Source organism: Phyllobates terribilis, unplaced genomic scaffold (assembly GCF_046119375.1).
Source record: "Phyllobates terribilis strain yellow unplaced genomic scaffold, ASM4611937v1 Scaffold_110__1_contigs__length_5578470, whole genome shotgun sequence".
Taxonomy (NCBI): Eukaryota; Metazoa; Chordata; class Amphibia; order Anura; family Dendrobatidae; genus Phyllobates; species Phyllobates terribilis.
The window spans coordinates 5,395,592-5,467,680 of NW_027362870.1; the positions used below are offsets into that span (position 1 = coordinate 5,395,592).

A 72,089-nucleotide genomic window follows, 5' to 3' on the forward strand; every position below is an offset into this window, starting at 1 on the left:
ACACTGCACAGTACCACTTCTCTTGTCCTGTATACTGGGTGTCATTCTCAGTATCTGTATTATTCTGTATATATACTCTGCACAGTACTACTTCTCCTGTCCTGTATACTGGGTGTCATTCTCAGTATCTGTATTATTCTGTATATATACTCTGCACAGTACTACTTCTCCTGTCCTGTATACTGGGTGTAATTCTCAGTATCTGTATTATTCTGTATATTATACTGGGTGTCATTCTCAGTATCTGTATTATTCTGTATATATACACTGCACAGTACCACTTCTCTTGTCCTGTATAGTGGATGTAATTCTCAGTATCTGTATTATTCTGTATATATACTCTGCACAGTACCACTTCTCTTGTCCTGTATACTGGGTGTAATTCTCAGTATCTGTATTATTCTGTATATTATACTGGGTGTCATTCTCAGTATCTGTATTATTCTGTATATATACACTGCACAGTACCACTTCTCTTGTCCTGTATACTGGGTGTAATTCTCAGTATCTGTATTATTCTGTATATATACACTGCATAGTACCACTTCTCTTGTCCTGTATACTGGGTGTAATTCTCAGTATCTGTATTATTCTATATATATACACTGCACAGTACCACTTCTCCTGTCCTGTATACTGGGTGTCATCCTCAGTATCTGTATTATTCTGTATATATACACTGCACAGTACCACTTCTCCTGTCCTGTATACTGGGTGTAATTCTCAGTATCTGTATTATTCTGTATATATACACTGCACAGTACCACTTCTCTTGTCCTGTATACTGGGTGTCATTCTCAGTATCTGTATTATTCTGTATATATACTCTGCACAGTACTACTTCTCCTGTCCTGTATACTGGGTGTCATTCTCAGTATCTGTATTATTCTGTATATATACTCTGCACAGTACTACTTCTCTTGTCCTGTATACTGGGTGTAATTCTCAGTATCTGTATTATTCTGTATATATACACTGCACAGTACCACTTCTCTTGTCCTGTATACTGGGTGTCATTCTCAGTATCTGTATTATTCTGTATATATACTCTGCACATTACTACTTCTCTTGTCCTGTATACTGGGTGTAATTCTCAGTATCTGTATTATTCTGTATATATACACTGCACAGTACCACTTCTCCTGTCCTGAATACTGGGTGTCATCCTCAGTATCTGTATTATTCTGTATATATACACTGCACAGTACCACTTCTCCTGTCCTGTATACTGGGTGTAATTCTCAGTATCTGTATTATTCTGTATATATACACTGCACAGTACCACTTCTCCTGTCCTATATACTGGGTGTAATTCTCAGTATCTGTATTATTCTGTATATATACTCTGCACAGTACTACTTCTCCTGTCCTGTATACTGGGTGTCATTCTCAGTATCTGTATTATTCTGTATATATACTCTGCACAGTACTACTTCTCTTGTCCTGTATACTGGGTGTAATTCTCAATATCTGTATTATTCTGTATATTATACTGGGTGTCATTCTCAGTATCTGTATTATTCTGTATATATACACTGCACAGTACCACTTCTCTTGTCCTGTATACTGGGTGTAATTCTCAGTATCTGTATTATTCTGTATATATACACTGCACAGTACCACTTCTCTTGTCCTGTATACTGGGTGTAATTCTCAGTAGCTGTATTATTCTGTATATATACACTGCACAGTACCACTTCTCTTGTCCTGTATACTGGGTGTAATTCTCAGTATCTGTATTATTCTGTATATATACACTGCACAGTACCACTTCTCTTGTCCTGTATACTGGGTGTAATTCTCAGTAGCTGTATTATTCTGTATATATACACTGCACAGTACCACTTCTCTTGTCCTGTATACTGGGTGTAATTCTCAGTAACTGTATTATTCTGTATATTATACTGGGTGTAATTCTCAGTAGCTGTATTATTCTGTATATATACACTGCACAGTACCACTTCTCCTGTCCTGTATACTGGGTGTAATTCTCAGTAACTGTATTATTCTGTATATTATACTGGGTGTAATTCTCAGTATCTGTATTATTCTGTATATATACACTGCACAGTACCACTTCTCCTGTCCTGTATACTGGGTGTAATTCTCAGTATCTGTATTATTCTGTATATTATACTGGGTGTAATTCTCAGTATCTGTATTATTCTGTATATATACACTGCACAGTACCACTTCTCTTGTCCTGTATACTGGGTGTAATTCTCAGTATCTGTATTATTCTGTATATATACACTGCACAGTACCACTTCTCTTGTCCTGTATACTGGGTGTAATTCTCAGTAGCTGTATTATTCTGTATATATACACTGCACAGTACCACTTCTCTTGTCCTGTATACTGGGTGTAATTCTCAGTATCTGTATTATTCTGTATATATACACTGCACAGTACCACTTCTCTTGTCCTGTATACTGGGTGTAATTCTCAGTAGCTGTATTATTCTGTATATATACACTGCACAGTACCACTTCTCTTGTCCTGTATACTGGGTGTAGTTCTCAGTATCTGTATTATTCTGTATATTATACTGGGTGTAATTCTCAGTATCTGTATTATTCTGTATATATACACTGCACAGTACCACTTCTCCTGTCCTGTATACTGGGTGTAATTCTCAGTATCTGTATTATTCTGTATATTATACTGGGTATCATTCTCACTATCTGTATTATTCTGTATATATACACTGCACAGTACCACTTCTCTTGTCCTGTATACTGGGTGTAATTCTCAGTAGCTGTATTATTCTGTATATATACACTGCACAGTACCACTTCTCTTGTCCTGTATACTGGGTGTAATTCTCAGTATCTGTATTATTCTGTATATATACACTGCACAGTACCACTTCTCTTGTCCTGTATACTGGGTGTAATTCTCAGTAGCTGTATTATTCTGTATATATACACTGCACAGTACCACTTCTCTTGTCCTGTATACTGGGTGTAGTTCTCAGTATCTGTATTATTCTGTATATTATACTGGGTGTAATTCTCAGTATCTGTATTATTCTGTATATATACACTGCACAGTACCACTTCTCCTGTCCTGTATAGTGGATGTAATTCTCACTATCTGTATTATTCTGTATATATACACTGCACAGAACCACTTCTCCTGTCCTGAATAGAGGATATATTTCTCAGTATCTGTATTATTCTGTATATATACACTGCACAGTACCACTTCTCTTGTCCTGTATACTGGGTGTAATTCTCAGTATCTGTATTATTCTGTATATATACACTGCACAGTGCCACTTCTCCTGTCCTGTATACTGGGTGTCATTCTCAGTATCTGTATTATTCTGTATATATACACTGCACAGTACCACTTCTCCTGTCCTGTATACTGGATGTAATTCTCACTATCTGTATTATTCTGTATATATACACTGCACAGTGCCACTTCTCTTGTCCTGTATACTGGGTGTAATTCTCAGTATCTGTATTATTCTGTATATATACACTGCACAGTACCACTTCTCCTGTCCTGTATATTGGGTGTAATTCTCACTATCTGTATTATTCTGTATATATACACTGCACAGTACCACTTCTCCTGTCCTGTATACTGGGTGTCATTCTCAGTATCTCTATTATTCTGTATATATACACTGCACAGTACTACTTCTCCTGTCCTGTATACTGGATGTAATTCTCACTATCTGTATTATTCTGTATATATACTCTGCACAGTACCACTTCTCCTGTTCTGCTGAAGAAGAGGTGGCATTGGCTTTGGGGAGGGTCAGTACTGATGGGTTTATTATTTTCTATGTCTACAATCCTATGGTTAAATAAAAATTAATCCTGAACAACTTGTTTAAAGGGGTTATCTGAAGTTTGGAAATTGTCCTCTATCATTGGGATATGGAATAATTTTCTGATTGCTGGGGGTCCAACAGCCGGGACCCCCACTGTTTCCGAGAACCAGGGATCTGAAGAGCTCTGGGTGAATGGAGCGGTAGTCGATCATTCGCATTGCAGCTCCATTCACACGTGGCTTAATAAACATCCCCTATAATGGAGTGGTGAGGGGCATGAACAAGAAAGCAAAATGTGCTGAAGTTTTCATTGTGCCTCAATGGGATGAGGGGGGCGGTGATTTGGTATGTGGGCTGGTGGGGTTTGTGTGACAGGCGTGCTTTTTCATTTTTCATCCCATTCCAGCCCTGATCTCTCTCTCTCTCTCTATATATATATATATATATATATATATATATATATATATATATATATATATATATATATATATATATATATATATAATTAAAATTCTTTTAAAAGCAGAAGTGTTAATATGTATTTTTTATCGCTTAGCAGAATGCAGAGTGAAGTTTGATAGATATAAGAAAATCTCAATAAATATAGAAGTTGTTTTTTTTTTTTATTAGGGATAGGGTAGAAGGATAAGGGATGAACAAAATCAGGGACAGAATCAGTAGACAAAATCATAGTCAGGAAGAAATCCGGATCAGATACCAGGTGATCAGTAAAAAAAGCCAAGTCAGGCGAGCAGTATGGATAGAGCGGAGCCTGGTGACAGAGGCATTACCGAAACAAGTCCGGGTAGAGATGTTACAGTTAGAAGGCCACAGGTAGATGGTGAAGGTCCTTCTTTACAGGTCCAGCAGTGATGGTGGATCAGCTGTACTCCGCTAGATGCGGAGCTTTTCCGTCTTTTAGATGACACTTGGGCAACAGCGACAGCATGCAAATGCACGAGCTGCCCTGGATAGTCCACGCCGGCAGGATGATAAGATCCGGCGGAAGATGGAACCTAAGAGAAGAGAAATACATACAATGTAAGTGATGGGACTCCATATTACATGATGCTACTGTGCGGTCAGTGTGGCCGGCCGGACAGCAGAGGAATCTTATTCACACAGATGTCCGGGGTCATTGTCAGCCATCATACATGTGACAATCCCATCACTGACAGATGACATCTGCTCCCCATGACTTATTCTCATCACTAACATCACACAACATGGAGATGATTCTCACACTTACCTCGTCTCTTTTTCCCCTTTTTCCCATTTTCTGAGTTTTGTTGGTCTATACTCAGATTCATTTCAGATTTTCTTTCCTCTTCAGTTGTAAATTCTGATGAGAAAGTAAAAAAACTCAGTAAAGAAATATTCTTATAGGATCTGCTTTGTGTACTGTATATAGAAGAATTGTTCTAGTCCTGTCCCCTATAGTCCTGATAATCTGGCATTGCATTATTATAGGACAGAATAAGTCCTATATACCGTTCATGACCTAATCTGAGGGGCATTAGATGTATCACTGATATGGAGCAGTAAGCGCCCTGTGTGCCGCCACGTGGTGCATCACTAATGAGCGATATTCTACTATAGGAGACGATGTCTCCTTATATTGAAGTGAGTTCCTGGATGCTAAAACGTATTTTACAGAATCCATGAAAACAATTCCTGGATAAAATTAAGGAAATAGAAATACAGTATGGGCCCATGGAAAAAATAATTGGGATCCATGAAACCTGGACAACATAGGAGACCTAATACAGAAAAACCAAATATTTGAGCCTTGAAGTCAACATTCACCTTTTGATGCTGTACATACATACCTGATGATGGGGACGAGGAGGGCAAGCTGTTTATAGCATTGTCGCTATCAGATTCAGAAAACGATTCTTTCTGCCTGTCAGGAAGAATCAGGGGGTCGGACCAGAAGACCCAGGAGGTAACTTCCAACTCTCCCATTCTATGATTTAAGAAAAACATGTAAATCACAAGTCAATGCAGAATAAAAGGGGTGGTCTCACTAGAAGAACACCGACTAGAGGGCCTAATAGGACATATGACTGTCATAGTGAGGAAGGTTTTATGCTCCAATCTACCTTCTATGGATCAGAGCGAAAAACAACTAGCAATAATGGCTGGCATGTCATACTACATCTCTCCTACAGTATGGGCAGCTCTAATACGCGTGAATGGCTGCAATTATGGGCTATTATCACCAACGGTTTCTGAAGCCAAAAGCACAATGACCGCTAATCATTGAGGCTGAATTTGATATTATGGTATTTATGTCCTATATTATATGTTGTGCATATATATCAGCCTGGAACTCCCATTAATGACCCCATAATCTACTCACATTTCTGAGATATTGGTTGCTGGCGTACACTCTGGAGGAGACTTCTGGTCCTCATCATTCATCGTTCTGGTAGTGATGGTACAGAGCTAAACATGGACAAAAACAAGATATGAAATACTTTTTTTTACTTTTAGAAGTCTTTTTTGTTTCACATATTTTGGATTTATTGATCACATACGGTACTTACTTTAGAAAGCCTTTCAGAAGATGATGTAAAATTTTGGAAGTCAAGGTTCTCATTGTTCTCACTTGTACCCTCCTCATCCTCTGAGACCGAATGGTCTATTTCAGAGTGATCTACAAAAGTAATGAAGTATTATTAGAGGTTGTTAGTATAAAACAGGCGTCATTTATCACAATATTAGTGGGTACTGATTATTACATTTTATGGAAGACAAGACAAACAGCCACTTAGTCTAGATTATGTCTTCTTCTACTTACCGATAAATAAGCTGTTGTCCACATCTGAGGCAAGCTGAGGAATGTACTCTGGCTTCTGACTTAGAAGGTTGTTAAAATCTAAGTCACTCAGGAATGGATGACTCTTGATCTCAAGTGATCCTCCTGGAAAAAGAACAAAACAAAAGTGATGTGGACATTGTCAGAGATTGCTTCACATCTGAACAGTTTAACTTAATCTGAATTAATGACATAACTGAGTCAACATGAAGGAAGAAGACTGAAAGTCATAGTGTGGAGAACTAGAAATGGACAATCTGATAGAGAAGTGTTGATCCTCAAGGACATGAGTGATAAGTGTGATAGGTGAATAGTATTATATCTCTTACCTGTCCCAAGTCTATCTGCAGGATTTGTTCTGAGCAGCTCAGTAATCAGGTTCTGTGCATTGGGAGTAGGAGCGGAATTACAATCCCAAATTATTTCACCTGTTATACAGAAAATAAAATCTCTTTACTGGACTGTAAGCTAAAGCAAAGTAAACACCTAAACCAATGTAACTGATCAAAGCAATGGTCGGATCATTCCACTTACCAATGACAATCCTGTCATAAAGCTCAGCTACAGAATCTCCATCAAATGGTACAGATCCCGTGAGAAATTTATGTAGGATTATCCCCATTGACCACCAGTCAACAGGTCTTCCATAGCCTTCTTTGAGGATGACCTCTGGGGCGATGTAATATGGGGTGCCACATAACTGGAAAACAACAGAAGATAAAGATGAAAATGATAAAATTGTTATTATAACACGTTCTCGCCATAAAAACACAATGACAAAAGATAAAATATCAATGGAAACGTTCTCTAGAAATGAAGAATGTAGAGAAGACACAATAGTGTGAAGAGATTTGTAAAGAAAAAAAAACATATGCCAAAGGCAAGGTGAACAGATGGGGTATATTAGTTAACCAAATACCAAAGCAAAACAAAGAAAACCCCTTAAAATAGAATCTTTAATAGCTACATTTAAAAGCACCCATATCAATATATGAAGACAAAATGCATAAAATGTACAATATATGGGTAGTGGGATAAACGTAGGATAATTGACATGCAGGCTTGCCCTAGAGATCCCAAATGGGCTGAAATCCCGCCTGCCAGTGGAGGTTGACACCCTAGCTAATCGGTTTGGCGCCCCCCTCCACATCGGCACTCCCTCCGTGACCCTATCCACCCCTAGACAGACATACACATATACAGATAATGATGAAAGGCAGACAGTCATGTCGCTGCTAACATGCTGAATGAAAAAAAGGCAATATTCAATGTATCAATTATATGGAAACAGGGAAGCTGATATAATGTAGTTCCACTAGTACAGATAGGATATCAAATGCACCAATCTATACACAATTCAGTATGATATATAAACCATCATTCAGAAGCCTATTATAGATACATAAAGTACATTAGTGCTGGCAATTACGGGCAACAAGAACAATATTATAAAAGCACGTGTGCTCAATTAACGGTAAACATAGGAACATAAATATGTCCAAAGTAGTAACAAGTCACCTATATAATGACATTGAGCATGAAGATAATAGTCTAGGACAGACGGTACATATAGACAACCTCAAAACCACCCTGGCTAATCTATAATCAGGACTGATCTACACAGGACACGTCCAAATGTTGGGACAGAGCATTATCCAGTGTGCGAATTACAAAAAAAAGTTGCCAAAAAAGCATTTTAGTCAGCAGTAACCAGAGGACTTATCTGTAAATTGTCCCAACACGTTTCTCCCCCTCCTAATTTGGGGTTCATCAGGGGATCATATTAGGAGATAGCCACAATGAGTCAGTGGACAGACGCGGGAGATAAATACACCCCGATCGGAGAATACTGCTGCCGCCACATTTTATGGATTTTGTCTTTATATATTGATATGGGTGCTTTTAAATGTATCTATTAAAAGTTATATTTAAGGTCTTTCTTTGCTTTGGTCCTTGGAGATTTGTAAAGAACAAGCTAAATTCCTGTAAGTGTTACCCACCTCACGGTCCAGGAACTCCCTGGTGATGTCCTCCGCTAATTCCTTGTAGGTGTTGGTTTTTGGTATCATGACACCAACTTTTGAAATCCCAAAATCGGTAACTTTTATGTGTCCAGCAGATGTAATCAGGAGGCTGTGGAAGAGAAGATGGTTTTAGCCTCACAGACCGTATGATAATAAATGATAACTTCCCCCCTTTATTATACTACGAGGGGCACTTACTTATCCGGCTTCAGGTCTCTGTGCACCACACCGTAGCTATGGAGGTATTCCACAGCAAGAACCGCTTCTCCAAAGTATAAGCGGGCCAAGGGGACAGATAGAGGACCCCTGGTGCTTAGGAGGGTCTCACAGTCACCACCTATAGAAGAAAGGAAATATGACCGGTGTGTGGTTTATACAGCAGATCACCATGATGTATAATGGGAAGTGAGCGGAGACATTGGGATAGGAGAGAATATAAACAGATATAATGTATAGTGCACATAATATTAGTCTGAATCGATGGAGAAATGTCCTCCATGTAACTAATAACATAAAGTGATGTCACATCTCGTCTACAGCTGGAGATACTGACATGCTCAGTGCGGACTTACAGGGAGATCACACAGACAGTGGCGGACAGAGAAATCTCAGGGCCCCATAGCAAAAGTTCTAACTGCACGCCCCTTCAAAAAAAACCCTTACTGAAGTCAATCGATGTTCTCAACAGCAATACACCTTTTATAGCCATTTTAGCATATGATGCTCCCAAAAATGCCCCCACCCACAGACTGAGTTAGATATCCCCACAGTGAAATCTTAATCCAGTTTCACCTTACAGATATAATGTAGCGCCTGTCTATAATGTCCCCACTCAGTATGAGGCCAGTCACAGCCCCCTACTCAGTATAATGGCGCCCACAGCCCCCCCTACTTAATATAATGGCCCCCATAGCCCCTCAGACAATATAATGGTCTCCACCACTGCCCACTCAGTATGATGGCCCCCAAAGCCAATCAAACAGAATTAGGATCCCCACACAGAATAAGGACCCCCACTGCACACCACTCAATATGAGGACCCCCAGGGGGTGTAGGGGCATGTACAGTCACCAACTCAATATAGCGGCATTCACAGTCCCCTATAGCCCCTCACACGGCACACCATTCAGTATTATGGTACCCACAACCCTCAATTCTCAGTATTATGGCTTCCACCAATCTCGCAATTCAGTATTATGCCCCCACCAGCCCAACAACTAAGTATAATTGCTCTCACCAGCCCCACCACTCAGTATTATGGCCCTCAGCAGCCCCACCACTCAGTGTTATTGCCCCCAACAGTCCCTCCACTTAGTAGTAAGGCACACAATAGCCCCACTACTCAGTATTATGGCCCCCACCAGCCTCAACACTCAGTATTATGGCCCTCACCAGCCCCACCACTCATTGTTACGGCCCCTACCAGCCCCACCACTTAGTAGTAAGGCACCCACCACTCAGTACTACCACCTCCACCAGCCCCACCTCTCAGTATTATGGCCCCCACCAGTATCAACACTCAGTATTATCGCTCTCACCAACCCCACTACTCAGAATTATGGCCCTTATTAGCCCCACCACTCAGTGTTATGGCCCCCACCAGCCCCACCACTTAGTAGTAAGGCACCCACCAGCCCCACCATTCAGTACTATAGCCCCCACCAGCCCTACCTCTCAGTATTATGGCCCCCACCACTACTTAGTGTTATGGCCCCCACCAGCCTCACCATTTAGAATTATCGCCCTCACCAGCCTCACCACTCAGTATTATGGCCCCAACCAGCCCTACTACTCAGCATATGGTCTCCACCTGCCCCATCACTCAGTGTTATGGCCCCCACCAGCCCCACCTGTGCAGTGTAAGTACTGAGACTCCACACTACAGATGCAATATTGTGGCGACATCGAAGAACCTGCAGTACACGGAGTCTCGAACCCATCTGCGGAGGCTGAATGGTGGATTTAGGAACCTTTGGCTCCCTGATCCACCATTGTTTTCATCGGTATTCATATTCTGACAATGTGAATACCACTGAAATTGTGATGACAGGTGGTGGAATGGGGCCCAGTGCCGAGCGGTGCCAGGCCCGATCTGACTCACTGGCACCATAGCACTGCTGCACACAGATCAATGAATTTCCAGGCATCTTGGTAATAGAAAACCTACAGTAAATGCACTGTGAGGATGTAACTGTCCTAATTATCCTAATTATAAGAGCAGTGATAAGATGTAAGCAGACATGGGCTGAATATACTACAATATACATGTCCTACCTCCTACATACTCCATGACCATACACAGGTGAGATTTTGTTGGAAAGGAGCAGAGCATGGAGACCACGAAGGGACAATCTGCGAATGTTAGGATGTCCCTCTCCAGAAAGGCCAATGCCACTCTTTTTGGAGTGTTCAGGTTTCGCTTGAACATTTTCTTCAAAGCAAAGATCTGGTGTGAGTCTTTATGGTGCGCTAAGTAGACGGCACTGGAGAGAAAGAGAATCAATGGTTAGAATGAATCTTTACTACAAGAACATCTATAGAAGTCATTATATAATGTTTTGTACTAATGTTTAATGCTAGAAGTCTGTCCGTCACTGGAAATCCATGTCTAGAATTTGATAAAAGATCACTACATAGATCACCTATGGGAGGTGTCCACAATGCCACGTCCGCCGGAGCCCTCACCCAGGTCACATTACAGGTGAGAGAATCTACTGAAATTATTCTTGGGCAGATTCACTACATTAGACCAGTAGATACGATTCAGTGCAAATAAAAGTTGGTCCAAATTAAAAGTGCTCCAATTGCCATAACATGACGTTAATTATGCTCCCGCATACCCCAAGACATAACAACATAATAAATGGAGGGGAGCGAAGGAGTTACAAAAAATGAAACCCATTATAGCCACTTGTCCTCTGTGCCAGTCTTTATTGCTGAGACCAGGGAGTAGACTCACATGGTCATGGTGGAGGTTGGGGGGTGCAGATGTCATTGATGAAATTTCGTGTCACCCCCTCACTTGACCATGTGTTGCCAATTACTCTTATCAGTTCGCTAATGGATTCCGAAAAGAACAGACCGGTGCGGAGGAGGGGGAAGCTCTGATGGGGGTGGCAGTGTAAGAACAGATGAGGGTCTAGGACAGGCAGGTGTAATATATTATTCTATTTTAATCCCTTTCCTTAATAGTTTGTTTTCCTACAGATCATATAATTTCCCTATGATAACACTGAAGGGAAGAGCACAGAGTCTGGAGCATTGTCATTGGGAACCTTGAGAAATGTGGATTATGCCAACAGAAAACTCACCCAAAACTTCCACTGCTGATCAGTTTGGATGTCCCATAGTCGCTCTTATGCGGCTGTCTTGACGGGGTCAATGATTTGATCACGCTCTATAAAAGAATAAGAAATTATATAAAGATATAGAAGCTGCTGGAAAAAAGCTCCAGATGCAAAAACGTCTCCCTTCTGTCATCTCCTCTTAGAATAGAGACATCCCATGGTTATATGGGGACAATACTGGAGGTGTCATTCACACCCCATAATCTGGTGATACACCGACATCTCTCTCCATGATACTTACACCGTCAGATTCTTGGATCTCCGGGATCTCACAGATTCTACTGTCAGCATCCGCCAACACAGTTGTTTCTAAAAGAGTGAAAAAATGATGAAGAAATAAAATGTATTAGACAATATTAATCCTACATATATATTACAACAATATAACTCAGACATGACAAGATGTCTGTAAATGGGAATAATACTTATTATATAGGGATTCTAAATATGAGAACGTACGGAGCATCCATGAATAAACGTAATGGAAATGATGGAGGACCCCCCAATCATCACATGAATGAGAACCCCCCCCCACCCTCGCTGTACATGTGAGTGATGGTAAGAGAGCTGAAGCGTAGGAGCCATATGCAGATTATCCTGGAAGTGCACTGGGGGCGTGTCACAGTATGGATTTCTTCTTCCACGCCCCCAGTGCACTTCCATGCTGATTTGTATACGGCTTCTACATTAGATTTCCCTTGACTGAGACATTGGATTTCTGCAAAAAATTATTACAGAGAAATGGCCAGTACAGTCATTCCACAATATGCAAAAATGTGCTGACAGGTTCCCATTACACAGAATATACAGAGTAAATGTAAGATTATTCCTTGTTCTCTATAATATCTGGATATTTCTTGTAGGAGGTCGGGTGATCGGCTTACCTGTAGTCAGATCGCTGTTCAGTCCCGGGATTAGATTTTGCTCGTCTTTGGTGTCGCCTTCTGCTGTTTCCTGATAGATATAATATATATAATTAACATGTGGAACCTTACACTAAATCATCACATAGATAAATCAGGAAGGACTAAACCTGCATTTACAGATGCAGCCAATTGTAACTGTACAAATCAGACGTGTGCTAGAGAAGATGACGGCTCCTTACCAGGCGTTCCAATGAGCGGGCCGGACGCTCCAGTACACACAGGACTTTTTCGGCCAGGTCTTTAATAAAAGCCAAATCTCCATATTGAGATCTTTCTTCAGCCTACAAAGAGGAAAAGAAACAAAAAGGAAAATTTTGAGATGAGAAAGGTCACAATGGAGGAGGCCGCCATTGTATGTGACATTTGCTCCTCTCTGCAGATACAATAACTCTGGGGACTCATCGTGTTTTATATTGGAGGAAAGAAACTTCTATCCCACCATTATCTATAATATAACCAGGGATGGGTCCTTCTTTCCGAAGCCTCTATAGACTGCGCAAGCGCACTGTACCTGCACAATGTGGCCGCAGACAGAAGAACACATCCAGACCGGGAGGAGGACGGGGATGGAGGAGGAGTGTGGTGCCAGAAATAGAGGTATGCATCATTTCATCATGGCTATGGGGGGTCTCCTGCTAAAAGTGGGGAGGCTATGGAGGCAGTGGCGTACCGCCAATGGCGGCAGGCCACGCCACTGCTATGGGGCCCGTGAGCCGGGGGGGGGGCCCATAGCAGTCGCCTGCACCGTGTATGCCCCGCATCGGGGCCCTTGCAACAGGCTCCGCTCCCAGGCCCGGCGTTAGCACCCGGGCAAGTGCCAGGTCCCTGAGCAGGCAGGGGGCCCCACTCCGCTCAGGGCCCCGGCACAATACTTACCTCTCCCCGTGCCTCCGCAGCTCCGGTGTCTTCCGCGTCCTGTGCTGTGACGTCTCAGGTTAGAGGGTGGGATGACGTCTTTCCACCACACCCTCTGCTGAGCAGTCACAGTGCAGAGCGGGAAGACAGCGACGCTGAGGAGTCCGGAGCAGAGCAGCGGCAGCAGGTGAGGTGAGTATGTCATTTTTTTTTTTTTTTTAATGTATGGAGGCCTGGGGCCCATACACTATATAAGGGCTCGTACACTGTATGGAGCACTATATGGGGGCCAGTATTCTGTATGGAGGACTATATGGGGGCCCATACACTGTGTGGAGGACTATATGAGGGGCAGTATACTGTATGGATGACTATATGGGGGCCAGTATTCTGTAGGGAGGACTATATGGGGGCCCATACACTGCGTGGAGGACTATATGAGGGCCAGTATACTGTATTGAGGACTATATGGGACTATATGGGGGCCAGTACACTGTATGGAGGACTATATGGGGGCCAGTATTCTCTATGGGGGCCAGTATTCTGTATGGAGGACTATATGGGGGCCAATATACTGTATGGAGGACTATATGGGGGCCAATACACTGTATGGAGGGCTATATTGGGACCCATACACTGTGTGGAGGACTATATGAGGCCAGTATTCTCTATAGAGGACTATAAGGAGGCCGGTATACTGTATGGAGGACTATATGGGGGCCAGTACACTATATGGAGGACTATATGCAGGCCAGTATACTGTATGGAGAGGACTATATGGGGGCCAGTATTCTGTATGAAGAATGTCTTATACTGTGTGGAGGACCATAGGGAGTGCATTATACTGTGTGGAGGACCATAGGGAGTGCATTATACTGTGTGGAGGACCATAGGGAGTGCATTATACTGCGTGGAGGACCATAGGGAGTGCATTATACTGTGTGGAGGACCATAGGGAGTGCATTATACTGTGTGGAGGACCATGGCGAGTGCATTATACTGTGTGGAGGACCATGGCGAGTGCATTATACTGTGTGGAGGACCATGGCGAGTGCATTATACTGTGTGGAGAGGTGTGGGGCCATTATACTACATGGAGGGCTGTGTGGGGGTCACAGTTGAGGGATCATACTGTGTTGGAGTCACCATACTTTGCCTTGAGAGTTGAGGTGGGGTACGGTAGAGTTATTATACTGTGCATGTGGAGGAATTCACCATGGGGGTAACATACTGTGTTTAGGGGGGGCACTGTTGTTGGCATCATACCTTATGGGGAAATAAAAGAGGAATCTAGGACTTCAGCAGGAGAAAAATTACTGTGTAAAGGCTGGAAAGTTATGAGATATGCTCTTCCTTGACCCCCGACAATTTTCACTTTTTTGGAGGGGCTCCATTTAGCGCTTCTGCTATGGGGTCCCATGATTCCTATGTACGCCCCTGTATGGAGGTCTCCTGCTGGACGTGGGGAGGCAATGGGGGTCTCCTGCTGGATGTGGGGAGGCTATGGGGGTCTCCTGCTGGACGTGCGGAGGCTATGGGGGTCTCCTGCTGGACATGCAGAGGCTATGGGGGTCTCCTGCTGGACATGCAGAGGCTATGGGGGTCTCCTGCTGGACGTGCGGAGGCTCTGGGGGTCTCCTGCTGGACGTGCAGAGGCTCTGGGGGTCTCCTGCTGGACGTGCAGAGGCTATGGGGGTCTCCTGCAGGACGTGCAGAGGCTATGGGGGTCTCCTGCTGGACATGCGGAGGCTATGGGGGTCTCCTGCTGGACGTGCGGAGGCTCTGGGGGTCTCCTGCTGGACGTGCAGAGGCTCTGGGGGTCTCCTGCTGGACGTGCAGAGGCTATGGGGGTCTCCTGCTGGACGTGCGGAGGCTCTGGGGGTCTCCTGCTGGACGTGCAGAGGCTCTGGGGGTCTCCTGCTGGACGTGCAGAGGCTCTGGGGGTCTCCTGCTGGACGTGCAGAGGCTATGGGGGTCTCCTGCAGGACGTGCGGAGGCTATGGGGGTCTCCTGCTGGACGTAGGGAGGCCATGGGGGATCTCCTGCTCGATGCGTTGAGGCTATGATTGTCTCCTGCTGGATGTGGGGTGGTTATGGGGGTCTCTTGCTGGACATGGGGAGTCTATGGGGGTCTCCTGCTGGACGTGGGGAGGCTTTGAGGGTCTCCTGCTGGACCGGGGAAGGCTATGGGGGTCTCCTGCTAGACGTGCAAATGCTATGGGGGTCTTCTGCTGGACGTGGGGAGGCTATCTGGGTCTCTTGCTGGATGTGCGGAGGCTATGGAAGTCTCCTGCTGGACATGCGGATGCTAAGGGGGTCTCCTGCTGGAGAGGTGGAGGCTATGGAGGTCTCCTGCTGGACGTGGGGAGTCTATGGGGGTCTGCTGCTCGACGTGCAGAGGCTATGGGGTCTCCTGCTGGATGTGGGGAGGCTATAGGAGTCTCCTACTGGATGTGGGGAGGCTATGGGGGTCTCCTGCTGGACATGAGGAGTTTATGGGGTTCTACTGCTGTACATGGGGAGGTTATGCGGTATCTTGCTCAATGCATTGAGGCTATGGGGGTCTCCTGCTGGACGTGTGGAGGCTATGAGGGTCTCCTGCTGGACGTGAGAAGTCTATGGGAGTCTCCTGCTGGACGTGCAGAGGCTATGGGAGTCTCCTGCTGGACATGCAGAGGATATGGGGGTCTCCTGCTGGACGTGAGGAGGCTATGGGGGTCTCCTGCTGGATGTGCGGAGGCTATGGGGGTCTCCTGCTGGACGTGTGGAGGCTATGGGGTCTCCTGCTGGATGTATGGAGGCTATGGGGGTCTCCTGCTGGAGGTGGGGAGGCTATGCGGGTCTCCTGCTGGACATGCGGAGGCTATGGGGGTCTCCTGCTGGATGTATGGAGGCTATGGGGGTGTCCTGCTGGATGTGGGGAGGCTATGGGGGTCTCCTGCTGGATGTGCGGAGGTTATGGGGGTCTCCTGCTGGATGTGTGGAGGCTATGGGGGTCTCCTGCTGGACGTGGGAAGGCTATGGGGGTCTCCTTCTGGATGTGGGGAGGCTATGAGGGTCTCCTGGTGGACCAGGGGAGGCTATGGGGGTCTCCTGCTGGATGTGCGGAGGCTATGAGGTTCTCCTGCTGGACATGGGGAGGCTATGGGGTCTCCTGCTGGATGTGTGGAGGCTAAAGGGGTCTCCTTCTGGACGTGGGGAGGCTATGGGGTTCTCCTGCTGGACATGGGGAGGCTATGGGGGTCTCCTGCTCTATGCATTGAGGCTATGAGGGTCGCCTGCTGGATGTGGGGAGGCTATGGGGGTCTCTTGCTGGATGTGGGGAGGTTATGAGGGTCTCCTGCTGGACCACGGGAGGCTATGGGGTCTCCTGCTAGACCTGCGGAGGCTATGGGGGTTTCCTGCTGGACGTGGGGAGGCTATAGGGGTCTCCTGCTCGATGCATTGAGGCTATGGGGGTCTCCTGCTGGACGTGTGGAGGCTATGGGGTCTCCTGCTGGATGTATGGAGGCTATGGGGGTCTCCTGCTGGAGGTGGGGAGGCTATGCGGGTCTCCTGCTGGACATGCGGAGGCTATGGGGGTCTCCTGCTGGATGTATGGAGGCTATGGGGGTGTCCTGCTGGATGTGGGGAGGCTATGGGGGTCTCCTGCTGGATGTGCGGAGGTTATGGGGGTCTCCTGCTGGATGTGTGGAGGCTATGGGGGTCTCCTGCTGGACGTGGGAAGGCTATGGGGGTCTCCTTCTGGATGTGGGGAGGCTATGAGGGTCTCCTGGTGGACCAGGGGAGGCTATGGGGGTCTCCTGCTGGATGTGCGGAGGCTATGAGGTTCTCCTGCTGGACATGGGGAGGCTATGGGGTCTCCTGCTGGATGTGTGGAGGCTAAAGGGGTCTCCTTCTGGACGTGGGGAGGCTATGGGGTTCTCCTGCTGGACATGGGGAGGCTATGGGGGTCTCCTGCTCTATGCATTGAGGCTATGAGGGTCGCCTGCTGGATGTGGGGAGGCTATGGGGGTCTCTTGCTGGATGTGGGGAGGTTATGAGGGTCTCCTGCTGGACCACGGGAGGCTATGGGGTCTCCTGCTAGACCTGCGGAGGCTATGGGGGTTTCCTGCTGGACGTGGGGAGGCTATAGGGGTCTCCTGCTCGATGCATTGAGGCTATGTGGGTCTCCTGCTGGATGTGTGGAGGCTCTGGGGGTCTCCTGATGGACGTGGGGAGGCTATGGGGGTCTCCTGCTGGATGTGGGGAGGCTATGAGGGTCTCCTGCTGGACCGGGGGAGACTATGGGGGTCTCCTGCTAGACGTGTGGAGGCTATAGGGGTCTCCTGCTGGACGTGGGTAGGTTATAGGGGTCTCCTGCTTTATGCATTGAGGCTATGGGGGTCTCCTGCTGGATGCAGGGAGGCTATGGGGGTCTTCTGCTGGATGTGGGGAGGCTATGGGGGTCTCCTGTTGGAGGTGGGGGGCTATGGGGGTCTCCTGCTGGAGGTGGGGAGGTTATGGGGTTCTCCTGCTGGACATGGGGAGGGTATGGGGGTCTTCTGCTGGACGTGGGGAGGCTATGGGGGGTCTCCTGTTGGAGGTGGGGAGGCTATGGGGGTCTCCTGCTGGACGTGTTTAGGCTATGGGGGTCTCCTGATTGACATGGGGAGGCTATGGGGGTCTCCTTCTGGACGTGGGGAGGCTATGAGGGTCTCCTGCTGGACCGGGGGAGACTATGGGGGTCTCCTGTTAGACGTGCGGAGGCTATAGGGGTCTCCTGCTGGACGTGGGGAGGTTATAGGGGTCTCCTGCTTGATGCATTGAGGCTATGGGGGTCTCCTGCTGGACGTAGGGAGGCTATGAGGGTCTCCTGCTGGATGTGGGGTGGCTATGGGGGTCTCTTGCTGGACGTGGGGAGTTTATGAGAGTCTCCTGCTGGACGTAGGGAGGCTATGGGGGTCTCCTGCTGGACGTAGGGAGGCTATGGGGGTCTTCTGCTGGACGTGGGGAGGCTATGGGGGTCTCCTGTTGGAGGTGGGGGGGCTATGGGGGTCTCCTGCTGGAGGTGGGGAGGTTATGGGGTTCTCCTGCTGGACGTGGGGAGGGTATGGGGGTCTCCTGCTGGACGTGGGGAGGCTATGGGGGTTTGCGTGTGCGCATACTACGCTATCCGGCTGCATTTTATTGAAGACACTCTATGTGTGAATTCGCAGACACAGTCTTTAAAAAAATGGTGCCGAAATTGTACCAATAAAAATGCTTGTCACCAGGGTGTAGAACGGGTTCAATAGCTAGTTATCTATATGGAGAAGTTTTGTGCGGAGCGTCCGCTATTTACCTGCTGCAGTAATGTCCTGATGTTATGAAGTAAATCCGTCACATACTCTGAGGTGAGATGACCTTGTTGGTGTTTGGTCAGGCAGTTCCTTACTAGCTGCACCACCAGCCGGTGAGTGAAGCTGAGAACGCCATCGGGTGGTAGAAGCACAATGTTAGGGCGATTGTTGATAAGAATACCCCATAGTGCTTGTACCTGAAAATTATCCAGAAAAAATCCGGCCATAGTGAGAAACTGTAAGTGCGCTCAGTAACTAGCTATGGAGCCAAAATGGCACCCGCTACCCTGTGTACATTGTAGAAGTAGTGACTGTGAGCTGTGATGTCATAATGGGCGAGCATCACCAGTGATGTCATGATGGAATCTTGTGATAGAATCTTCATGAGGCGACTCTGCACAAACAGATGCTGCCGAGCAATGTGTACAGTGGAAACTCCATAGAATAAAATCCATCTCCATGTTATCATGACCGTTCTCTTTTATTTCCAGTTAGAACACAACCAGTATAAGGGTATGTTCACACGCTGCATTTTTTGTTCAACAAAAACCAAACTGGTGGCAGGAAAAACACTGAGTAAAATACGCACGTTTTTGCTGTGTTTTTAATTGTTTTTTTTCTCATTCATTTGAATTGGTGAAAAACGCTGCAACGACCCTAAAAGGATTGACAAGCTGCAGAATACAAAAAACACTAGAAAAGAAACGCAGCATGTGAATGAGACTTCAGAAATCTCATTCACTAAGCTCGTACTTTAAAGTGCAGTGTTATTGCCGCAGAAAAACAGCCAATTGTGAACACACCCAAAAGATATACTCAGTCATATGGGAAATAATGTGTAGGTTTATTCCTCATTTGTCTTTTTTTTCTCCATAGAACATTTTAGTTTACTATTAACAACTGTGACAAATATTGAAGGTATTGAAGAATTAATAAAAAGTGATAAATCATTTACATCATTGTCATTGATCGTTGTGTCTTTATAAAGTTCAATCCTTTACCTTGTTGTGTTTAGGTCGCGAGATCGTGCAGCTGCAGGAGCGGTGAGCCGCTGTCAGAGTCGGCCAGACTCCCTATAAAGCCGGTTTCACACGTCCATATATTTCCAGTACCGGAAAGGAAAAAACGGTACCAGAGATATCCGTGTCCCGTGTGTCCCTGTTTGTCACACGTGTGGCAACAGTGTGCCGCATCAGGATCACACGTACCGGCACCTGGGAATTAGCGTTACATTTTAGTGGGTTTGATATGGTTATTTCTGCTAACATCCATCCACAGTTTTAGTAAAGTGCCGTGAGCAGCAGAAAGTGCACACAGTGTAAGATCCTCACCATGGTCCTCCACACAGTGTAAGACTCTCGCCATGGTCCTCCACACAGTATAAGACACTCGCCATGGTCCTCCACGCAGATTAATGCACTCCCTAAGGTCCTCCACACAGTATAATGCACTCCCTAAGGTCCTCCACACAGTATAATGAACTCCCTATGGTTCTCCACACAGTATAATGAACTCCCTATGGTTCTCCACACAGTATAATGAACTCCCTATGGTTCTCCACACAATACATTGCACTCCCTATGGTCTTCCACTAAGTATAATGCACTCCCTATGGTCCTCCATGCAGTAAAATGCACTCCCTATGGTCCTCCATGCAGTATAATGAACTCCCTATGGTCTTCCACGCAGTATAGTTCACTCCCTATGGTCTTCCACACAGTATAATGCACTCCCTATGGTCTTCCACACAGTATAACGTACTCCCTATGGTCCTCCACACAGTATAATGCACACCCTATGGTCCTCCACACAGTATAATGCACACCCCATGGTCCTCCACACAGTATAATGCACTCGCCATGGTCCTGCACACAGTATAATGCACTCCCCATGGTCCTGTACGCAGTATAGTGCAGCCCCCCAAAGAGTAAAATGCGGTCCCCCACCATAGGGTAAAATGCAGCCCCAGTCCTCCAGTTTTATCAGTACTCACTGATTTATAAATAAATACATACTTACCGCTCCTCGTTCCCTGCTGCTTCAGTCTCTGCAGCTGATCACCTCAGCAGCTGCCAGCTCCACTGTCTGGCACAGCGTGGCGCGTCATCATGCCGCTGCGTCAGACGCAGAGGAGGAATGATGGGAGAGGGAGTGCCACATGAAGCTCCCTCCTCCATCATTGCTTTCAACCAGGGCCGGCTCCAGGTTTTCGTGGGCCCTGGGCGAAAGGGTCTCAGTGGGCCCCTGTAACACTGTAAAATAATACTCTTTCTGTATTATTTTTTTCTACTGAGGACTTCGCAAAGTATCAATATCACAATATTCTTATTAAAAAAATGTATCTATTTATTCTTGGATTGTCCATTAAATAGAATCAGATTGCAGCAGGTACATACAATAATTAGTTATAAAGTAATTGTCCATTTGTCCATAATTAGCTTAATTGTTGAGATTCACCCATCTTTCCTTGGATCCTGGCTGGTAAATCATGTCTTTGTCCAGCACGTGTCCAGGCCTACATGTCATCTGTTTCTCAGCATGAAGATTCTTCTTCTGTGTCTTGTGGGGTGGGAAGAGCAAGAGAGCCCCCCCTTTCTGTACCATGGGCTTTTATAGCCAGTCGTATGGACACCTGTTCTACATATGGTAGTGAACACACAAATAGCGCATGTCAACTAGACACGATGGCTGAGGCATAGAACTCAGATTTAAGAAAAATGATTATCGATTATTAATTATTTAACATTCCCCCCTTTTTGAGGATAAAAAGGACTGAAAAATCCTCAAAAGAAGACAGGTTTATCATTAGGATAACAATCATTTTTTCTTTCCTTCTTCCTTGGCAATATCATTACATTTCCATAATAATAATATTGATATTATTATTATTATTATTAATATCAATATCTGATTGTTGTTATATAATGATGTGAATTCATGTTATGGTAAGCAGTGACTAATATTCATTTAATATGTATAATTATACTTCCCTATATCTAAATTGAAGCAATCGCGGGTCCAATCGTCATCGTCTGATGTCATCGGGTCGTCGTCTCGTCTTTTTCTTGGTTCTTTTATAACACAGTCTTTAGATGAAAACTCCTTTGAAATAAATGATAGCGTGTAGATATTGTACAGTCCATAATTGTATTCATCATTGTGCAGTCTATAAACTGTGCTCTTTATTAGAAAGATCATGTGTGTCAGATGATAAGAAAACAAAGTCCATGGATGAAATGTAGCTTTAATATCTGTGTGATGTCACCTGGACTTACGTTGGATATTCTGGAATCTTCCGTGTCGTCCGCACTGGTCTCGTGTCACTTTTGGAACAGATGTGACGTCTTTGGTCAGTAAAGCAAGGGTTAACTTGACACTTCCCTGCTTTATATAGCCCCATAACCAGTACTCAGTCCTTTATATACAGGACACATATGCCAGGTATTACCTGTTCACCAGCTTTCATTGAAGCGTTGCAGGTGATAAGAAACCACTGGAACGTGATGAAACTTGAGCACAACCCAGTTCATATAGGATCATCGTCCTCTGCCGTCCCGGTGATCAGTGGTGTGAATTGTATCTGACACAGTCTATTATCACTCAGCATTCACACCTGTTACCTTCTGAGACTTCCGGATATCGGTTGCTTCTTCTTGTAACTTTTGAGAGTCTCTTTGATTTATAAATATGAAAAGTCTTTATTAAGATAGAATTCATAATTGCGATGTCTTGATTGAAGTCTTCATTCCCTAATCTGATACCAAATCTGGCAACTTTCCTAACCTATAATATCACAGCGTACCATAGCAATCAATAATATCCATCTAATTATTATCAAAACATTAAAATAAATTATGTTTGGAATAATAAACAATAATAGATAATAATTCATTATTAATCAAGTTCTCCATATGATAGAACATTTTTATGTCATAGGGGTAATTACCTTTTCCAACCCATAGGTGTCAGTGTGTTTTGAAACGAGTGTTTATATCTTTATTAAACCAATAATACCAAAGAATGTATACTGCTGAACTAAAATGAATAAATATATGAATGTAAGAATGAATAAATGAATGAATTGTTGTGTTTACTCAGAAAATGTAAACATTTTTCTTATATTAATTCATATCATTATATTTGATGAAGCAATATTCTTGTACTTGACATTACCCCATTAAATATTAATGTGTTTTCTCAATTGAAATCTTGAACTGAATTAAAATCAAAAATTGAGAATTAAAAATGAAAAATGGAAAAATAAGAAAATAAGTAAGAATACAATTTTAAAAATGAAAAATAAAATTAAGAGTAAAAATAAGAATAAAAATAAAAATAAGGCCTTTAAATTGTAATGACAAATGCAGAGTAATTATATTCTCCATAAAAAATACCCTTATATCTCCATTATCTGGATGATTTCATATTTGTCATAACCTTGTATCACCAAAAAATTATTAAACTATGCAACTTTGCATGTAATACCCTTCTTAATTATATCATTGTACCTTATTATTGTTTTACCTTTATTAAAATGTGTGGAAAATAAGTATTGATCAAAAGTGATTATGTAATCAGGATCAAAAACACATTTTCCCCCTTAATACCAAAAAATATTATTTTATAAAATTTATGTATATATCAGAACCAAATTAAAATAATTATTCTTCTAGAAATATTTTGCATAAATTTCATATCGATGAGTAGCATAGATTTGTCTAAAGAGAGGTGTGTACCTATTTAGGTAACCATTAAAAATAATATCATAGTTATTCAAGAATATTATCATGTGGAAAATTATTCTAAATGTAAATTTGCTTTGTAAACCATTTGATGTGTGGTTGCTCTTATCCACTATTAGTTAAATCAAGAAATAATAATTATTAAAGAAATATAGAAATATATATATGTAGATAATACCTAATTATGTATTATAATTTCCTCAGAATTAAATATATTTTTGTACCTTCACATAAAGAAACATTTTTTTTTTTTCCAAACATACAAACATACGAGGCCTCTGTCACATCAATCACACTTAGCAGCTGCTGATTTACTCATCTGTCACCTTCACTCTGACATTCACAGATCTGTTCAACTCAAACATTCCACATATGAAGTTTTATATATATATATATATATATATATATATATATATATATATATATATATATATATATATATATATATATATATATATATATATATTTAACCCAAAATTGTATCCCAATTTATTAATGCGCATTGTAAACTATCAGTTAAATTGAATATCTTTATATTTCTTTGAATATTCCCCAAGTACATATTATATAATATGAGAGTAAGTCACTGGAATTTCAGACACTTGAAAAAACTCTTGACTTAGATTCTTTTTTCACTGGCTGCCAGGTTTTAGGTTACATCAGCTGAAAATAGAATGAATGGGATCTATACTATTAGCTCAAAGTTCAAAGGCCGCAGCTGTCACACGTCATGCTGTAAAGCTACTTGTTATAACGAACACTTCATGCACAGAAAATATTAATTCATAAGTGCTACACATAATAATTAGAGATGAGCGTTGTTCTACTCGAACTGTTCGCCAATCTCAAATTCGAGCTGTTTTGGGCGGTGTTCGAGCCGGTCGGCGAACACGAACAATTTGAGAAAAATTTGGCTGTTCGAGGTTATGTTCGATAACTGTTCGTGCACCAAAATCATAACTGGATTTTTTCTCAGTAATGATGAAAATTAATGTTAATACGCAGTTTGAGTGTACAGCGGGTGGGGGGAGGGGCAGGGGATGGATCTCTGCAGGAACAATGAAGATCTCCATTTTTTTTTTTCTCTTTCCCGCATTTACAGTGGGGAGGTGCAATCTGTCAGCCTATCATCAGCGCACACACGGAGCGAAGTGCTTTTTTTCACACAAGCAAGGGAATGTGTCATTGGCAGTGTATGTCACATGTCCTTGCCCTATAAGACCAAGCCATTTTCCCCGTCGCCACCATTTTCTCACTGCTGCAGCTGCGTGTTAGACGGCACCGCTGTTGCTGTGTGCGCTATGCCTTGTTAATTTCAAGCCAATTTTCGCACAAATCTACAGCTAGCTTGGGAGTAGGGAATAGTTGTGATTGCAGTCCTTTTAAGGACTAGGTTACAGCATTTCCTACGACTTTTATCAGGCAGGTCTGTGCTCTTAAATAGATAGATTGTGGGAGTAAAGACTAATTGTAATTGGAGTCCTTTTCAGGACTAGGTTACATCAGTTCCTATCAGTTTTTGCCAGGCAGGTCTGTGCCAGTGCTGTGCAAGTTTTTTTCACAGCATTTGGCTGAATCTAGCAAAGCTAATCCTTTTTGGCCTATTGCAGAGTGTGTTAGTCAGTGGAGTAGCCTATCTGTGTTGCAAGATATACCACCTGTGTATAGAATACCAATTTTTTTACTGCACCTAGTGAAGTAAAATCTTTTGGGCATAGCATCATTCTATTAGTCCATCTATACTGACCTCCATCAGGTTGCAAATTGAATATATTTTTTTCTGCATCTAGCTCTGAAAAAATATTGGGCTTCTAGCTGTGTGTGGGACTTGTTCTATTAATCCATCTATACTGACCTCCATCAGGTTGCAAATTGAATATATTTTTTTCTGCATCTAGCTCTGAAAAAATATTGGGCTTCTAGCTGTGTGTGGGACTTGTTGTATTAGTCCATCTATACTGACCTCCATCAGGTTGCAAACTGAATATATTTTTTTCTGCATCTACCTCTGAAAAAATATTGGGCTTCTAGCTGTGTGTGGGACTTGTTCTATTAATCCATCTATACAGACCTCCATCAGATTGCAAACTGAATATATTTTTTTCTGCATCTACCTCTGAAAAAATATTGGGCTTCTAGCTGTGTGTGGGACTTGTTGTATTAGTCCATCTATACTGACCTCCATCAGGTTGCAAACTGAATATATTTTTTTCTGCATCTACCTCTGAAAAAATATTGGGCTTCTAGCTGTGTGTGGGACTTGTTCTATTAATCCATCTATACAGACCTCCATCAGGTTGCAAACTGAATATATTTTTTTCTGCATCTACCTCTGAAAAAATATTGGGCTTCTAGCTGTGTGTGGGACTTGTTGTATTAGTCCATCTATACTGACCTCCATCAGGTTGCAAACTGAATATATTTTTTTCTGCATCTACCTCTGAAAAAATATTGGGCTTCTAGCTGTGTGTGGGACTTGTTCTATTAATCCATCTATACAGACCTCCATCAGGTTGCAAACTGAATATATTTTTTTCTGCATCTACCTCTGAAAAAATATGTGGCCTTCTAGCAGTGTGTGGGACTTTCTCTATTAGTCCATCTATACTGACCTCCATCAGGTTGCAAACTGAATATAATTTTTTTCTGCATCTAGCTCTGAAAAAATATTTGGCCTTCTAGCAGTGTGTGGGACTTTCTCTATTAGTCCATCTATACTGACCTCCATCAGGTTGCAAATTAAAAATAATTTTTATCTGCATCTAGCTCTGAAAAAATATTTGGGCTTCTAGCCGTGTGTGGGACATGTTCTATTAATCCATCTATACAGACCTCCATCAGGTTGCAAACTGAATATAATTTTTTTCTGCATCTAGCTCTGAAAAAATATTTGGCCTTCTAGCAGTGTGTGGGACTTGTTCTATTAGTCCACCTATACTGACCTCCATCAGGTTGCAAATTCAAAATAATTTTTTGTCTGCATCTAGCTCTGAAAAAATATTTGGCCTCCTAGCAGTGTGTGGGACTTTCTCTATTAGTCCATCTATACTGACCTCCATCAGGTTGCAAACTGAATATATTTTTTTTCTGCATCTACCTCTGAAAAAATATTGGGCTTGTAGCTGTGTGTGGGACTTGTTCTATTAATCCATCTATACAGACCTCCATCAGGTTGCAAACTGAATATAATTTTTTTCTGCATCTAACCCAGCCAATAGTTTTGGCCTAATACCACAGTTTGGCCACTCAGCTCTGCTCGGTTCCCATCCATTGTTTTTTTGTGCAAACAACTCCAGAGTTGTGAATTAGTTAACCACCAAAATGAGTGGAAAAAGGCCTGCTGCTGGTGGAAAGGGGAATAGGCGTGTTGGGAAGGGGAAAAAAGGTTGTGTCCGTGGGGTAGGTGTTAAAGCAACAGTAACATCTGCAGAAGAAAGACCATCTTCCAGCCAAACTAAAATGTCTACTTCTTTTAGCGGACAATGTGATAAGATCCCTTTCTTACGGCCACGCCAATCGCTACAAATTCCAGATGAGGCACAAAAACAGCAGGTGCTTCAACGGATATCAAGTGCTCCTTTAAGTGGGCTCTCCTCCACATCAACTTCAACATCACAAATACTCCAGTCCTCAAAGGTGTCACCCCAATCGCACTTGCTTCCTCACAGCTCCCAAATCTCCAGCTGCCCGTCTGAGTATGAGGTAGAACAGATGGTTGAGTCTGCAGAGCTGTTTACTCATACTATAGCCTGGGACTCAGAGGTTGACTCCAGCGCTTCTGTGAATCCAGACGAGGAAATGATCTGCACTGATGCCCAGAATCTTTATGAGTCGGATCCAGGACCAGACGCAGAAGGTTCTGACCATAATGTAGACCCTCATTCCCAAACTGTAACTCCTGTTGGTGGAGACAATGAGGAAGACGATGATAAGACTCAAATACCTGATTGGAGCGACAACGTTAGTTTTTTGTCAGGGCAGGAACAGGTTGGCTCTGAGGACGACGGGTGTGATAACGCACAGGGTGATGATGATGAGGTTGGAGATCCCACTTACTGTCAACCCACAGTCAGCCAAAAGATGAGGTCAGCAGAGGAGGAAGATGCTAGTGACGACGAGGTCAGGTTGCGCCTTCCTGGACAGAGACGTAGTACTGGAAGCACGTCAACAACTGCATCCTCAAACACAACTCTGCCTCTCACCACAAGTCGTGGTGGCTCTTCAGGTCGCATGGGTGCTAAGCCTTGCATAGCCTGGGCATTTTTTCAGATCGATAAAGATGACCCAACTCGTGTTATCTGTAACATTTGTCAGCAAAAGCTAAGTAGAGGCCAAAAAATACATAGTTTGAGTACTTCATGCATGAACCGGCACATGGACATGAAGCATAAGTTGCAGTGGGAAGCTCAGTGTGCTACAATGCGGCCTAGCCGGCCGGGCCAACCACCGTCTGCCATATCTTGTGCATCTGCGGCCTCTTCATCCTCTGTGACTGGGGGGACAGCAGTCACACCTGTTTTGGGGCGCAGACCTGCCACCTCTTTACCCGCAACAGCCAGCGTGATTGGCAGGTCATCATTTTCTTTGGAGGTGGTAACACCAGCTGGTGTTGAGCGCTGTCCGACATCGATAGCACCACCTTTGGATCAAGGCAACCTAACATGTCCGCCTGCATCTTCCTCACAGACCGGCAGTTTGCCGGGGACACCCTTATCAACCCCGTCTAAGCACAATAGCCAGCCCTCGGTCCCTCAGATGTGGACAAGTAAAAGACCATTTCCTCCTAGCCATGAGAAAGCTAAGAGGTTGAATTTCACCATCTGCAAGCTCTTGGCTACAGAAATGCTGCCTTTCCGCCTGGTGGACACAGAGGATTTTCGAGACCTTATGTCCGTCGCAGTGCCCCAGTACCAGATGCCCAGTCGGCACTACTTCTCAAAGAAAGGTGTGCCTGCGCTCCACCAGCATGTCGCACACAACATCACCGCTTCTTTGAGAAACTCTGTGTGTGACAGGGTGCATTTCACCACAGACACTTGGACGAGTAGGCATGCACAGGGGCGTTACATGTCGCTGACTGGGCACTGGGTAACTATGGTGACAGCAGGACAAGGGGCTGCTGTCCAAGTCTTGCCGTCCCCACGAGTTGTGCGTCAATCCTCTTTATGTCAAAGTTCCTCCACTGCTTCTGCCTCCTCAACCTCCTCTCGGTCTTCCACCTGCACTCAAAGCCTGTCTGGTCATGCCACAAGCTTTCTAACTGCGCAGAAGGGATCCTGCACACCTCCTTACTATGCTGGCAGTAGGGCTCAACGTCATCAGGCGGTTTTTACATTGAAATGTCTGGGAAATGTGAGTCACACAGCTGAGGAGTTGTGGTCAGCTCTGGAGAACCAATTTCATGAATGGTTGTCTCCACTGGACCTGAAACCAGGGAAGGCCGTGTGCGACAATGCTGCAAACCTGGGTGCGGCCCTTCGCCGGGGCAATGTCACACACGTGCCTTGTATGGCTCACGTGTTGAACCTGGTTGTCCAGCAATTTTTAGCCCACTATCCCAGACTAGATGGCCTTCTGCAGAGGGCACGGTCGCTGTGTGCTCACTTCCGCCGTTCGCATCCCGCAGCTCAGCGACTTACATCTCTACAGAAGTCGTTGGGCCTGCCACTTCACCGGCTAAAATGCGATGTGCCTACCCGGTGGAATTCAACTCTGCACATGTTGCAGCGACTGTGGCAGCACCGACAAGCCCTGGTGCAATACGTTCTGACGTATAGCCTGGGCCAACGAGATTCAGAGGTGGGGCAAATCACGCTGGAGGAGTGGTCTCAGATCAGGGACCTATGCACCCTTCTGCACAGTTTTGAAATGGCGACGAAGATGTTTAGTGCTGACGATGCCATTATCAGCATGACTATTCCGGTGATTTACATGCTGGAGCACATGTTAAACAGAATTCGGAGCCAGGTGGTGGCACAAGAGGAGGTGGAGGAAGTAGAGGAGGAGGAGTTGTATGCGGAAGGGCTAACATCTGCAAGGTCCAGACGGTCGGCAGCACCAAGGCGGCAGGCATGTGAGGGTGGGGGAGATGGTTTTACCAGGGCGCATGGTAGCAGCCAAACTAGTGAGGAAGGTGCAGGAGCCCAGGAAGAAGTGGAGGACGAACTGATGGAAGACTCATCAGATGAGGGAGACCTTGATCACATTTCTGTTGTGCGAGGTTGGGGGGAGAGGACAGAGGAAGGAAGCATGATTGTTACCTCGCCACCAACACAACAGGGACTTGGTGCTCCTGGATGCGCAACACACATGAGTGCCTTCTTGCTGCACTACCTGCAACATGACCCTCGAATTGTGAGAATTAGAAATAATCCTGACTACTGGGTTGCCACACTGTTAGATCCCCGGTACAAAAGTAAATTTGCAGAAATTATTCCTGCCATAGAAAGGGATGCACGCATGCAGGAGTATCAGCAGAGACTGTTGCAGAATCTTACATGTGCTTTTCCACAAAATACCAGTGGTGCACGTAGTGAATCTCACAGTTCCAACTTGCCAACCGTGGGACCGTCAAGTGTTCAGCACTCAAACCGTAACAGAACCACAGTATCTGCTGGTAACATCAATTTTGCGGAATCATTTCACCACTTTTTTAGCCCATCCTTTGCAAGGCCACAGGAGACAAGAAGTCTGACACATAGTCAATGCCTAGAGACGATGGTACAGGAGTATCTCCAAGTAAACATTGAAGCCATGACTGTGTCACTGGACCCTTGCTCTTTTTGGGCTTCCAATCTGGATAAATGGCCGGAGCTAGCCACTTACGCCTTGGAGATCTTGTCATGCCCTGCAGCCAGCGTTCTGTCTGAACGTGTGTTCAGCGCTGCTGGTGGTGTGCTGACAGATAAGCGCACGCGGCTCTCCACTGATAATGTAGACAGACTCACGTTCATAAAGATGAACAAATCATGGATCCGAAACGACTTTTCTACCCCTGTGTCATCCTGGGGAGAGTAAAAGCTTGATGATTGGTTAAAATCACCCTACCAACCATTTTAAGCTTTCAAATTACTAATCATGTTTATCTGTATCTTGGCTGGAAAATAATTTGGGCTTTGTAGCAGTGTGCAGCACTGATTCTATTAGGTCATCTATAATAAGCTCCACCAGATTTAAAATTACTAATCATGTTTATCTGTATCTTGACTGGAAAATAATTTGGGCTTTGTAGCAGTGTGCAGCACTGATCCTATTAGGCCATCTATACTAAAGCTTCACCAGATTTAAAATTAATAATAATTTTTAGCTGCATCTAGCCCGGAAAATAATTTTGGGGCTCCGAGATGCGCAAGACACATAAGTGCCTTCTTGCTGCACTACCTGCAGCATGACCCTCATATTGTCAGAATTCGAAGTAATCATGACTACTGGGTTGCCACACTCTTAGATCCCCCAAACTTTTCGATCAACCTTTTCATTTTAATAAAGACCAAAAAAATGGTCATTTTTGAAATTATAAGCATTAGCAGGTTGTTAGAAACTGAAATCAAACAGTTTTCAACTCAAAACTTTATTCTAGGTGATGTTACATTTTCACATAGGACCCCTTGTTCGAAAGGAGCTTCTGAACTCTCTCGTCCATTGAATTTGTCAGGTTTTGGATGGTTTCTGCTTCAATTGTTTTGCATGAGGACAGAATACCCTCCCAGAGCTGTTGCTTAAATGTGAACTGCCTCCCGCCATCATAGACACTCCTTTTAATGATGCTCCAAAGGTTCTGAATGGGGTAGAGGTCAGGGGAGCATGGGGGTCACACCATAAGTTTGTCCCCTTTTATGCCCATATCAGCCAGAGATGCAGATGTTTTATGTGCAGCATGAGATGGTGCATTATCATGCAAAAAAATGATCTTGCTGTGAAATACACGGTTCTTCTTCTTGAACCATGGCAGGAAGTGCTGTTTGAGAAAATCCACATACATTATGGAGTTCATCTTTAGCGCCTTCAGGGATCCTAAAGGGGCCGACAATCTCTCTCCCCATGATTCCAGCCCAAAACATTACTCCACCTCCTCCTTGTTGGCGCTGTAGCCATGTTTGCGTGGGGTGTCCATCAACCAGCCATCCTCCACTCCATCCATCTGGACCATCGAGCGCTGCACGGTACTCATCCGTGAACAAAACAGTTTTGAAATCAGTCTTCATGTAATGTTTGGCCCACTGGAGCCGTTTCTGCTTGTGTGAAGTGGATAGAGGAGGTCGACAGGATGGCGTATGCACAGCTGCAAACCTCTGAAGGACCCTGCATCTTGTTGTTCGGGGGACGTTGGAGGCACCAGCAGCTTCAAAAACTTGTCTGCTGCTATGACAAGGCTTTTTTGCCGCTGCTCTTTCAACCTGACGTAATTGCCTGTAGGAAAGAGTCCTCAATTTGCCCTTATCAGCACGCACACGTGTGTACTGTGAATCAGCTACATACCTCTTGATTGCCAAGACACTTCATCCTGATCATCGCACAATGTTGATTGTAGTCATGCCTTGACCTAAACACTCCACAATTTGTTGCTTCTCAGCAGCCGACACATCCTTTTTCTTTCCCATTTTGGCAGAAAATGTAGGCTGCTTAATAATGTGAGACAGCCTTCTTAAGTAGTCTTGCCTTTCATTGGACACACCTGCCAAACTAATTAGCACAGGTGTCTGCAATTGCTTACAGTGATATAAAGAGCCCTGACACACATCACCATCAATGAGTTTAACTGACAAACAAACAAATTCTTCCCTTATCACTCCTAAACACTTTTTGCATAATAATTTGGAACACAGTGTACATGTGCTTTTCCACAAAACACCAGTGGTTCACGTAGTGAATCTTACAGTTCTAACTTGCCAACCGTGGTCTGTATGGAGTTGTTCAATAAAGGGCCCAAAATTAAGATAACATAGATGGGAGAGGTCTCTATGAATAGGAATTCCTAAGTATTTGATACCCTGTGAGGGCCAGGCAAAGGGAAAGTTGGACTGGATGGAATCCTATATGGATTTGGGGAGGGAGACATCGAGGGCCTCAGACTTCGCTGCATTGATTTTAAAATTTGACCATGTAACAAAGTGATCTATTTCAGCCATAACAGCATGGATGGATATATGTGATTGAGTGATATATACTAGGACATCATCAGCAAATAGAGAGCACTTGTACTCGGTGCCTCCCACCTCAATCCACCTAATATTGGGGTTATGGCGAATTGATGAGAGCAGGTGCTCCGTCACTAGGATGTATAAGAGAGGGGACAGAGGACATCCCTGCCTTGTCCCATTGGTGATTGTGAAAGGTGATGAAAATGTTCTGACGCGCCCACTGGGCCTTGGGACACCCGGAGCCGGACCCTTTTTGGTGGATGCTGGTGGTTGTAGTCTCCGTGGCGGCGACCCGGTTCCGTGGCTCAGGGCGGTCAAACCAGTGGCGGAACTATTTATGTGGTTTTGATGTTTAAATGTCCGACTACGCCACCCGTGGATTGCGGTCAGAGTGAACCGCCGCTCCAGGGCAGACCGCTGAGGCTGGTGTTGTGGGTGCAGCAGAGCGTAGCATAACTCCCCACGGGAGGAGTATAGCCTCAGGGCAGTGTATGCGGAGGATGGGGGTGATGGTGCAGGGCAGCAGCAGTAACGACACGGAGTCAGTGATGCAGTCCAGGGCCTTTACTCACAGTTCTTATTATCCAGACCACGTCTGCAGGTAACGGCTGCCCACGTCGTACTGTGCTCACCAGGTGAGGGGCTCAGACAACTCCCAGATAACTTTGGAGCGCTTCACAGGACCCCCTTTGTGTGTCCTTTGTCTGGCCTTTCTTACCAACCCTTCTGTCCGGCTGCCTCGGGCCTCCTCTTGGTAAACTTGGCGCCAGTTTCCCTGACCCTATGTGGTGCCTTCCTAGCGGGTGTAGCGAGGGGCTGCGCCACATAAAATGTCACAGCCTCCTGTTTCTAGCTGAGGGTCGTTTCCTGCCTCCACTAGTTTCGGGGACCGGTCTCCCCCTTTGGCCTGACCCCTCCACGCAGGTGGATTCGGGCGTGCGGTGGCGACTCGCCCGTCCGCACCCTTGGGATCCCTTCGTTCCTCGTTCCTGGAGCCTTCTCCGCTCCTCTTCCTTCCTTCTCCCTCTTCCAGGCCTGGGCCTCTGTTACTAGGCCCGCCTCCGGAGCAGAGCTCATGCAGAGCCCCTGCTCCCTGCCACTTCTGCTCAGACTTCTCTGCACTGAATTAAGATGGTGCCCACCTTTTATACTCCCTTCTCAATGCACCCAGGAACTGCTTCCTCCCTGCTCCTGCACTACAGGGTTCCCCTTCCTCAGTGTTCCCTCCCCCCACTCCAGCCAGGGACAGGGACTGTCGTGCCCATCTCAGGGGCATATTGGTCGCCCTGCCCCACGGCAATGTGGTGTAATGCATGCAGGTGTCGGGTCCTGATCCACACTACATCCTTACCTGAGAGTGAGATATCACACTGACGCGCCCCCTGGGCCAGTGTTGTTTGGGGGATACCCGGAGCCGGATCAGATGGGGGTCGTAGTCTCCGAGTGGCGGTGACCCGGTCCGTGCCCAGGGTGTCAAGCTCAGTGTGTGGCAGTCCTACAGATGTTGCTGGATGTTCTTTCGTGTCGACTACGCCACCCGTTGATTTGCGGTTAATACGGCCGCCGCTGCAGCAGGGTCCGCTGAGGCTGGTGGTGTGTGTGCAGCTTCTGGTGGTATAACCCCCAACGGGAGGGGTATAGCCTCAGGGGGTCAGTTGTAGAGGGTGGTGGTTGTGGTGGTGCAGTGAGGATGGTATTAAGACTCAGAGTCGGGCTGTGCAGTTCAGGGTGTTTACTTACTGCTGTTGTTCTGGTCACTCCGGCCTTGAGTGACCGCCCGAGCCGTGCTGCGTCCACCAGGTCCTGGACTCGGCCAACCCCCAGGTAATTCTGGAGCGTGATCCTGAGCTCCCTTTCTGACGTTCCTTTTCTCTGGCCTTCCCCACCAGGGATCCACCTATGTCCGGCTCCCTCGGGTCTCTTGGTGGGTACACCTCCTCTGGGTTCCCTGACCCTATACTTGGTCTGCCTTCCTGGTGGATTTAGTGGGGGGTCGTGGCAGATCCTGCCCACAACCTCCGGTCTCTGGCTGAGGATTAGTGCCCTCCACCAGCTTGGGATCCGGTACCCTTGTGCCAACCCTTCACCCTGTTGCTTGTATTTGGGCTCTTGGGGTTCCCTCTTCTTCCCCTCTGGGTCCTTCTAACTCCTCTCTCTCTTCTTTCAGGACTGCTTGACCCTCTACAACAGACTGACTAGTAGCTGTCTGCCTGTCTGACCCTGATCTAAGATGGTTCCCACCTTATATACTCCCTCTATGTGTGAGCTCAGGTGACCAGCACCCAATGAGCTCCTAGCTTTACCCAGACTGCTCCCCCTATCTGCCCCTACACTACTGGGATGTTCCACCCCCCTCCCACTCCAGCCAGGGACAGACACTATCGTACCTGCACATAAACTTGTGGGAGTACCGTCGATCTGTCCCCCGGAAATGGGATGTATGTAGTGCATGCAGCCTACTGAGCTCAGTTCCACACTCCATCCTTACCCGGGAGTGGAATACCACACCTCTGGCTTGAGGTGTAATACCCCTGTAGCAGCCGAGTCCTCAGGGTGCTACAACACCTCTGGGTGAGGTGCAATACCTCTGTAGCAACCGAGCCCTCAGGGTGCTACAGTTCCATTTATCTTCAGCCTAGGTGACGTATTGCGATACAGGGCCGTGATTTTGGCTATAAAAGGGTCCCCTAGACCCCTACCCCAAGCTTTTTAAGAGAATCATATATGGCGTGCCAGGAGACTCTATGGAATGCTTTCTCAGCATCCAACGAGAGTATCTAATTACAAATTTTTAACTGCATCTCGCCCAGGAAATACTTTGTGCCTAGTAGCAGTGTCTGCTAGTCAGCGGATTATCCCGGCTGTTAAGCAAGCTACACCACCTGTAGTTTGGACACTTAATTTTTTCAAAGGAAATGCTTCGGGACCACGGGATACTCAGTGAAGAGCATCAGGAGGCACCCCAAGGCATAGGGGCTGGGACTGGCAGTAGGATGCCTTGCGGTGGACAGCCGAGCTCGATCCTTATAAAAGCTTTTTAACTGCAGCAGCTTTAGTGGACGCTACTGGAGCTGGAATTACGCGGCTGCTGGCATGAGACTTGCCCTCCAATAGATCCTTGTAAATGGATTTAAAGTGTATTCATTCAAATTAGAGAGACAATTTAAATTAAAAAGCTTAGAGCTGCCTCCACCACAGGGGGGCTCGCTCGACCCACCAGCGGACAGGCACCAGTATTGGGAGAGGGGGGCTGGCCGTCAGGGTTCACCGCGGCTCTGGCACAAACCCGGCGACACGGAGGTGGCACGGGCAGGAGCGGACTGAACGTGTCGGCTTCTCACTTTTTGGATTTTAGAAGGGCATGACATGCCTATATCTGTGTCTCCCCCTCCTTTTACTCCTCCACCTCTTTTCTTTTCGCATGACTATATGTACTTGTCACTTTTCCATGTGTTAGTTGTGTCTTCTGAGCAGTTTGTCAGCTTTTGGACACCTTTGAAGGTGTTTTCTATGTGTTTCTATGTGTTTTTGTTTGCCTGCCATTGGTTTTAACGGTGTTCGACGAACAGTTCGACGAACAGTTCGACGAACACACGGGTGTTCGACGAACCGAACCGAACTCGAACACTACGGGGGTGGCTCAACACTAATAATAATCCAACTAGTTATATTGTTATTATTTTAAAATGTTATACACATAAAATCATGCAATTTTTCAACTTCCTGTGTGAATAAAGAAATAAATCCATTTTAGAGTTGTTTGAGCAAATCCTGCTTTGGAATGAAACCTCTAAGGAAATATAAGAAAATAAAATTAAATATCAAATTCATACAGAAACAGAATTATTTAAATATCTTATACATATATTGGTTGGTTCTAATGTAATTCAAAATATTGCTACTTAAATTTATATATGAAGTTCTAATTTATTAATTAATATATATATATTTTTTATAAATATATATATAAATACAATTATACACAATCTCTACTTAGACAAGTGTATGTATGTATATATATATATATATATATATATATATATATATATATATATATATATATATATATATATATATATATATATATATATATATATATATATATATATATATATATATATATATATATATATATATATATATATATATGTGGCACCCCAGGGGTCTGGTTTCCCACAGTAATGTAATGTTATGTCTGAGAGCAGGTGGGAGGTCCTTTGGTCAGGGATCCTGTGCCACACCTCCTGCCCAGTCTTGGGAGGGGAAGACCTTCCTCTATATAAACCCGGGGCTGAAGCAGGGTTAGTCAGTCAAGGAGAGTAGAGACAAGAAACAGTCACAGGAAGAAACAGCAGAAGCTCAGTGGGAGCAATACTACTACAAGTCAAGGGCTGGCAGCTGCAGAGCTCGCCCTGACTGAGAAGCTTTCTTACCGGACCCGGCGTCTGAGGCTGTGGGGACTAACTCTTACCCAGCAGCAGAAGCCGACCGGCAGGGGATTTCAGGTCCTCAGGCCCAGAAACCCGAAGGCACGGTCACACGCGTGGGACCAGCGCCGCCATCGTGGAGCGGAAGCCATTAGAAGGCCCCGAGTCACCGGCCATACGGGTGAGCACCACACGGTACACTCAGGGACGTGGGCTACTTATATCCGCTTCTAGCAAGGTAGCGAGAAGAGTACAGTCAGTTTGGGAGGCCTACAACTCCGCCTGGCCAGGGGAGATCCCATCTGCTCAAGGACTGACCAGGCCCCGTTCGCTAGCAAGTACTCCGGGAGGGTCTATCGTTGTTACCAGTAAAGACCCTGAATTACACCGCACCGTCTCTGAGTGGTTCCTGCTACCCTCATCTTCCACGTCGGCTGCCCTGAGGCCATACCCCTCCCGTTGGGGGTTATACTATCACGCTGCACAATTCTACACCGGCCTCAGTGGTCTGCCCTGCAGCGGCAGCTCCATAGCTGCAAATCAACGGGTGGCGTAGTCGACACTCAAATAACATCTATCAAGACTGCCACACACTGAGTTGACTCCCTGGGCACGGATCGGGTCCCCGCCACTCGGAGACTACAACCCTCATCTGATCCGGTTCCGGGTAAGCCCCCGTGCGCGAGACGCTGTGCGACACAGCAGGCCCAGGGGCACGTCAACTTTGGCGTAGTCGGCAGGATTTCGTGCCCGCAACCACCGGGTACTGCGTGCCTGAAAAAGAGACTTTTAAAACTTACCATCCGTGAAGTTTTCCCGCCATCGGTGAAGATTCCCGCCATCCGGCGCCATTTTCAGCCTTCTTCCCGCCATCTGTGAAGATTCCCGCCATCCGGCGCCATCTTCAGCCTTCTTCCCGCCATCCGTGGAGTTTTCCCGCCGTTGGACGCCATCTTGAGGACGCTGCGCGGGAAGAAGAGGGGCGTGGACTCCGAAAGCGCGCGAGAACTGAAGCCCCGCCTCACGTCCGGACGTTGCGTAAGGTCCTGGAAGGAGCCCAGCAGACGCCGACGTCACCGGAGCGCGACGGAAGGTCCTCAACCCTGACGATCTACTGCGGAGCCGCGGCCTACGGAACAGGATCATCGCAAGGTAGGCCACGGTCCACTAGGGGGGAGGAAGATGTCGGATGCGGAGGAGAGCTTCATTGCCTCAACCCCCGCCAGCGCCACCGCTGCTGCAGTTATGCCCTTCACCATGCCCTATATCCCGGGAGCAGCTTGGCTACCCCAGTACTCAGGGGAGTCACATACCCTGCATGACTTTAGAGAAAAGCTGGATAGCCTCTTCCAGGTGTACCCCCTCACAGAAGAGCAAAAAGTGAGCATCCTGGTGGCCCAACTAACCGGGGCAGCCAAAAGGGAAGTAAAATCCTGGCCACCTGGGAGGAAGACTGTCGCAGGGATACTAACCCGTCTGAAGGATACCTTTGATACCCGCACCTCAGCCGAGATTAAGCTTAGATTCTACGGGTGCAAGCAGCGAGCGCATGAGAGTATAAGGGACTATGCACTAAACCTACAAGAGGCCCTGAGGGCCATTAAGCAGACCGACCCTGATGGAGTGGGAAACGAGGACAGGCTGTTGACCGAACAATTTATAGAGGGACTATATTGTAATGCCCACCGAACCCAGTTGCGGGCGATGGCCTTACAGGATCCCCATCTGGGCTTTGCACAGTTCAAGGACAGAGCCATCCGGGTGCTCCGAGAACCGGCACCGGGTGGCGTTGTGACCCACAGGCGCCCAGCTATCACTTACCACCAGGAGGCGGCGCCCTTGTCGGCAGGGCCTGTGGGAGCTGATGCGCAGGCTTTGGACAATGACCCGGCTCCAGACCTACACCATCAGGTCCAAGAGCTAGCTAAGAGCGTTGCTGCGCTAACCCGAACTGTGCAGTCTTTACAGGTTTCCACCCCAGGGAAGATCCAGCTGGCATCCGGACCGGAGGACATCCCGTGGCGTCGACCAAGGAGGACCCCACCGGCCAGAGGAAGACCCAGTGACCGATACAGCGAAGACGGACGACCCATCTGCCGCCGCTGCAATCAACCCGGACATATGGCAAGGTACTGTTCTTTAAACGGGCACAACCTGGGGTAGAGGGCCAACCCCCAGGAAAAAGATCACCAGGCCCATCGAACTGGTGCGACAGATATGTGGGAGGACGTCCAGTCTTGCCTGTGGTACTGGATGGCATCCCTATGAGTGCCCTACTGGACACCGGGTCACAGGTCACCACCATCCCGTACGTGCTCTTTAAGCAGTACTGGAATGACTCGGATATTACCCGCTACCTTGACGACGACTTGAGTATCATCGCCAGCAATGGCCAGCCCGTGCCACAGATCGGATTTAAAGAGGTGACCATCAAAATCGGTAGAGTCGAACTGGCAGCACAGGGACTGATCATTGTAGATATTGACAAACATGAGAGTCACCCAAAAATAACTCTAGGAACTAATGTAATTGAAAATTGTCTTGCAGAGGTGATTTTCCTTTTACAGCAGGTTGCCAAGAACGCCAGCTCCGGCGAGCAGCAGGTGCTCCAGAAAGAGATCCGGGCACTGATGCGACGGCAACAGGTGGAACTCTCCGGCGGTGAGATTGGTAGCGTAAGAATGTGTGACCCTTTTCCTATTGTCATGCCCCCAAAAAGTGAAATGATGATTTGGTGCCGGGCAGCTATTGGTCTGAGAGGTAGAGATTACCAGGCAATGGTAGAACCAGTTTACTCAGACAGTAGGCCCACCATCTTGACAGCACGGGGGGTGGTTAATGTACGCCATGGGAGGGTGCCCGTTCGCATAATCAATATCGGGAAGAGGGAAGTGTACCTGCCCCGGTATGCCACGCTAGCCAAATTATATACCATTAACCAAAATGCTATACAATCTGTGGAACCCTTGCCTCCATCTCACCCGGAGGAAGGTAACGGCTCTAAGAAAACAAAGGAGGACTGGTGTCAGCAACTACATTTGGGTACTGACTCCACTCCCTCACATCAGAAACAGGGAGTCTATCGGGTGGTTCAAGAGTACGAGAGAGTGTTTAGTAAACACCCGTTAGACTTCGGGCGAGTCAAGGGGGTAGAACACCACATCCCCACGGGAGACCATCCTCCCATAAAAGAGAGGTATCGACCCGTACCCCCTGCACACTACCAACACGCCAAGGGGATGCTTAGAGACATGAAGGAGGCTGGGGTGATCAGGGATAGCTGTAGCCCCTGGGCAGCTCCACTAGTCTTAGTCAGAAAAAAAGACAACACCATGAGGATGTGTGTAGATTACCGGAAAATCAACCGTATCACACACAAGGATGCGTACCCCTTACCAAGGATAGAGGAGTCATTGGCTGCTTTAAGATCTGCTAACTTCTTCTCTACCTTGGATCTCACTAGCGGGTACTGGCAGGTTCCTGTAGCAGAGGCGGACCGGGAGAAGACCGCATTCACCACCCCGATGGGACTTAGCGAGTTCACCTGCATGCCGTTCGGACTCTGCAACGCACCAGGAACCTTCCAACGACTAATGGAGTGTTGTCTGGGCCACAGAAACTTCGAGACGGTCCTGTTGTACCTGGACGATGTCATCGTATATTCCAAGACGTATGAGGACCACCTGAAACACCTGGCGGAAGTGTTCGAAGCTCTGGCGAGTTACGGCCTAAAGGTGAAACCCTCCAAGTGTCACCTCCTGAAACCAAAGGTGCAGTACCTGGGACACGTGGTGAGCGCTGACGGAGTGGCTCCCGACCCTGATAAGATCACCGCAATTAAGGAATGGCCAAGCCCCTCCAGCGTAAAAGAAGTGCGGCAGTTCCTCGGGTTGGTAGGCTACTACCGAAGGTTTATTCCCGGTTTCACCAAAAAGGCAGCACCTATGCAGGACCTCCTGATAGGCCAGTCCCGGAAGGCCAAGAACCAGAAGCCGCCCTTCAAATGGGAGGAGCTGGAAGAAGAGTCCTTCCGCCAGCTGAAGATGGCCCTCACGGGGGACGAAATCCTGGCGTACCCGGATTATAGCCAGCCCTTTATCCTCTACACCGACGCCAGTAACATCGGGCTAGGAGCCGTACTGTCCCAGATCCAGCAGGGGAAGGAACGAGTAATCGCCTACGCCAGCCGAAAGCTGCGACCCACCGAAAGGAATCCCGAGAATTACAGCTCATTTAAGCTAGAGTTCCTGGCCGTAGTATGGGCAGTCACCGAGCGCTTTAAGCATTACCTCGCTTCTTCCCGGTTCACCGTGTACACGGATAACAACCCGTTGACACACCTGGACACGGCAAGACTCGGTGCCCTGGAGCAGAGGTGGATGGCCCGTCTGTCCAACTACGAGTTCACAATCAAATACCGGGCCGGACGCTCCAATACCAACGCGGACGCCCTGTCCAGGATGCCCAACCTGCCGGACGAAGGAGAAGATCCGGAGGGACTGGAAGAAGTTGAACTCCCTGCGTTCCACCATCATGGGACTATCCAGTACTCCCACCGGGTAAGGAGTAAGCAGGCTGCTACGTTGAACCCCTTACCTCACTACAACTGGGCGGAAACGCAAGACAGCGACCCTGCCGTCCGACTGGTGAAGGAGATGCTGACTCGCCCGGAGGCTTGCCTTGAACCAGACGCTCCGGAGGAAGCCAAACAACTATGGGCAGAGAGGAGTCGACTGTTCCTTTACAAGGGGAAGTTGTGCCGCAGAATGGTTAACTCCCGGACGCATGAACTACTCTGGCAAGTAGTGGTGCCACGAAGAGATGCAGCCATGGTGATGGAGGCATACCACGACGGAGCTGGACACTTCGGGTGGAAGAAGCTGGAGTTCCTGCTGCGCGAGCGATTCCACTGGGTAGGCATGAGGGGAACCATTGAGAAGTGGTGCAGAGACTGTGGCCCGTGCAACCTAAGAAGGAAGGATCGTGCCAGCCAGAAGACTCCCCTGCAGTCCATCGTCACCCGGCAGCCGTTGGAACTGGTAGCCTTGGATCATGTAAAACTGACCCCAAGCAGAAGTGGCTACGTCTACGCACTAACCATCGTGGATCACTACTCCCGGTTCTTGGTTGTCGTCCCCGTCAAGGACTTAACAGCTCGAACAGCAGCGAGAGCCTTCCAGCAGCATTTCTGCCGTCCACACGGGTACCCGGACCAAGTGTTGACAGACCAGGGACCTGCCTTTGAAGCGGAGGTCTTCCAAGAATTCTGCACTCTGTATGGCTGCCGGAAGATAAGGACGACACCCTATCATCCGCAAACTAATGGACTTTGTGAGAAAATGAACCAGGTGGTAATGGATCTTCTGAAAACGTTGCCCCTGGAAGAACGCAGTCTGTGGCCTGAGAAGCTGCCCGATCTGGTGGACCTATACAACCACATCCCGGTAGGTTCCACCAACTGTACCCCGGCTTACCTAATGAGGGCAAGACCTGGTAAGTTACCTGTTGACCTGGAAATGGGAGTCCTGACACCCGAGGACACTTCACCAGAAGCAGACTGGGACACAGAGAGGCAGCAGCAGTACCGGAGAGTACAGGAGAGCGTGGAGCGAAGTCTCTGTCAGGCTAGGGAAAGACAAGAGAAAACTTACAACCAGTATGCTCCCGCTGTTCCCCTGGTACCCGGAGAGCAGGTCTTGAAGAGGAAGAGACGGCTCCACAAGTTGGACGACCAGTGGGAGAAGGACCCGTACACCGTACTGCCCTCAAGCCACGAGAAGTCGAAGGTTTGTACCATCAGTAAAGACGGAGGGGAAACTACAGCCATTGTATCCCGGGACCACCTGAAGAAGTGTCCCGAACAACTGAGGAACCCTGAAGAGGAACAAGAAGACCATCGACCCGTAGAGGAAAGGGAAGATATGGTTAGTACTGTGCTCGGGGACTTCCCTCGGTCTTGGACTCAAGTCAATGGTGCAGTTGTGGTACCCGTACTCACCTTCCTCCAACCAGCATCCCAAGCACCTACGGAGCAACAGGTAGAGCTGGAAGAACAGCCGGTCCAGGAGGCAGAAGACCCCACACCCGCAGACCAGGAGGATCAACCCTCTGCTTGCAGTGAGCCTGCCATATCCCTAGTGAGCCAAAGAGCCGGTAGACAGCTGCCCAGTTTACCCTTGACAGCTCCTACACCCTGTAGTTCAGGGCTAGACAGTCAGCTCCGTAGGTCCACTAGGGCCACTAGAGGCCAGTTACCCGCACGTTGGAGGATTTGAAGTGTATAAATTGTTTTATTTATGTTTACCTGTGTATTGTTGCTTGTGTATAATTTTGTGTTTCTAGTTATTTGTAGGAGTCCTTGGTGGATTTACCGGGAATCCTTTGTACATAGTTGGAGCATAACCCAGGACGGACTAAAGACTGTTAAGGACTCGGGGCAGGACAAACCCCTACCTGGTTACGTCTCCCTGTTTTGGTGAAATGGACACCTTGCTTTTCTTCAAATACTACACCCGGTTACGGACATGCCGTGACCACCTTTATGTGTTTCTTCTTATTGTACTATTATTGTTGTTATATCTTGTTATGTTTTTCTAAAATATGTTTAGTCCCTGAGTACTAAATTTCACTAGGGGGGAATGTGGCACCCCAGGGGTCTGGTTTCCCACAGTAATGTAATGTTATGTCTGAGAGCAGGTGGGAGGTCCTTTGGTCAGGGATCCTGTGCATGCCACACCTCCTGCCCAGTCTTGGGAGGGGAAGACCTTCCCCTATATAAACCCGGGGCTGAAGCAGAGTTAGTCAGTCAAGGAGAGTAGAGACAAGAAACAGTCACAGGAAGAAACAGCAGAAGCTCAGTGGGAGCAATACTACTACAAGTCAAGGGCTGGCAGCTGCAGAGCTCGCCCTGACTGAGAAGCTTTCTTACCGGACCCGGCGTCTGAGGCTGTGGGGACTAACTCTTACCCAGCAGCAGAAGCCGACCGGCAGGGGATTTCAGGTCCTCAGGCCCAGAAACCCGAAGGCACGGTCACACGCGTGGGACCAGCGCCGCCATCGTGGAGCGGAAGCCATTAGAAGGCCCCGAGTCACCGGCCATACGGGTGAGCACCACACGGTACACTCAGGGACGTGGGCTACTTATATCCGCTTCTAGCAAGGTAGCCAGAAGAGTACAGTCAGTTTGGGAGGCCTACAACTCCGCCTGGCCAGGGGAGATCCCATCTGCTCAAGGACTGACCAGGCCCCGTTCGCTAGCAAGTACTCCGGGAGGGTCTATCGTTGTTACCAGTAAAGACCCTGAATTACACCGCACCGTCTCTGAGTTATACTATCACGCTGCACAATTCTACACCGGCCTCAGCGGTCTGCCCTGCAGCGGCAGCTCCATAGCTGCAAATCAACGGGTGGCGTAGTCGACACTCAAATAACATCTATCAAGACTACCACACACTGAGTTGACTCCCTGGGCACGGATCGGGTCCCCGCCACTCGGAGACTACAACCCTCATCTGATCCGGTTCCGGGTAAGCCCCCGTGCGCGAGACGCTGCGCGACACAGCAGGCCCAGGGGCGCGTCATATATATATATGAACTATTAGAAACTATGTAACTACAATTTTACTGTATAAGATTATAAATAAATATTGAGACATTGTAACACTTCTATGCTACATTATAATTACAGTTTTTCCTTAGCCACTCCCTAAACCAAATCTTCTGTCTCTCTCAAATATCTCCAGGAACGTCCTATTTAGGAAAGACATTTTTCTATCCTTCAAAACCTCAGAGAACTGCCTGTCCTTCTGTCCACATTCCCTGACGTCACTCTCACCTGGTCGTCTCACCTGTCTCTGTCCATCTATTTCGGCCATTTTCCTTTCCAGGGAGAAATCACAGCTTTGGATTTTTAACTCTTTCTGTGAAGAGATGGACCTTTGCCCTGGCTGATATGGCTTATAACAGATATGAAATCTCCTGCGTATTTGATAGAGTTCACTATGGGGATGACTCAGTCTAGAAGAGGTTGATATTGGCTTTTGGTAAGATTTTACCTTTCCTGGTTTTATAAATTTAACTTGATTTCTTTTCTTTGCACGATTCTCATGTTTTCTAACAGAATCCAGCAACTGCGCACATTTGAATAGGGATTCTTTTTGTGACGCTATAACTCTAGATACTGGATCTAGGAATTTGAATTTTTGTACAAAAGTTGTTACCATTTGTTGTACTTTTCCATTTTTGATGAGAGCTTTGTACAACCGTTCAAATATGGACATGAATGTATATGTACATTCCTTCCTACCAATCCTTAGTTTCTGCAAATCTTCTATGTTGGGAAAATCCTTTGTGACACAATAAATCAAATATCTTAACCTGTCCGAATCATTTTTCCCATCCATTAGGAGAGTAACATCTGGACAATGTCACAGGAATCCATATTTTAAATAATTGATTCCTCTCCTCATTGGTTAGATCAAACTTATCAGAAAAGCTCTCAAATGTCTCTGAATTTCTACAGGCATGGATTTTGACATCATATTTTGGCATGATTTTGTATAATTTCAGCAAATTTTTCCTCATTTTAATTTGCAGTTGAGCCTGGGTAATTCCTGAATTCTCTGATATTTTTAGTGGCTCTTGTACGTCCGCTCCTCCTACGTCACTCACGTCTCCTCCCACATCACCTAGTATGTCGGTTTCTCGTATGTCAGTCATGTCTCCTCCCATGTCAGGTTTCTGTATGTCCGTCTCTTGGTCAGACCCAAGGTCACCTTCAGTTACAGACACGTGTCTCACTTCTTGTTCATTTTCCACATTACAGTCAGAATCAGTATCACCATCTGACACTTCTGCACTATTTTTCTGCTTAAAAATCTCTGACACAAGACTATGAAAAAAATCTACCAAATGTAGAATATTTCTCAATTTCTGTTTGTCTCTATTTACCAATTTAGAAGTTAACTGTAAATTCTGCAATTCACATTCTTTGTATAAACTGAGCCACAAAACGTCTAAGTCATTTCCTACATTAATTTGAAAATTAATATTACTTTGTTTAGCAAAAGAAGAAATTATATCCATATTTTGCTTACCTTAAGATTCCTTAGCTTTTCTTTATCAGCACGTCCTGTCTTCAGTTCGTCTGATTCTGTTCCTTGTTAGTACCTCTGCTTCCCGTTAGTCCTCAGTCTGTAGGCTCCTTTCTGCTTCTCGTGACAAATTAGTGAATTTACTGACACGTGAACAACAGCTGTTCAGCTCGTCAGGACTTCCCCCCTTGTTCACGGGAAGAAATTCACTTACTTAATTTAAAAAAAGGAAAAAACAGGGCTGGCTGGCTCACCATTGTAAAATAATACTCTTCTCTGTATTATTTTTTCTACTGAGGACTTCTCAAAGTATCAATATCACGATATTCTTATAAAAAAATGTATCTATTTATTCTTGGATTGTCCATTAAAAAGAATCAGATTGCAGCAGGTACATATAATAATTAGTTATAAAGTAATTGTCCATAATTAGCTTAATTGTTGAGATTCACCCATCTTTCCTTGGATCCTGGCTGGTAAATCATGTCTTTGTCCAGCACGTGTCCAGGCCTACATGTCATCTGTTTCTCAGCATGAAGATTCTTCTTGTGGGGTGGGCAGAACAAGAGAGCCCCCCCCTTTCTGTACCATGGGCTTTTATAGCCAGTCGTATGGACACCTGTTCTACATATGGTAGTGAACCAAAAATACACACACAAATAGCGCATGTCAACTAGACACGATGGCTGATGCAATCCTTGTATAGAACTCAAATTTAAGAAAAATGATTATCGATTATTAATTAACATTCCAAATGAATTTCCATAAATAACCATTTAACAAAGTTACTGTACAGAGGACGTCCTTATACACAGTACAGTGCACACAAACTATGAATCTCACTACAGCAACTCTGATCTAGTCACCTCTGTACTGAGACAACTAGACTGAAGTTACTGTACAGAGGACGTCCTTATACACAGTACAGTGCACACAAACTATGAATATCAGTACAGCAACTCTGATCTAGTTACCTCTGTACTGAGACAACTAGACTGAAGTTACTGTACAGAGGACGTCCTTATACACAGTACGGTGCACACAAACTATGAATCTCAGTACAGCAACTCTGATCTAATCACCTCTGTACTGAGACATCTAGATTGAGGTTACTGTACAGAGGACGTCCTTATACACAGGACAGTGCACACAAACTATGAATCTCAGTACAGCAACTCTGATCTAGTTACCTCTGTACTGAGACATCTAGACTGAAGTTACTGTACAGAGGACGTCCTTATACACAGTACGGTGCACACAAACTATGAATCTCAGTACAGCAACTCTGATCTAATCACCTCTGTACTGAGACATCTAGATTGAGGTTACTGTACAGAGGACGTCCTTATACACAGGACAGTGCACACAAACTATGAATCTCAGTACAGCAACTCTGATCTAGTTACCTCTGTACTGAGACATCTAGACTGAAGTTACTGTACAGAGGACGTCCTTATACACAGTACGGTGCACACAAACTATGAATCTCACTACAGCAACTCTGATCTAGTTACCTCTGTACTGAGACAACTAGACTGAAGTTACTGTACAGAGGACGTCCTTATACACAGTACAGTGCACACAAACTATGAATATCAGTACAGCAACTCTGATCTAGTTACCTCTGTACTGAGACAACTAGACTGAAGTTACTGTACAGAGGACGTCCTTATACACAGTACGGTGCACACAAACTATGAATCTCAGTACAGCAACTCTGATCTAGTCACCTCTGTACTGAGACATCTAGACTGAAGTTACTGTACAGAGGACGTCCTTATACACAGTACGGTGCACACAAACTATGAATCTCAATACAGCAACTCTGATCTACTTACCTCTGTACTGAGACAACTAGATTGAGGTTACTGTACAGAGGACGTCCTTATACACAGTACGGTGCACACAAACTATGAGTCTCACTACAGCAACTCTGATCTAGTCACCTCTGTACTGAGACATCTAAATTGAAGTTACCGTACAGAGGACGTCCTTATACAGAGTACGGTGCACACAAACTAGGAATCTCAGTACAGCAACTCTGATCTAGTTACCTCTGTACTGAGACATCTAGAATGGAGTTACTGTACAGAGGACGTCCTTATACACAGTACAGTGCACAGAGATCATGGACCTCAGTGCTGCAACTCCGATCTAGTCACCTCTGTACTGAGACATCTAGACTGAAGTTACTGTATAGAGGACGTCCTTATACATAGTACAGTGCACAGAAATCATGGACCTCAGTACAGCAACTCTGATCTAGTTACCTCTGTACTGAAACAACTAGACTGAAGTTACTGTACAGAGGATGTCCTTATACACAGTACAGTGCACACAAACTATGAATCTCACTACAGCAACTCCCATCTAGTCACCTCTGTACTGAGACATCTAGATTGAGGTTACCATACAGAGGACGTCCTTATACACAGTACAGTGCACAGAGATCATGAACCTTACTGCAGCAACTCTGATCTAGTTACCTCTGTACTGAGACAACTAGACTGAAGTTACTGTATAGAGGACGTCCTTATACACAGTACAGTGCACAGAAATCATGGACCTCAGTGCAGCAACTCTGATCTAGTCACCTCTGTACTGAGACATCTAGATTGAGGTTACTGTACAGAGGACGTCCTTATACACAGTACGGTGCACACAAACTATGAATCTCAGTACAGCAACTCCCAACTAGTCACCTCTGTACTGAGACATCTAGACTGAAGTTACTGTACAGATGACGTCCTTATACACAGTACAGTGCACACAAACTATGAATCTCAGTACAGCAACTCTGATCTAGTTACCTCTGTACTGAGACAACTAGACTGAAGTTACTGTACAGAGGACGTCCTTATACACAGTACGGTGCACACAAACTATGAATCTCACTACAGCAACTCTGATCTAGTCACCTCTGTACTGAGACATCTAAATTGAAGTTACTGTACAGAGGACGTCCTTATACACAGTACAGTGCACAGAGATCATGGACCTTAGTGCTGAAACTCCGATCCAGTCACCTCTGTACTGAGACATCTAGACTAAGGTTACTGTACAGAGGACGTCCTTATACACAGTACGGTGCACACAAACTATGAATCTCACTACAGCAACTCTGATCTAGTCACCTCTGTACTGAGACATCTATACTGAAGTTACTGTATACAGGACGTCCTTATACACAGTACGGTGCACACAAACTATGAATCTCAGTACAGCAACTCTGATCTTGTTACCTCTGTACTGAGACATCTATACTGAAGTTACTGTACAGAGGACGTCCTTATACACAGTAAGGTGCACACAAACTATGAATCTCAGTACAGCAACTCTGATCTTGTTACCTCTGTACTGAGACATCTATACTGAAGTTACTGTATAGAGGACGTCCTTATACACAGTACGGTGCACACAAACTATGAATCTCAGTACAGCAACTCTGATCTAGTTACCTCTGTACTGAGACAACTTGACTGAAGTTACTGTACAGAGGACGTCCTTATACACAGTACGGTGCACACAAACTATGAATCTCAGTACAGCAGCTCTGATCTAGCCACCTCTGTACTGAGACAACTTGACTGAAGTTACTGTACAGAGGACGTCCTTATACACAGTACAGTGCACACAAACTATGAATCTCAGTACAGCAACTCTGATCATGTTACCTCTGTACTGAGACAACTTGACTGAAGTTACTGTACAGAGGACGTCCTTATACACAGTACGGTGCACAAAAACTATGAATCTCAGTACAGCAACTCTGATCTAGTCACCTCTGTACTGAGACAACTTGACTGAAGTTACTGTACAGAGGACGTCCTTATACACATTACAGTGCACACAAATTATGAATCTCAGTACAGCAACTCTGATCTAGTCACCTCTGTACTGAGACATCTATACTGAAGTTACTGTATAGAGGACGTCCTTATACACAGTACAGTGCACACAAACTATGAATCTCAGTACAGCAACTCTGATCTAGTCACCTCTGTACTGAGACATCTATACTGAAGTTACTGTATAGAGGACGTCCTTATACACAGTACAGTGCACACAAACTATGAATCTCAGTACAGCAACTCTGATCTAGCCACCTCTGTACTGAGACAACTAGACTGAAGTTACTGTATAGAGGACGTCCTTATACACAGTACAGTGCACAGAAATCATGGACCTCAGTGCAGCAACTCTGATCTAGTCACCTCTGTACTGAGACATCTAAATTGAAGTTACTGTACAGAGGACGTCCTTATACACAGTACAGTGCACAGAAATCATGAAACTTACTGCAGCAACTCTGATCTAGTCACCTCTGTACTGAGACATCTAGATTGAGGTTACTGTACAGAGGACGTCCTTATACACAGTACGGTGCACACAAACTATGAGTCTCAGTACAGCAACTCTGATCTAGTTACCTCTGTACTGAGACAACTAGACTGAAGTTACTATACAGAGGAAGTCCTTATACACAGTACAGTGCACACAAACTATGAATCTCAGTACAGCAACTCTGATCTAGTCACCTCTGTACTGAGACATCTAAATTGAAGTTACCGTACAGTGGACGTCCTTATACACAGTACAGTGCACAGAGATCATAGACCTCAGTGCTGCAACTCTGATCTAGTCACCTCTGTACTGAGACATCTAGATTGAGGTTACTGTACAGAGGACGTCCTTATACACAGTACAGTGCACAGAGATCATGAACCTTACTGCAGCAATTCTGATCTAGTTACCTCTGTACTGAGACATCTAAATTGAAGTTACTGTACAGAGGACGTCCTTATACACAGTACGGTGCACACAAACTATGAATCTCAGTACAGCAACTCTGATCTAGTTACCTCTGTACTGAGACAACTAGACTGAAGTTACTGTACAGAGGACGTCCTTATACACAGTACAGTGCACAGAGATCATGAACCTTACTGCAGCAACTCTGATCTAGTCACCTCTGTACTGAGACATCTAGATTGAGGTTACTGTACAGAGGACGTCCTTATACAAAGTACGGTGCACACAAACTATGAATCTCACTACAGCAACTCTGATCTAGTCACCTCTGTACTGAGACATCTAGACTGAAGTTACTGCACAGAGGACGTCCTTATACACAGTACAGTGCACACAAACTATGAATCTCAGTACAGCAACTCTGATCTAGTTACCTCTGTACTGAGACATCTAGACTGAAGTTACTGCACAGAGGACGTCCTTATACACAGTACAGTGCACACAAACTATGAATCTCAGTACAGCAACTCTGATCTAGTCACCTCTGTACTGAGACATCTAGACTGAAGTTACTGTATAGAGGACGTCCTTATACACAGTACGGTGCACACAAACTATGAATCTCAGTACAGCAACTCTGATCTAGTTACCTCTGTACTGAGACATCTAGACTGAAGTTACTGCACAGAGGACGTCCTTATACACAGTACAGTGCACAGAAATCATGAAATTTACTGCAGCAACTCTGATCTAGTCACCTCTGTACTGAGACATCTAGATTGAGGTTACTGTACAGAGGACGTCCTTATACACAGTACGGTGCACACAAACTATGAATCTCAGTACAGCAACTCTGATCTAGTCACCTCTTTACTAAGACAACTAGACTGAAGTTACTGTACAGAGGACATCCTTATACACAGTACGGTGCATACAAACTATGAATCTCAGTACAGCAACTCTGATCTAGTCACCTCTGTACTGAGACATCTAGAATGGAGTTTCTGTACAGAGGACGTCCTTATACACAGTACATTGTAGAGAGATCATGGACCTTAGTGCAGCAACTCTGATCTAGTCACCTCTGTACTGAGACATCTAGATTGAGGTTATTGTACAGAGGACGTCCTTATACACAGTACGGTGCAAACAAACTATGAATCTTAGTACAGCAACTCCGATCTTGTCACCACTGTACTGAGACATCTAAATTGAAGTTACCGTACAGAGGACGTCCTTATACACAGTACAGTGCACAGAGATCATGGACCTCAATGCTCCAACTCTGATCTAGTCACCTCTGTACTGAGACATCTAAATTGAAGTTACCGTATAGAGGACGTCCTTATACACAGTACGGTGCACACAAACTTTGAATCTCCGTACTGCAACTCCCATCTAGCCACCTCAGTAATGAGACAACTAGACTGAAGTTACTGTACAGAGGACGTCCTTATACACAGTACGGTGCACACAAACTATGAATCTTAGTACAGCAACTCTGATCTAGTTACCTCTGTACTGAGACAACTAGACGGAAGTTACTGTATAGAGGACGTCCTTATACACAGTACAGTGCACAGAAATCATGGACCTCAGTACAGCAACTCTGATCTAGTTACCTCTGTACTGAGACAACTAGACTGAAGTTACTGTACAGAGGACGTCCTTATACACAGTACGGTGCACACAAACTATGAGTCTCAGTACAGCCACTCTGATCTAGTCACCTCTGTACTGAGACATCTAAATTGAAGATACTGTACAGAGGACGTCCTTATACACAGTACGGTGCACAGAGATCATGAACCTTACTGCAGCAACTCTGATCTAGTCACCTCTGTACTGAGACATCTAAATTGAAGTTACTGTACAGAGGACGTCCTTATACACAGTACAGTGCACAGAGATCATGGACCTCAGTGCTGCAACTCCGATCTAGTCACCTCTGTACTGATACATCTAGACTAAGGTTACTGTACAGAGGACGTCCTTATACACAGTACAGTGCACACAAATTATGAATCTCAGTACAGCAACTCTGATCTAGTCACCTCTGTACTGAGACATCTATACTGAAGTTACTGTATAGAGGACGTCCTTATACACAGTACAGTGCACACAAACTATGAATCTCACTACAGCAACTCTGATCTAGTCACCTCTGTACTGAGACATCTATACTGAAGTTACTGTATAGAGGACGTCCTTATACACAGTACAGTGCACACAAACTATGAATCTCAGTACAGCAACTCTGATCTAGCCACCTCTGTACTGAGACAACTTGACTGAAGTTGCTGTACAGAGGACGTCCTTATACACAGTACGGTGCACACAAACTATGAATCTCAGTACAGCAACTCTGATCTAGTTACCTCTGTACTGAGACAACTAGACTGAAGTTACTGTATAGAGGACGTCCTTATACACAGTACAGTGCACAGAAATCATGGACCTCAGTACAGCAACTCTAATCTAGTTACCTCTGTACTGAGACAACTAGACTGAAGTTACTGTACAGAGGACGTCCTTATACACAGTACGGTGCACACAAACTATGAATCTCAGTACAGCAACTCCCATCTAGTCACCTCTGTACTGAGACATCTAGATTGAGGTTACTGTACAGAGGACGTCCTTATACACAGTACGGTGCACACAAACTATGAGTCTCAGTACAGCCACTCTGATCTAGTCACCTCTGTACTGAGACATCTAAATTGAAGTTACTGTACAGAGGACGTCCTTATACACAGTACGGTGCACACAAACTTGGAATCTCAGTACAGCCACTCTGATCTAGTCACCTCTGTACTGAGACATCTAAATTGAAGTTACTGTACAGAGGACGTCCTTATACACAGTACGGTGCACAGAGATCATGGACCTCAGTGCTGCAACTCTGATCTAGTCACCTCTGTACTGAGACATCTAGACTGAAGTTACTATACAGAGGACGTCCTTATACACAGTACAGTGTACAGAGATCATGAACCTTAGTACAGCAACTCTGATCTAGTCACCTCTGTACTGAGACATCTAGACTGAAGTTACTGTACAGAGGACGTCCTTATACACAGTACAGTGTACAGAGATCATGAACCTTAGTGCTGCAACTCTGATCTAGTCACCTCTGTACTGAGACATCTAGATTGAGGTTACTGTACAGAGGACGTCCTTATACAAAGTACGGTGCACACAAACTATGAATCTCACTACAGCAACTCTGATCTAGTCACCTCTGTACTGAGACATCTAGACTGAAGTTACTGCACAGAGGACGTCCTTATACACAGTACGGTGCACACAAACTATGAATCTCAGTACAGCAACTCTGATCTAGTCACCTCTGTACTGAGACATCTAGACTGAAGTTACTGTATAGAGGACGTCCTTATACACAGTACGGTGCACACAAACTATGAATCTCAGTACAGCAACTCTGATCTAGTTACCTCTGTACTGAGACATCTAGACTGAAGTTACTGCACAGAGGACGTCCTTATACACAGTACAGTGCACAGAAATCATGAAATTTACTGCAGCAACTCTGATCTAGTCACCTCTGTACTGAGACATCTAGATTGAGGTTACTGTACAGAGGACGTCCTTATACACAGTACGGTGCACACAAACTATGAATCTCAGTACAGCAACTCTGATCTAGTCACCTCTTTACTAAGACAACTAGACTGAAGTTACTGTACAGAGGACATCCTTATACACAGTACGGTGCATACAAACTATGAATCTCAGTACAGCAACTCTGATCTAGTCACCTCTGTACTGAGACATCTAGATTGAGGTTATTGCACAGAGGACGTCCTTATACACAGTACGGTGCAAACAAACTATGAATCTTAGTACAGCAACTCCGATCTTGTCACCTCTGTACTGAGACATCTAAATTGAAGTTACCGTACAGAGGACGTCCTTATACACAGTACAGTGCACAGAGATCATGGACCTCAATGCTCCAACTCTGATCTAGTCACCTCTGTACTGAGACATCTAAATTGAAGTTACCGTATAGAGGACGTCCTTATACACAGTACGGTGCACACAAACTTTGAATCTCCGTACTGCAACTCCCATCTAGCCACCTCAGTAATGAGACAACTAGACTGAAGTTACTGTACAGAGGACGTCCTTATACACAGTACGGTGCACACAAACTATGAGTCTCAGTACAGCCACTCTGATCTAGTCACCTCTGTACTGAGACATCTAAATTGAAGTTACTGTACAGAGGACGTCCTTATACACAGTACGGTGCACAGAGATCATGAACCTTACTGCAGCAACTCTGATCTAGTCACCTCTGTACTGAGACATCTAAATTGAAGTTACTGTACAGAGGACGTCCTTATACACAGTACAGTGCACACAAACTATGAATCTCAGTACAGCAACTCCGATCTAGTCACCTCTGTACTGATACATCTAGACTAAGGTTACTGTACAGAGGACGTCCTTATACACAGTACAGTGCACACAAATTATGAATCTCAGTACAGCAACTCTGATCTAGTCACCTCTGTACTGAGACATCTATACTGAAGTTACTGTATAGAGGACGTCCTTATACACAGTACAGTGCACACAAACTATGAATCTCACTACAGCAACTCTGATCTAGTCACCTCTGTACTGAGACATCTATACTGAAGTTACTGTATAGAGGACGTCCTTATACACAGTACAGTGCACACAAACTATGAATCTCAGTACAGCAACTCTGATCTAGCCACCTCTGTACTGAGACAACTTGACTGAAGTTGCTGTACAGAGGACGTCCTTATACACAGTACGGTGCACACAAACTATGAATCTCAGTACAGCAACTCTGATCTAGTTACCTCTGTACTGAGACAACTAGACTGAAGTTACTGTATAGAGGACGTCCTTATACACAGTACAGTGCACAGAAATCATGGACCTCAGTACAGCAACTCTAATCTAGTTACCTCTGTACTGAGACAACTAGACTGAAGTTACTGTACAGAGGACGTCCTTATACACAGTACGGTGCACACAAACTATGAATCTCAGTACAGCAACTCCCATCTAGTCACCTCTGTACTGAGACATCTAGATTGAGGTTACTGTACAGAGGACGTCCTTATACACAGTACGGTGCACACAAACTATGAGTCTCAGTACAGCCACTCTGATCTAGTCACCTCTGTACTGAGACATCTAAATTGAAGTTACTGTACAGAGGACGTCCTTATACACAGTACGGTGCACACAAACTTGGAATCTCAGTACAGCCACTCTGATCTAGTCACCTCTGTACTGAGACATCTAAATTGAAGTTACTGTACAGAGGACGTCCTTATACACAGTACGGTGCACAGAGATCATGGACCTCAGTGCTGCAACTCTGATCTAGTCACCTCTGTACTGAGACATCTAGACTGAAGTTACTATACAGAGGACGTCCTTATACACAGTACAGTGTACAGAGATCATGAACCTTAGTACAGCAACTCTGATCTAGTCACCTCTGTACTGAGACATCTAGACTGAAGTTACTGTACAGAGGACGTCCTTATACACAGTACAGTGCACAGAGATCATGAACCTTAGTGCTGCAACTCTGATCTAGTCACCTCTGTACTGAGACATCTAGATTGAAGTTACTGTACAGAGGACGTCCTTATACACAGTACAGTGAACACAAACTATGAATCTCACTACAGCAACTCTGATCTAGTCACCTCTGTACTGAGACATCTAGACTGAAGTTACTGTACAGAGGACGTCCTTATACACAGTACAGTGCACACAAACTATGAATCTCATTACAGCAACTCTGATCTAGTTACCTCTGTACTGAGACAACTAGACTGAAGTTACTGTACAGAGGACGTCCTTATACACAGTACGGTGCACACAAACTATGAATCTCATTACAGCAACTCTGATCTAGTTACCTCTGTACTGAGACAACTAGACTGAAGTTACTGTACAGAGGACGTCCTTATACACAGTACGGTGCACACAAACTATGAATCTCAGTACAGCAACTCTGATCTAGTCACCTCTGTACTGAGACAACTAGACTGAAGTTACTGTACAGAGGACGTCCTTATACACAGTACTGTGCACAGAGATCTTGGACCTTACTGCAGCAACTCTGATCTAGTCACCTCTGTACTGAGACATCGAAATTGAAGTTACCGTACAGAGGACGTCCTTATACACAGTACAGTGCACACAAACTATGAATCTCACTACAGCAACTCTGATCTAGTCACCTCTGTACTGAGACATCTAGATTGAGGTTACTGTACAGAGGACGTCCTTATACACAATACGGTGCACACAAACTATGAATCTCAGTACAGTAACTCTGATCTAGTTACCTCTGTACTGAGACAACTAGACTTAAGTTACTGTTCAGAGGACGTCCTTATACACAGTATGGTGCACACAAACTATGAATCTCAGTACAGTAACTCTGATCTAGTCACCTCTGTACTGAGACAACTAGACTTAAGTTACTGTTCAGAGGTCGTCCTTATACACAGTATGGTGCACACAAACTATGAATCTCAGTACAGCAACTCTGATCTAGTCACCTCTGTACTGAGACAACTAGACTGAAGTTACTGTACAGAGGACGTCCTTATACACAGTACAGTGCACAGAAATCATGGACCTCAGTGCTGCAACTCTGATCTAGTCACCTCTGTGCTGAGACATCTAGACTGAAGTTACTGTACAGAGGACGTCCTTATACACAGTACAGTGCACAGAGATCATGAACCTTACTGCAGCAACTCTGATCTAGTCACCTCTGTACTGAGACATCTAGACTGAGGTTACTGTACAGAGGACGTCCTTATACACAGTACGGTGCACAGAAATCATGAACCTTACTGCAACAACTCTGATCTAGTCACCTCTGTACTGAGACATCTAGACTGAAGTTACTGTACAGAGGACGTCCTTATACACAGTACAGTGCACACAAACTATGAATCTCAGTACAGCAACTCCCATCTAGTCACCTCTGTACTGAGACATCTAGACTGAAGTTACTGTACAGAGGACGTCCTTATACACAGTACGGTGCAAACAAACTATGAATCTCAGTGCAGCAACTCTGATCTAGTCACCTCTGTACTGAGACATCTAGACTGAAGTTACTGTACAGAGGACGTCATTATACACAGTACAGTACACAGATCATGAACCTTACTGCAGCAACTCTGATCTAGTCACCTCTGTACTGAGACATCTAGATTGAGGTTACTGTACAGAGGACGTCCTTATACACAGTAGGGTGCACACAACCTATGAATCTCACTACAGCAACTCTGATCTAGTCACCTCTGTACTGAGACATCTAAATTGAAGTTACTGTACAGAGGACGTCCTTATACACAGTACGGTGCACACAAACTTGGAATCTCAGTACAGCAACTCTGATCTAGTCACCTCTGTACTGAGACATCTAAATTGAAGTTACTGTACAGAGGACGTCCTTATACACAGTACAGTGCACAGAGATCATGGACCTCAGTGCTGCAACTCCGATCTAGTCACCTCTGTACTGAGACAACTTGACTGAAGTTACCGTACAGAGGACGTCCTTATACACAGTACAGTGCACACAAACTATGAATCTCAGTACAGAAACTCTGATCTAGTCACCTCTGTACTGAGACATCTAGATTGAGGTTACTGTACAGAGGACGTCCTTATACACAGTACGGTGCACACAAACTATGAATCTCAGTACAGCAACTCCCATCTAGTCACCTCTGTACTGAGACATCTAGATTGAGGTTACTGTACAGAGGACGTCCTTATACACAGTACGGTGCACACAAACTATGAGTCTCAGTACAGCCACTCTGATCTAGTCACCTCTGTACTGAGACATCTAAATTGAAGTTACTGTACAGAGGACGTCCTTATACACAGTACAGTGCACACAAACTATGATTCTCAGTACAGAAACTCTGATCTAGTCACCTCTGTACTGAGACATCTAGATTGAGGTTACTGTACAGAGGACGTCCTTATACACAGTACGGTGCACACAAACTATGAATCTCAGTACAGCAACTCCCATCTAGTCACCTCTGTACTGAGACATCTAGATTGAGGTTACTGTACAGAGGACGTCCTTATACACAGTACGGTGCACACAAACTATGAGTCTCAGTACAGCCACTCTGATCTAGTCACCTCTGTACTGAGACATCTAAATTGAAGTTACTGTACAGAGGACGTCCTTATACACAGTACGGTGCACACAAACTTGGAATCTCAGTACAGCCACTCTGATCTAGTCACCTCTGTACTGAGACATCTAAATTGAAGTTACTGTACAGAGGACGTCCTTATACACAGTAGGGTGCACAGAAATCATGAACCTTACTGCAGCAACTCTGATCTAGTCACCTCTGTACTGAGACATCTAGATTGAGGTTACTGTACAGAGGACGCCCTTATACACAGTACAGTGCACAGAGATCATGGACCTCAGTGCTGCAACTCTGATCTAGTCACCTCTGTACTGAGACATCTAGACTGAAGTTACTGTACAGAGGACGTCCTTATACATAGTAAGGTGCACACAAACTATGAATCTCAGTACAGGAACTCTTATCTAGTTACCTCTGTACTGAGACATCTAGAATGGAGTTACTGTACAGAGGACGTCCTTATACAAAGTACAGTGCACACAAACTATGAATCTCACTACAGCAACTCTGATCTAGTCACCTCTGTACTGAGACATCTAGAATGGAGTTACTGTACAGAGGACGTCCTTATACACAGTACAGTGCACAGAAATCATGAAACTTACTGCAGCAACTCTGATCTAGTCACCTCTGTACTGAGACATCTAGAATGGAGTTTCTGTACAGAGGACGTCCTTATACACAGTACAGTGTACAGAGATCATGGACCGTAGTGCTGCAACTCCGATCTAGTCACCTCTGTACTGAGACATCTAGATTGAGGTTATTGTACAGAGGACGTCCTTATACACAGTACGGTGCAAACAAACTATGAATCTTAGTACAGCAACTCCGATCTTGTCACCTCTGTACTGAGACATCTAAATTGAAGTTACCGTACAGAGGACGTCCTTATACACAGTACAGTGTACAGAGATCATGGACCTTAGTGCTGCAACTCTGATCTAGTCACCTCTGTACTGAGACATCTAGACTGAAGTTACTGTACAGAGGACGTCCTTATACACAGTACAGTGCACACAAACTATGAATCTCATTACAGCAACTCTGATCTAGTTACCTCTGTACTGAGACAACTAGACTGAAGTTACTGTACAGAGGACGTCCTTATACACAGTACGGTGCACACAAACTATGAATCTCAGTACAGCAACTCTGATCTAGATACCTCTTTACTGAGACATCTAGACTGAAGTTACTGTACAGAGGACTTCCTTATACACAGTACAGTGCACAGAGATCATGGACCTCAGTGCTGCAACTCTGATCTTGTCACCTCTGTACTGAGACAACTAGACTGAGGTTACTGTACAGAGGACGTCCTTATACACAGTACGGTGCACACAAACTATGAATCTCAGTACAGCAACTCCCATCTAGTTACCTCTGTACTGAGACATCTAGACTGAAGTTTCTGTACAGAGGACGTCCTTATACACAGTACAGTGCACAGAGATCTTGGACCTTACTGCAGCAACTCTGATCTAGTCACCTCTGTACTGAGACATCGAAATTGAAGTTACTGTACAGAGGACGTCCTTATACACAGTACAGTGCACAGAAATCATGAAACTTACTGCAGCAACTCTGATCTAGTCACCTCTGTACTGAGACATCTAGATTGAGGTTACTGTATAGAGGACGTCCTTATACACAGTACGGTGCACACAAACTATGAATCTCAGTACAGTAAGTCTGATCTAGTCACCTCTGTACTGAGACAACTAGACTGAAGTTACTGTACAGAGGACGTCCTTATACACAGTAAAGTGCACAGAGATCATGGACCTCAGTGCTGCAACTCCGATCTAGTCACCTCTGTACTGAGACATCTAAATTGATGTTACCGTACAGAGGGCGTCCTTATACACAGTACGGTGAACAGAAATCATGAACCTTACTGCAGCAACTCTGATCTAATCACCTTTGTACTGAGACATCTAGATCGAAGTTACTGTACAGAGGACGTCCTTATACACAGTACAGTGCACAGAAATCATGGACCTCAGTGCTGCAACTCTGATCTAGTCACCTCTGTACTGAGACATCTAGACTGAAGTTACTGTACAGAGGACGTCCTTATACACAGTACAGTGCACAGAGATCATGAACCTTACTGCAGCAACTCTGATCTAGTCACCTCTGTACTGAGACATCTAGACTGAGGTTACTGTACAGAGGACGTCCTTATACACAGTACGGTGCACAGAAATCATGAACCTTACTGCAACAACTCTGATCTAGTCACCTCTGTACTGAGACATCTAGACTGGAGTTACCGTACAGAGGACGTCCTTATACACAGTACAGTGCACACAAACTATGAATCTCAGTACAGCAACTCCCATCTAGTCACCTCTGTACTGAGAAATCTAGATTGAAGTTACCGTACAGAGGACGTCCTTATACACAGTACAGTGCACACAAACTATGAATCTCAGTACAGCAACTCCCATCTAGTCACCTCTGTACTGAGACATCTAGACTGAAGTTACTGTACAGAGGACGTCCTTATACACAGTACGGTGCAAACAAACTATGAATCTCAGTACAGCAACTCTGATCTTGTCACCTCTGTACTGAGACATCTAGACTGAAGTTACTGTACAGAGGACGTCATTATACACAGTACAGTGCACACAAACTATGAATCTCAGTACAGCAACTCTGATCTTGTCACCTCTGTACTGAGACATCTAAATTGAAGTTACTGTACAGAGGACGTCCTTATACACAGTACAGTACACAGAGATCATGAACCTTACAGCTGCAACTCTGATCTAGTCACCTCTGTACTGAGACATCTAGATTGAGGTTACTGTACAGAGGACGTCCTTATACACAGTAGGGTGCACACAACCTATGAATCTCACTACAGCAACTCCGATCTAGTCACCACTGTACTGAGACATCTAGATTGAGGTTACTGTACAGAGGACGTCCTTATACACAGTACAGTGCACACAAACTATGAATCTCAGTACAGCAACTCCCAACTAGTCACCTCTGTACTGAGACATCTAAATTGAAGTTACCGTACAGAGGGCGTCCTTATACACAGTACGGTGAACAGAAATCATGAACCTTACTGCAGCAACTCTGATCTAATCACCTTTGTACTGAGACATCTAGATTGAAGTTACTGTATAGAGGACGTCCTTATACACAGTACAGTGCACAGAAATCATGGACCTCAGTGGTGCAACTCTGATCTTGTCACCTCTGTACTGAGACATCTAGACTGAGATTACTGTACAGAGGACGTCCTTATACACAGTACGGTGCACAGAAATCATGAACCTTACTGCAACAACTCTGATCTAATCACCTTTGTACTGAGACATCTAGATTGAAGTTACTGTATAGAGGTCGTCCTTATACACAGTACAGTGCACAGAAATCATGGACCTCAGTGGTGCAACTCTGATCTTGTCACCTCTGTACTGAGACATCTAGACTGAAGTTACTGTACAGAGGACGTCCTTATACACAGTACGGTGCACACAAACTATGAATCTCACTACAGCAACTCGATCTAGTTACCTCTGTACTGAGACAACTAGACTGAAGTTACTGTACAGAGGACGTCCTTATACACAGTACGGTGCACACAAACTATGAATCTCACTACAGCAACTCTGATCTAGTCACCTCTGTACTGAGACATCTAGATTGAAGTTACTGTACAGAGGACGTCCTTATACACAGTACAGTGCACAGAGATCATGGACCTTAGTGCAGCAACTCTGAACTAGTCACCTCTGTACTGAGACATCTAGATTGAGGTTATTGTACAGAGGACGTCCTTATACACAGTACGGTGCAAACAAACTATGAATCTTAGTACAGCAACTCCGATCTTGTCACCTCTGTACTGAGACATCTAAATTGAAGTTACCGTACAGAGGACGTCCTTATACACAGTACAGTGCACAGAGATCATGGACCTCAATGCTCCAACTCTGATCTAGTCACCTCTGTACTGAGACATCTAAATTGAAGTTACCGTACAGAGGACGTCCTTATACACAGTACGGTGCACACAAACTATGAATCTTAGTACAGCAACTCTGATCTAGTTACCTCTGTACTGAGACAACTAGACTGAAGTTACTGTATAGAGGACGTCCTTATACACAGTACAGTGCACAGAAATCATGGACCTCAGTACAGCAACTCTGATCTAGTTACCTCTGTACTGAGACAACTAGACTGAAGTTACTGTACAGAGGACGTCCTTATACACAGTACGATGCACACAAACTATGAATCTCAGTACAGCAACTCCCATCTAGTCACCTCTGTACTGAGACATCTAGATTGAGGTTACTGTACAGAGGACGTCCTTATACATAGTACGGTGCACACAAGCTATGAGTCTCAGTACAGCCACTCTGATCTAGTCACCTCTGTACTGAGACATCTATACTGAAGTTACTGTATAGAGGACGTCCTTATACACAGTACGGTGCACACAAACTATGAATCTTAGTACAGCAACTCTGATCTAGTTACCTCTGTACTGAGACAACTAGACTGAAGTTACTGTATAGAGGACGTCCTTATACACAGTACAGTGCACAGAAATCATGGACCTCAGTACAGCAACTCTGATCTAGTTACCTCTGTACTGAGACATCTAAATTGAAGTTACTGTACAGAGGACGTCCTTATACACAGTACGGTGCACACAAACTTGGAATCTCAGTACAGCCACTCTGATCTAGTCACCTCTGTACTGAGACATCTAAATTGAAGTTACTGTACAGAGGACGTCCTTATACACAGTACGGTGCACAGAGATCATGGACCTCAGTGCTGCAACTCTGATCTAGTCACCTCTGTACTGAGACATCTAAATTGAAGTTACTGTACAGAGGACGTCCTTATACATAGTAAGGTGCACACAAACTATGAATCTCAGTACAGGAACTCTTATCTAGTCACCTCTGTACTGAGACATCTAGAATGGAGTTACTGTACAGAGGACGTCCTTATACACAGTACAGTGCACACAAACTATGAATCTCAGTACAGAAACTCTGATCTAGTCACCTCTGTACTGAGACATCTAGATTGAGGTTACTGTACAGAGGACGTCCTTATACACAGTACGGTGCACACAAACTATGAATCTCACTACAGCAACTCTGATCTAGTAACCTCTGTACTTAGACATCTAGACTGAAGTTACTGCACAGAGGACGTCCTTATACACAGTACAGTGCACAGAAATCATGAAACTTACTGCAGCAACTCTGATCTAGTCACCTCTGTACTGAGACATCTAGATTGAGGTTACTGTACAGAGGACGTCCTTATACACAGTACAGTGCACACAAACTATGAATCTCAGTACAGAAACTCTGATCTAGTCACCTCTGTACTGAGACATCTAGATTGAGGTTACTGTACAGAGGACGTCCTTATACACAGTACAGTGCACACAAATTATGAATCTCACTACAGCAACTCTGATCTAGTAACCTCTGTACTTAGACATCTAGACTGAAGTTACTGCACAGAGGACGTCCTTATACACAGTACAGTGCACAGAAATCATGAAACTTACTGCAGCAACTCTGATCTAGTCACCTCTGTACTGAGACATCTAGATTGAAGTTACTGTACGGAGGACGTCCTTATACACAGTACAGTGCACAGAAATCATGAAACTTACTGCAGCAACTCTGATCTAGTCACCTCTGTACTGAGACATCTAGAATGGAGTTTCTGTACAGAGGACGTCCTTATACACAGTACAGTGTACAGAGATCATGGACCTCAGTGCTGCAACTCTGATCCAGTCACCTCTGTACTGAGACATCTAGACTAAGGTTACTGTACAGAGGACGTCCTTATACACAGTACGGTGCACACAAACTATGAATCTCAGTACAGCAACTCCCATCTAGTCACCTCTGTACTGAGACATCTAGATTGAGGTTACTGTACAGAGGACGTCCTTATACACAGTACGGTGCACACAAACTATGAGTCTCAGTACAGCCACTCTGATCTAGTCACCTCTGTACTGAGACATCTAAATTGAAGTTACTGTACAGAGGACGTCCTTATACACAGTACAGTGCACAGAAATCATGAAACTTACTGCAGCAACTCTGATCTAGTCACCTCTGTACTGAGACATCTAGATTGAGGTTACTGTACGGAGGACGTCCTTATACACAGTACAGTGCAGAGAAATCATGAAACTTACTGCAGCAACTCTGATCTAGTCACCTCTGTACTGAGACATCTAGAATGGAGTTTCTGTACAGAGGACGTCCTTATACACAGTACAGTGTACAGAGATCATGGACCTTAGTGCTGCAACTCCGATCTAGTCACCTCTGTACTGAGACATCTAGATTGAGGTTACTGTACAGAGGACGTCCTTATACACAGTACAGTGCACAGAAATCATGGACCTCAGTGCTGCAACTCTGATCTTGTCACCTCTGTACTGAGACATCTAGACTGAGGTTACTGTACAGAGGACGTCCTTATACACAGTACAGTGCACAGAGATCATGAACCTTACTGCAGCAACTCTGATCTAGTCACCTCTGTACTGAGACATCTAGACTGAAGTTACTGTATAGAGGACGTCCTTATACACAGTACAGTGCACAGAGATCATGAACCTTACTGCAGCAACTCTGTTCTAGTCACCTCTGTACTGAGACATCTAGACTGAAGTTACTGTACAGAGGACGTCCTTATACACAGTACAGTGCACACAAACTATGAATTTCAGTACAGCAACTCTGATCTAGTCACCTCTGTACTGAGACATCTAGATTGAGGTTACTGTACAGAGGACGTCCTTATACACAGTACAGTGCACAGAGATCATGAACCTTACTGCAGCAACTCTGATCTAGTCACCTCTGTACTGAGACATCTAGATTGAGGTTACTGTACAGAGGACGTCCTTATACACAGTACGGTGCACACAAACTATGAATCTCACTACAGCAACTCTGATCTAGTCACCTCTGTACTGAGACATCTAGACTGAAGTTACTGTACAGAGGACGTCCTTATACACAGTACGGTGCACAGAGATCATGAACCTTACTGCAGCAACTCTGATCTAGTCACCTCTGTACTGAGACATCTAAATTGAAGTTACTGTTCAGAGGACGTCCTTATACACTGTACGGTGCACACAAACTATGAATCTCAGTACAGCAACTCCCATCTAGTCACCTCTGTACTGAGACATCTACACTGAAGTTACTGTACAGAGGACGTCGTTATACACAGTACAGTGCACAGAAACTATGAATTTCACAACAGCAACTCTGATCTAGTCACCTCTGTACTGAGACATCTAGACTGAAGTTACTGCACAGAGGACGTCCTTATACACAGTACAGTGAACACAAACTATGAATCTCAGTACAGCAACTCTGATCTAGTCACCTCTGTACTGAGACATCTAGATGGAGGTTACTGTACAGAGGACTTACTTATACACAGTACAGTGCACACAAACTATGAATCTCAGTACAGAAACTCTGATCTAGTCACCTCTGTACTGAGACAACTAGACTGAAGTTACTGTACAGAGGACGTCCTTATACACAGTACAGTGCACACAAACTATGAATTTCAGTACAGAAACTCTGATCTAGTCACCTCTGAACTGAGACATCTAGATTGAGGTTACTGTACAGAGGACGTCCTTATACACAGTACAGTGCACACAAACTATGAATCTCAGTACAGCAACTCTGATCTAGTCACCTCTGTACTGAGACATCTAGATTGAGGTTACTGTACAGAGGACGTCCTTATACACAGTACAGTGAACACAAACTATGAATTTCAGTAGAGAAACTCTGATCTAGTCACCTCTGTACTGAGACATCTATACTGAAGTTACTGTACAGAGGACGTCCTTATACACAGTAGGGTGCACAGAAATCATGAACCTTACTGCAGCAACTCTGATCTAGTCACCTCTGTACTGAGACATCTAGATTGAGGTTACTGTACAGAGGACGTCCTTATACACAGTAGGGTGCACACAAACTATGAATCTCAGTACAGCAACTCTGATCTAGTCACCTCTGTACTGAGACATCTAGATGGAGGTTACTGTACAGAGGACGTCCTTATACACAGTACAGTGAACACAAACTATGAATTTCAGTACAGAAACTCTGATCTAGTCACCTCTGAACTGAGATATCTAGACTGAAGTTACTGTACAGAGGACGACCCTATACACATTACAGTGCACAGAAATCATGAACCTTACTGCAGCAACTCTGATCTAGTCACCTCTGTACTGAGACATCTACATTGAGGCTACTGTACAGAGGACATCCTTATACACAGTACGGTGCACACAAACTATGAATCTCACTACAGCAACTCTGATCTAGTCACCTCTGTACTGAGACAACTAGACTGAAGTTACTGTACAGAGGACGTCCTTATACACAGTACAGTTCACAGAGATCATGAACCTTACTGCAGCAACTCCGATCTAGTCACCTCTGTACTGAGACATCTAGATTGAGGTTACTGTACAGAGGACGTCCTTATACACAGTACGGTGCACACAAACTATGAATCTCAGTACAGCAACTCTGATCTAGTTAGCTCTGTACTGAAACAACTAGACTGAAGTTACTGTACAGAGGACGTCCTTATACACAGTACGCTGCACACAAACTATGAATCTCACTACAGCAACTCTGATCTAGTCACCTCTGTACTGAGACATCTAGATTGAGGTTACTGTACAGAGGACGTCCTTCTACACAGTACGGTGCACACAAACTATGAATCTCAGTACAGCAGCCCTGATCTAGTCACCTCTGTACTGAGACATCTAGACTGAAGTTACTGTACAGAGGACGTCCTTATACACAGTACGGTGCACAGAAATCATGAACCTTACTGCAGCAACTCCGATCTAGTCTCCTCTGTACTGAGACATCTAGATTGAAGTTACTGTACTGAGGACGTCCTTATACACAGTACGGTGCACACAAACTATGAATCTCACTACAGCAACTCCCATCTAGTCACCTCTGTACTGAGACATCTAGATGGAGGTTACTGTACAGAGGACGTCCTTATACACAGTACGGTGCACACAAACTATGAATCTAAGTACAGCAACTCTGATCTAGTTACCTCTGTACTTAGACAACTAGACTGAAGTTACTGTACAGAGGACGTCCTTATGCATTGTACGGTGCACACAAAATATGAATCTCAGTACAGCAACTCTGATCTAGTCACCTCTTGTTAAATAGTTAATTATGGATATTCATTTTATTCTTAAATCTGAGTTCTATGCATTAGCCATCGTGTCTAGTTGAAATGCGCTATTTGTGTGTTCACTACCATATGTAGAACAGGTGTGCCATACGACTGGCTATAAAAGCCCATGGTACAGAAAGGGGGGGCTCTCTTGCTCTTCCCACCCCACAAGACACAGAAGAAGGATCTTCATGCTGAGGAGCAGCTGACATGTAGGCCTGGACACGTGTTGGACAAAGACATGATTTACCAGCCAGGATCCAAGGAAAGATGGACACTCATGATTGAATCTCTTTGTAACTACTTCATCTATTTTATATTCAGTTTCAATTATTTTTTAATGGACAATCCAAGAATAAATAGATACATTTTTTATAAGGAAATCTTGATATTGATACTTTGCAAAGTCCTCAGTAGAGAAAAATAATACAGAAAGAAGTATTATTTAACAATGGTGAGCCAGCCAGCCTGATTTTTCGTAAGTGAATTTCTTCCTTGAACAAAGGGGGGGAAAGTCCTGACTAGCTGAACAGCTGTTGTTCACGTGTCAGTAAATTCACTAATTTGTCACGAGAAGCAGAAAGGACCTACAGACTGAGGACTAACAGGAAGCAGAGGTTCTAACAAGGAACAGAATCACACAGGAAATGAATCAGACGAACTGAAGACAGGACGTGCTGATAAAGAGAAGCTAAGGAATCTTAAGGTAAGCAAAATATGGATATAATTTCTTCTTTTGCTAAAAAAAGTAATATTAATTTCAAAGTTAATGTAGGAAATGACTTAGACGTTTTGTGGCTCAGTTTATACAAAGAATGTGAATTGCAGAATTTACAGTTAACTTCCAAATTGGTATATAGAGAGAAACAGGGTCTGTCTGGGCTGGCGGGATACCGGAAATTTTCCCGGTGGGCCCCGCCCCCTGCTGCAGAGTAGAAGGGGAGAAGAGAACAAAAAAAAAATCCTGCGGTTTTAAGGGGCACGGGCCCTTTAAAAGCGCAGGCACAGTGTATGCAGGGACGCGCGCACGCAGTGTTCATTACCTGAACCACCGCGGCGCACGTCCCAGTGAAGCAGCTGAAGCTGCGTGTCTCCCTTCGCCGTCCGGCGTATGACGTCATCGTCATGCGCCTGCTGTGAAGGAGGCGCGCAACTCAGGAGAAGGAGGACACCGCACGGGAGCGCAGGAAGGTAAGAGGTGTGTGTGTGTGTGTGTAATGGTCTGGACCCACTGGCTGGACACACAAGGTGGGGGCCAGATGGACACACAAGGGGGGGCCCAGCTGGACACACAAGGGGGGGCCCAGCTGGACACACAAGGGGGGGCCCAGCTGGACACGCAAGGGGGGGCCCAGCTGGACAGACACACAAGGGGGTAGCCTGGCTGGACACAAAAGGGGGGATCCTGGCTGGACACACAAGGGGCAACCCTGGCTGGACACACAAGGGGGTAGGCTGGCTGGACACACAAGGGGGGAGCCAACTGGACACAAAATGTGGGGTCCTGGATGGACACACAAGGGGGGAACCCTGGCTGGACACACAAGGGGCGGCCCAGCTGGACACACAAGGGGGGGGCCCTGGATGGACACATAAAGGGGAACCCTGGATGGACACACAAGGGGGGCCCAGCTGGACACACAAGGGGGGGCCCAGCTGGACAGACACACAAGGAGGGGCCCAGCTGGACAGACACACAAGGGGGTAGCCAGGCTGGACAGACACACAAGGGGGTAGCCAGACTGGACAGACACACAAGGGGGTAGCCAGGCTGGACAGACACACAAGGGGGAACCCTGGCTGGACACACAAGGAGGGAACCCTGGCGGGACACACAAGGGGGGAACCCTGGCTGGACACACAAGGGGGGGAACCCTGGCTGGACACACAAGGGGGGGAGCCCTGGCTGGACACACAAGAGGGGGCCCTGGCTGGACACACAAGAGGGGGAACCCTGGCTGGACACACGAGGGGGGGGCCAAGCTGGACACACGAGGGGGGGGCCAAGCTGGACACACGAGGGGGGAGCCCTGGCTTGATACGCAAGGGGGAACCCTGGCTGGACACGCAAGGGGGGACCCTGGCTGGACACGCAAGGGGGGCCCGGCTGGACACACAAGGGGGGGCCCTGGATGGACACACAAGGGGGAACCCTGGCTGGACCCAGGCAAAGGGGGGTGGGCAGGCTGGACACATGGAGGCCAGGATGGATATATGGGGGGCAGGATAGATATATGGGGGGCAGGCTGGACACATGGAGGCCAGGATGGATATGTAGAGGGCAGGCTGGACACATGGAGGATATATGGGGGGGATATATGGGGGCGCAGGCTGGAAACATGGAGGCAAGGATGGATATGTGGGGGGGGCCAGACTGGCCACATGGGGGGGCTAGGATGGGTATATAGGAGGGGGCAGGCTCGATACACGTGTGCTAGGATAAATATATGGAGGGGTCACACTAGACAAATGGGGGCCAGAAGGGACATATGGGGGTGCCTGGCTAGACCAGGGACTTAATTACTGTTTGGGAGCCAGATTGAGGAACATACTTTATTAATGGTGACCAGTGGGGAACATTATTACTTTAGATTCCAATTATTATTATTACATTATTACTTCTGTAATACAATTTACTTTTTAGGAAATTGTTTTCCATGGGATGGGACAAAAGAGGGGTCCTGTTACTGTGCAGGACGGCACTATGTTACTTTTTTTCTTCAACTGGTGTAGTGTAGAAGTCGGGGGGAAAAGTGGGAATATTCTCTAGAAGAGATCAGTTATTGATAACTGTGTGTTATTTTCTGCAGAGATGATTCCTGGCTGGAAGAAGTGATGGCTGTCTGTGCCAGATGAAGAAGAAAAGCGAAGATGAAGGACTTCACCTAGAGACATTACATGTACACTTACACTACACACGTGGTCAAAATTGTTGGTACCCCTCGTTTAATGAAAGAAAAACCCACAATGGTCACAGAAATAACTTGAATCTGATAAATTACAAATTTTTGAAAATGAACAAATGAAAGTCAGACATTGCTTTTCTGCTTCCACAGAATTAAAAAAAAAATTAAACTCATGAAATAGGCCTGGACAGAAATGATGGTACTCTTAACTTAATATTTTGTTGAACAACCTTTTGAGGCAATCACTGCAATCAAAGGATTCCTGTAACTGTCAATGAGACTTCTGCACCTCTCGACAGCTATTTTGGCCGACTCCTCATGAGCAAACTGCTCCAGTTGTCTCGTGTTTGAAGGTTGCCTTCTCCAGACGGCATGTTTCAGCTCTTTCCAAAGATGCTCCATAGGATTTAGGTCAGGGCTCATAGAAGGCCAC

General features: G+C 45.4%; 1 protein-coding gene and 1 long non-coding RNA gene across 2 annotated transcripts; both read right to left on the reverse strand.

Moving 5' to 3' along the window:
• Positions 1-4,457: 4,457 nt before the first annotated feature.
• Positions 4,458-10,779, reverse strand: LOC141201389 (microtubule-associated serine/threonine-protein kinase 3-like). The gene is made up of 11 exons (XM_073663384.1): positions 10,734-10,779; positions 8,831-8,969; positions 8,609-8,741; positions 7,143-7,308; positions 6,938-7,036; positions 6,591-6,713; positions 6,337-6,446; positions 6,150-6,235; positions 5,617-5,753; positions 5,037-5,129; positions 4,458-4,803 (listed from the first exon to the last, which is right to left on the reverse strand). The coding sequence occupies exons 1-11, from the start codon at positions 10,777-10,779 to the stop codon at positions 4,706-4,708; spliced, it is 1,230 nt and encodes a 409-aa protein (XP_073519485.1). The 3' UTR covers positions 4,458-4,705.
• Positions 10,780-10,919: 140 nt separating this feature from the next.
• Positions 10,920-47,055, reverse strand: LOC141201385 (uncharacterized). The gene is made up of 6 exons (XR_012272936.1): positions 46,486-47,055; positions 13,085-13,186; positions 12,864-12,933; positions 12,221-12,288; positions 11,944-12,029; positions 10,920-11,115 (listed from the first exon to the last, which is right to left on the reverse strand). It is a non-coding gene; the product is annotated as an uncharacterized lncRNA (long non-coding RNA).
• Positions 47,056-72,089: the final 25,034 nt, after the last annotated feature.

Bases quoted from the DNA above. Each gene is read 5' to 3' on its own strand.
- LOC141201389 (XM_073663384.1), bottom strand. From the start codon at position 10,779: ATGCCTGGAAATTCATTGATCTGTGTGCAGCAGTGCTATGGTGCCA. The intron at 7,037-7,142 runs GTAAGTGGAATG...TCTGTATAACAG, and splicing joins TTATGACAGGATTGTCATTG to GTGAAATAATTTGGGATTGT. The intron at 6,447-6,590 runs GTAAGTAGAAGA...TTACTTTTGTAG, and splicing joins GGACAACAGCTTATTTATCG to ATCACTCTGAAATAGACCAT.